At 44.4% G+C, this 71656-nt stretch overlaps 1 protein-coding gene, 2 long non-coding RNA genes and 2 pseudogenes across 3 annotated transcripts in view; 3 read left to right on the top strand and 2 right to left on the bottom strand.

Annotated features, from left to right (window-relative positions):
- Positions 1-12526, bottom strand: part of CD2 (CD2 molecule) — a 15168-nt gene extending 2642 nt beyond the window's left edge. Inside the window, exons 1-4 of the mRNA XM_050748234.1 lie at positions 12358-12526; positions 11899-12219; positions 5981-6211; positions 2002-2124 (exon numbers count right to left, since the gene is read on the bottom strand). Of these exons, the coding sequence (XP_050604191.1) occupies positions 2002-2124; positions 5981-6211; positions 11899-12219; positions 12358-12418 (736 nt within the window). The 5' untranslated portion in view covers positions 12419-12526. The remainder of the gene's footprint in view (positions 1-2001; positions 2125-5980; positions 6212-11898; positions 12220-12357) is intronic.
- Positions 12527-22891: 10365 nt separating this feature from the next.
- On the top strand, positions 22892-25560 carry LOC126930643 (neurofilament heavy polypeptide-like; annotated as a pseudogene).
- Positions 25561-48629: 23069 nt separating this feature from the next.
- On the top strand, positions 48630-49594 carry LOC126930767 (glyceraldehyde-3-phosphate dehydrogenase-like; annotated as a pseudogene).
- Positions 49595-52933: 3339 nt separating this feature from the next.
- Positions 52934-57300, top strand: LOC126930902 (uncharacterized). Its single transcript, XR_007717707.1, has 3 exons — positions 52934-52983; positions 53109-53172; positions 57269-57300. It is a non-coding gene; the product is annotated as an uncharacterized LOC126930902 (long non-coding RNA).
- On the bottom strand, positions 57157-71209 carry LOC126930906 (uncharacterized). Its single transcript, XR_007717708.1, has 4 exons — positions 71125-71209; positions 70473-70569; positions 57762-57817; positions 57157-57303 (listed from the first exon to the last, which is right to left on the bottom strand). It is a non-coding gene; the product is annotated as an uncharacterized LOC126930906 (long non-coding RNA).
- Between the last annotated feature and the right edge of the window lie 447 nt (positions 71210-71656).

Here is a 71656-nt window from a genome sequence, read left to right as displayed (position 1 = left end):
ACCACACCTGGCCCATCCACCACTTTGTTCATTTGTCCTTCTAATGTTTATTCCTCATCTTCTAAGTGTTAAGTGTCATTGTGACTTAGACACAAATTGTCCTCAGGAAGACTAAAATCAAGTAAGAGGCGAGCAAGAACTGAAAATTGCAAAGTCAATTTCTGTGAAGAGCCCAGGGCCACCGGAAAGTATAGACAGAGGCACATGCGTTCTGGTAGGAGGAATGGGGTGTGACCACATGGCTGAGACTGCAGGCAGGGTTGGACAGACAAGGCTGGCTATGACTCTGTGCACCCTGCCTGGTTCAAGCAGGACAGTGGGTCTCAGCCTGCCCACCCCAGCAGCTGCAGCTGGCACCTAAACGTGTGCTCCCAGGAATTCCTCCATGCTCATTGTCCTTCTCCCTTGTTTGCATCTCCTGGTTACTCAACCCAAGGCGTGACTGGGATGAGGCAAGTGAGGCTGACAGGCATGCAGTTTAAAGAGGCACCAACTTTCAGGTTGTGCGAGGGCAGGTCAGCCTCCTTAAATTCTGTGCCCTAAATTCTGGGCTCCTTGCCTCAGCCGAGGCCTGAGTCAACCTACTGGCCATAGGATTTAAGGCAAATAATTGAACCTCACTGAATTTTAGTTTACTCAACTATGTTGTTATCTGTCTCCTAAGATCACTCTGAAAGCTGGATGCACTAATAGATATAAAACACAGGGACTAATGACTTTTTTTTTTATCAGCATGAGCTAACCACCATGCTGGTCTTCTCAGCCTGGCGATGGCAGAGATCACCTTGTCTTGGGGTGACAAGTGAGGTCCACCTTGGAAGAAGATGTGGTCTTCGACCATTAGTCAATGGAGAAGGGGTCTTTGCTGGAGGGGAGCATGGAGAACAGCCAGAGCTGGGCACAGAGGAGGGCAAGCCAGGCATGCCTAAGGGCCCTGCCAGTGATTCAGCTGCACTGTGGTGGAAAGTGTGGGACAATGGTGGTGGGAAGAATGGGGCTAAGTTCAGGAAGATGTTTCGGAACCTGGGCTGGGGGCAGTGGCGTGATGGGACGTGGGGCTGAGGGACCGCAGCCAACGGGGAGGCAGAGGGAGAACAGAGGAAGAAGTTTGAGGTAAAGAAACCAAATCCAGAGGGCACAGGGCCCAAGGCCACAGCTGCCTGGGGAAATCTGGACCACCTCCCTGGGCAGCACTGGAAGCAGCTGGTGTGGCTCTGCCTGCAGGTTCTAGGGAGAGACCAAGTCCTGCTGTGAATGTGAATTGCAGAGAACCCCAGGGCCTGTTCCCTTGGCTGCAAGTCCCGCCAATGGCTGACACCCTCATCTGTGCTCCGACAGTGACCCTGGGTTGGCCATTCTCTGAAGTGTTTTGCTTTGGCTGGCCTGGATGCTCCCTGAGCCAGCTCCCCTTTTCATTGCTGATAGGTTGTCGGACAGGCCTGATCCGAGGAGAAACTCTCAACCCTAACACATCCCTCAAACAGAGAATTGGCAAAGGGGGCACAGTCACCCTGCTAGCTGTTTTCCTGTGAGTACCTGATGACCTGAATGATTTTCCCTGTGTTTCTAGGAGCTTGGTCCTGAACCAAGCTCCTAGACTGAACCCAAGACTAAGTCCACAGTCTTCGGTCACCCATAGACAGGACATTTATTGCTAGAAACGGTGTTTTGGAGCTAACCTTTCTACCTAGGTAGAGAAGTGTGGCTCATTCAAAAGATGTTCACATTAGCCTGTCACCAAGTAGGCCTCAGTGGTGGATTCCAATGAGGCCAACTGGATTCAGTGTCTCAAAGCTCCCACATTGTCACCACTAAGAATTTGTTTTTCAAAAATCAAGCTAACCACAAAATGAAACAAGCTATACCCGCTGGCTACAACCCTGACATTCCGAAACTACCTATTTCCATTATTTTCTCTGCAGATTCAAGGTGTCATCCCCATGAGCTGTTTCATGGGGATTTTGCTGGGGCCTGCAGTGGGACAAAAGAGGGGGAGCTTACCATTTCTCTGACTCCTCTGTTTTTTCCTTTTGGTGATGTAGAAAACGAGCAGTGCCACAAAGACCATCAAGAGGCTGCCTCCTCCACAAATGCCGATGATGAGATAGATGTCCAGACCTTTCTCTGCAAAAGGAAGAGAAGTGGGTTGGCCGGGAGGGGTCCAGGCAGAGAGGCCGTTACTCTGGCCAAGGACGCTGCCTCCTGCATCCAGCAGATAAGAGAGCTTGTTGGGACCTTTCACCCCATAGCTCCCAGGCTCACAAAGGGTGGTGAGTGGTGTCAACCCTGGGAGGACCCAAGGTCCTGGGGAAGCTCCATCTGCAGGCTCCTTGGGAAACTGCTCTCAGGGACTAGAAATGCCTGACTGCTCATGCACCAAGGCCTGCCTGCCCACTGCCCCCGTCATGGACAGCATCACAAACTTTTAGATCCGAGGATCTTAGAGATACTCTAAAGGAACCTCTAGTTTCAAACATGAGGCCCCGAGAGGGAGGATGAGTTGCCCGAAGCCACAAAATATCTGTTGCTGAGCAGTTCCCATAAGCAACCCCTTGTCTCGGTGTTTCTGCGCTGTTGATCCTGCTCTCGTCTCTGGCTACCCCGCCCCCCGCACCATGATTCCTTCTCACCCTCTCTACCAGGCAGTTTCCAAACACTCAGGGTAAATATTTCACTTGTCCGGCCCAGCACTCTGACCTCACGGCCAGCACCCCCTCACAGAGTTTCCCTGGAGCCACGAGAGAAACCAGGCGTACAGTGCGTTAGTAACAGCAGTAGACTTAGTCTTCAGTTTCTGGACCTTCAGTCACTGTAATGCAATGAGGAAAACAGTGACTTCGGTGTTAAGGGAAATGGGTTTGGTCTAGGCTTTTCTAGGCAAGAGCTGTAGTGAGCTTTGGAGAGTTACTTCACCCCTCTGAGCCTGTTTCCTTCTTTGTAAAGTGGAGATAATGAAACCTACATCATAAGGTGGCTGTTGGAAGTCAATCAGATAATGGATATGAAAGTGCTTTGTAAACTGTAAAACAACACAAATGTGAGGTCTCACTCTTACTAGTGTTCTCTCACTGGTGTTTCTGGGAGCTGTTTCCCAGAAACAGGGGAAACGGGAGGGCTGTCTGCCCTTTGTGAGTCAATAGCAGTTAGAGAAGCAGCAGTGGGGCTGGGGTCAGGGGATGGAGTCATCTGAAGAACAAACTAGAACTTGGCCCAGCATCACAAAGAAATGCTCCTCCAGGCAAAAAAGATCCTAGGGAGACACTGTTTTACATGAAGCCCCAGGATGGGCCCAAGGAGAGGGTCAGAGGCTCAGAAACCAAGTTTAACAGATTATCAGACTGCAGTGGTTTGTTCATCTTGGCTTTCTTTCCTCAAGTCTCTCTCTGACCCATTCTTTGCCTGCCAGTTACACAACATCTCTAAGCTCTACTGATGAAGAGGCCTCCACCAGAGAAGCAGGCATAATCTTAAACCATTGAAATTAGGTCAGTAAAGGATTCAGGGCCCTTTAGGCCCTACTGGCTTGGAGGAGGGGCAGGAGATACCAGAGGCCACTTCCTGCTGAGCTTGAGAACTTTTCAGATTTGACCCGGGGTGGGGCAGGGCAGGCCTGAAATGCTTTGGGGAGCACATGGCTAAGTCATGCAGCCACCAGCTCCATCTCCGAGTTGTCAGGTAGGGTGGCCACAACTTTATCTTGGGCACATGCAGGAATGTAGGCAATGCTTTACTTAGCCTGCTCTCCAATTTGTCCAGTGTGGCGCCGTGGGACACCTGGTAGTGCTCGTGGTGGGGAATGTTCCATTATGTTTCAGAAGCAGCGGTGGCACTGTCAGTCAAACATATACCCTCCCAGTTCCTAAATCCAGGCATACTATCTTCCTACAGTTTCTCTTGGAGATCATATGCCCATGAGTTTATGTGATAAAGTATTTTTGCGCATCGGAATCTAGTGTTTTGGTTTTAAGTATGTAAACGCTCACCTAATCTGAACCAAATGTTTAGACTCTGATCATTGCTCCCCTCTGCCTTGGCCTTTCAGAATAAAACTTCCAAATCCCTTTTCAGGTCTTTAAGAGCAGCTCCTCCACCCTAATCTCTCCCCAGGTATTCTTCCCATCTCCCTAGTGGTCCTTCTCCCAACCAGCTTCTGATCTGCACCATAGAATAAGGGACGTAAGTGTTCCAGCCTTCAAACCTTGGCTGCTCCCAAGTCCTCCTTCTCTCCCTCCTTCCATCCCTGATACACACACATTTTTACACTTGTGGGTTCCAGTTAAAATAAACATGAAAAGTAGGGTTGTCAGATATAATGCAAAACACCCAGTTAAATTTGAATTTCAGATAAACAATGAATAATTTCTAGCCTAAGTATGTTCCATGCAATATCTGAAACATACTTATACTGTATTTTTATTTGCTATATCTGACAACTCTAATCAAAGATCTCCCGAGGACACTGCAGTGGCTCATGCCTGTAATCCCAGCACTTTGGGAGGCTGAGGTGGGAGGACTGTGTGAGCACAGGAGTTCGAGACCAGCCTGGGCAACACAGTGAGACCTTATTTCTACAAAAAAATTAAAAATTAGCTGGGTTTGGTGGCATCCTCCTGTAGTCTCAGCTACTGGGGAGGCTGAGGTGGGAGGATCGCTTGAGCCTGGAAGGTCGAGGCTGCGGTGAGCTATGATCATACAACCGCACTCCAGCCTTAGCAACAGAGCAAAATCCTGTCTTTAAAAAAAAAAAAAAAAAAAAAAAAGAAGTTGTGAGGTCAAGGAGAGGCAACTTCACTCACTGTGCCTTAGTGATAGGGGAATGTGGGAGAATGACTGGTGGGAAAACCGGGGGTGAAGTGATGCTGGTCAAGTTGGTGATTGGCAGATTCTCAGATGCCTTCAATGACCCCTGCTTCCTGGTATTCTCACCTATATGCAATCCCCTTTGATTGAATGTGGGCTAGACTTATTAATTTGCTTCTAATGAATAGAACACAGCAGAAGTGATTGGGATATCACTCCTGAGATTAAGTTACAAAAAGACCATGGCTTTTGTCCTGGGTACTTATTCCTGCTCTTTCTTAGAGGGCTCTGAGGGAAGCTAGCTGCCATATTGTGAGGCAGCCCAATGGCCCACATGAATGAACTTGGAAGTGGATCCAAGAGCCTACTCATCTAATAGTCTGTGAACATGGTGCTTATTTTCTTCGTGGGCCAGGAAGCTGAAGCCTAGAGAGGGGAAGAAACTCTTTCAAGATTCTCTGGCTAAATTTGGACAGACCCAAACTAGAAGTCCAGACCTCTACTCCCAGGCGAGAGCTTGGGCACTACAGCAGGCTGCCTCTCAGAAATACTTCTGGAGGTCACGTTAGGCTGGGACACTGGGGATCCATTATGGTCTTGGAGTTTTGAGATTTTTCTGGAGCTAGTCCCCAAGCCTTGCCATCCTGCTGTGTGCCAGGAGTGTTGCCTTGCTGTCCACAGTCCTCTTTGGCCTCAAGGGCTCCATTCCCCCATGTCCCTGCCCCTCAGGGTTTCTGCAACCTTTCTACCTTTATTCCTGATAGGAGGCGCTGACCACTGATGATCTTTAGGGGAGCAGTTGGAATCATGTCACTAACTAGCCAAGGGACCTTGGGCAAGTCAGTTTCCCTCTCTGGAAAATGGGGTTTTGCATGAGATACTCTCTACAGCTCCTCCCTCTTCAGTTTTGCAATTCTTTCTCCTAGAAGAGGATCTTTAAAATTGCTTGTGGTCAAATTGTGCTCAGTGGGAGGACTCCCAGGATGGGTAACCATAGAATACCACCATCCCCCCCCCCCGAGGCTTCCCTTGAAGGTTTCCAGGAGGAAGAGATATGTTTTCACGCTTCATCCTGAGCCAGGGCTGCCTCCCAGCATGAGCACCTGTGACCTGGAGCAGCGTGCCTCTACCTCCTGAGGGCCTGGAGAGCTGTGTTTGTGAAGTGACGCCTGCCACGCACCTGGACAGCTGACAGTCTCCATCCTGGATTCCTTGCTGACTTTGTTCCCTGCTGTGCACTTGAATTTCGCACTCAGGCTGGTGGTCCACTTGTGTGTGATGACCCTCTGAGAAAGTTTTAGATGTTTCCCATCTTGATACAGGTTTAATTCGGGGTCAGTTCCATTCATTACTTCACAGGTCAGGGTTGTGTTGATACAAGTCCAGGAGATCTTTGGTTCTGAGACCCTCTCTAAAAAGAAAATAAAGATCCAGTTCAATTTAGGCAATTTTCTGATTTTTAATGAGCATATCTATTTATACAGTGGGGGATGGAGTCAGTTAGGGACAAGGGAACCATGTCAAAGACCTCTAGCACCTTTTGGAAATGATTTTATTTACAAAGAGCATTCAGAAAAAAATTATTTCTGATGACATTCATAGATACATTTTGCCACTAAATAATGTATCATATGTAATGTTTATATGCTGTCTTATACCTTAAAATGCTTTCACATGTATGATACCACTTAATCCTAACAGAGAGGCTGATGTTTTTCTTCCCATTTACAGAAAAAAATGTTCAAGGCTCTGAGAGGTTCAGTGAGTGGCCTTAGGGCACCATCTAAATAAAACATGGCAGTCAGGGTTTAGGAATATGGCTAAAAGGGTGCCTCGGGAGTTTGAGAAGGGCAATGCTTTAAGAGCAGCCAGGAACCCCATCCTGGAGGAATCGCCACATTGACATGTGAACGGGGACCTCGGATACTTCTGCCCCAACCAAGTTCCTGGAGCAGAGGGCCAGGTGGGTACATGTGAGCACGTGGGTGTCCAAGGAGCTCAAGGCTCTGGGGAAAAAGAGCACCTGCCTGGGAACCAGAGACTTGGTTCTGCCTTTTCCCAGCCCAGAGCTGCTCAGCTGCTCACAGGGTCTACACTGGCCCTCCTCAGAGCATCGGAAAAGGATCAGAAAAACATGCCCCACCTGTCACAAAAGGAGCAACATGTGGCAAAGTCCTGGGCAGATCATTAGGCACTGACATTATTAGTGGTAGTTCATGCATTCAATAATCACAAACTTCTTGCCTCTCCCAGAGAGAGACTGCATCATAAAAGGAAAATGCCTGGGCTTGACATTAGATGGCTCAGGTCTACATCCTAGCCCCATCACTTCCTAGCTGTGTGACCTTCTCTTTTTCCTCCTCCTCTGGTTTTTTTTTTTTTTTTTTTCCTAATTCTTTGCTTTGTTTCCCCCAGACTTGCCACTTTTCCCTCTCAGTTTCTCTCCATTCATAATATAGACCCACTAGCTTATTTTTCAATGATTCCCTCCCACTCTGACTTCCAGACACCAATATCTTCCCCATGGAACATGACAGTCAAACTTCATTTATGTCCCAATATATATAGGCATGCAGAAATTAAATTAAAAGTTTTCTTCTCATCCCATGATGATCAGTTCTAAGATGCTATCGGCGTTACTGAGAAGGAAGAAAATGGAAAGTATCTACACTCAGCAACCAGTTAGTACATAGTCTAGGGGTTGGGTCATGAAGTTTGCCTGTCTCTTCAGAATGGATTTTTTTTTTCTACTTATAACAGTAACACAGTAACATGATTGTGATGATGGTTGCAAAACTGAATATACTAAAGGCCATTTTAGTATATGGACAAATTGAATGCTAGGTGAATTATCTCAATGAAGCTGCTTGGAAAAAAAAGAAAAGGCCATCATCCTTGCCAAAAAGACCTCTGAGTTTGAATCCTGACTTTGCTCCTGTCAAGCAATGAGACCTTGGACAAGCTGCTTCTGACTAGGTCTCTGTTTTCTTACATATAACAAGGAGATAATAACAGCCATGTCTCAGTATTGTTGGGAGCTTTAAGTAAGATCATGTAAGCAAGCACCTGACCCCTAGCTGGTAGCCACTATTTCCACCGCAATGCTAAATGTGACCCAAATGTGAAAACACCAGCATGGTCTCCCGCGTAGGGCTCACACTCAAAACAGGACACTCAAATTTTGTGCTGTTTGGAGTCCTGAGATCTGTGGTTTCCAGAGCCCATAATCAGGGGCCCTTTTGAGCGCCATGCTCAACCCCGCTACATTTCTACAAGGTGCTCCCACTCAGGGTTGCAGGACTAGGGTGTGGAAAGTTGTCACTGCAGGGGAGCTGACAGTGTCTGGGATTGCTGGACTGGGCAATCTGACACTGTCTGGGATTGCTGGTAGGCCCAGGTGCTGAAGACGGGGCTGGAGACAGAGAGGAAGAAGGAGGGGACCCTGCTTCTGGCGACATTTTCTGTGTGAAGCACAGAAATGCTTATTTGCTCACTGAATGGCTGGCCTGTGCTCATGCTGGGGTTCCTGTCTGCCTCCCCAAGCCAAGTGCAGCTTCCTCTTTTCCCTTCTTATCACTCCCTGCCCAGCATTCGTGGGCTTTCAACTTCAGTTATTGTACAAGTTGATAAAATATTTTTAAAAGTTTAAAGCAGATTAAAAATTACCCACAATGCCACCACTCAAAGTCAATAATGAATAATATTTTCATGTATATCTTTATCAGATATTTTCTATTTATGTGTACATATATAAATAATGTAATACTTCAGCTGGGTGAGGTGGCTCATGCCTGTAATCCAGCACTTTGGGAGGCTGAGGTGGGCGGATCACTTGAGGCCAGGAGTTCAAGAGTACCCTAGCCAACATGGTGAAATCCATCTCTACTAAAAATACGAAGATTAGCCAGGTGTGTTGGTACGCGCCTGTAATCCGAACTACTCAGGAGGCTGAGGCATGAGAATTGCTTGAACCCAGGAGGCAGAGGCTGCAGTGAACCAAGATTGTGCCACTGCACTCCAGGCTGGACGACAGAGTGAGACCCTGTCTCTCTCTCTCTCTCTCTCTCTCTCTCTCTCTCTCTCTCTCCCCCCTCTCTCTCTCTCTATATATATATGTAATATTTTTAAAATTAAAACTAGTTTATGTGATCTTATAGTCTGCCTTTTTCCCTTTATTGTGAAATTATATTATGACATTCTTTTTTAAATGAACATCAATAAATGCATATCTCCGTCTTTTTAAAGGATGCATTCTTAATTTAATTGATTAATAAATTTCTGACTGCTGACTGTTCTAGCATTTCGCTAACATGAACAACGCAGTGACGGGAGTTGTGGAGTGGTACCTCCGTATACATTCACTAAGATAGCATCTTAGAACCGATCCAACCTAAGGCCTTCCATGGTTGAGAACTCCTTAGTTCTGAGTTGCTGGGATTAACCCCTTCCCTACCAGCATATGCTTCTAAGGAGCCCTCCACTGCCTCTTCAGCCTGCAGCAGCAACTCCCTCATGAAGGAAATGCAGGCACAACTACTGGAGTTTGAGAAGTTTGGAGGCTGGGTGCCGTGGTTCACACCTGTAATGCCAGCACTTTGGGAGGCTGATGCAAGCAGATCCTCTGAGGTCAGGAGTTTGAGACCAGCCTGACCAACATGGCATCTCTAACACAGTGAAACCCCGTCTCTACTAAAAATGCAAAAAACTAGCCGGGCGTGGTGGTGGCGCCTGTAGTCCCAGCTACTTGGGAGGCTGAGGCAGGAGAATGGTGTGAACCCGGGAGGCGGAGCTTTAAGTGAGCCAAGATCGCGCCACTGCACTCCAGCCTGGGCGACTGAGCCAGACTCCGTCCCCCCCCCCCCCCGCAAAAAAAAAAAAATACAAAAATTAGCTGGACGTGGTAGTACACGCCTGTAATCCCAGCGACTTGGGAGGATGAGGCAGGAGAATCACTTGAACCTGGGAGGCAGAGGCTGCAGTGAGCAGAGATCATGCTGGTGCACTCCAGCCTGGGCAACAGAGCAAGACTCCATCTTACACACACACACAAAAAACAACAAAGAGAAGCTTGGAGAAACAAAGAGATGTGGGAGGGCATTAGCACTGAGCAAACAGGTATTGTGCCCTAGGCACTGCAGGGCACTTGTACACACATTGTCTCATTGAATATCCCTTGAAGTTGTCATTCAAAAATCAGACTCAGAGCAGATAGGGAATTTGCCCAAGGCCGTGGTGACCTCAAGTCTGGTAATAGTGCCCAACTACAAGTTGAATCAAGATGTTGTATGACATTGGCGTGCACACACACAAAGCAAGTCGCTGTCTTTAGGCTAAAGGGTGAAGGGTTTCTTTTGGGGGCAATGAAAATGTTGATTGTGGTGATGGTTACAAAACTCTGAATATACTAAAGGCCATTTTAGTATATGGACAAATTGAATGCTAGGTGAATTATCTCAATGAAGCTGCTTGGAAAAAAAGAGAAAAGGCCATCATCCTTGCCAAAAAGACCTCTGAGTTTGAATCCTGACTTTGCTCCTGTCAAGCAATGAGACCTTGGACAAGCTGCTTCTGACTAGGTCTCTGTTTTCTTACATATAACAAGGAGATAATAACAGCTATGTCTCAGTATTGTTGGGAGCTTTAAGTAAGATCATGTAAGCAAGCACCTGACTCCTAGCTGGTAGCCATTATTTCCACCGCAATGCTAAATGTGACCCAAATGTGAAAACACCAGCATGGTCTCCCGCGTAGGGCTCACACTCAAAACAGGACACTCAAATTTTGTGCTGTTTGGAGTCCTGAGATCTGTGGTTTCCAGAGCCTATAATCAGGGGCCCTTTTGAGCACCATGCTCAACCCCACTACATTTCTACAAGGTGCTCCCACTCAGGGTTGCAGGACTAGGGTGTGGAAAGTTGTCACTGCAGGGGAGCTGACAGTGTCTGGGATTGCTGGACTGGGCAATCTGACACTATCTGGGATTGCTGGTAGGCCCAGGTGCTGAAGACGGGGCTGGAGACAGAAAGGAAGAAGGAGGGGACCCTGTTTCCGGTGACATTTTCTGTGTGAAGCACAGAAATGCTTATTTGCTCACTGAATGGCTGGCCTGTGCTCATTCTGGGGTTCCTGTCTGCCTCCCCAAGTCAAGCGCAGCTTCTTCTTTTTCCTTCTTATGACTCCCTCCCCAGCATCCCCTGGGCTTTCAACTTCAATGGCGTTTCGATTCCACTTTCTCTTCCTTCTCTCCCTTGCCCAAGCCACCTTTCTGTATGCCTGACCTTTATTAACCTCATTCTTCCCATTTTACAGGCACCCTTTGGTCTCGGCCAGTGGTGACTGACTTTGGCTGCTCATTATAATCCCCCAGGGAGCTTTATAACCTAATGATACCCAGGCTGCACGCAAAAACATCTGATTTAATTGGTCCTCACTTCCCTTGGATCACAGCAGCAGCTTTCTGACTAGTCTCCCTAACCCCATCCTCAATATCCACTCCTGCCCTCCCAGTACAGGTAGAGATAAATAAAGCCACACCTTGTGCATCTTCTACACATATTAGCAAAAATCACCTATCACCTTGAATCGCTCTGACAAGCAGATCCAAAACGAGGGCTGTTCATCTTTAAATATGTTGTTTCCAGGCCTTTTCTGCCATATAACTCCTCCTTCAGGGCAGCCTGGCTTGAAATGGGCTCTGTCGATGAAAGGCCCGCTGCTCTCCAGTCAGCCTTTTCCCGCCCCACTCTTAACTTGCCCATTCATCAGCAACCTGGAACAGTTGCCTTTTCTCTCTGCCCACCTGTGTCCCTCTCCTGATTAATGCCACCTTAATCCAGGTTCTTCACCCAGCCTCACATTCCTGTAACCACCTGAAGAGAGAGTTGTAGGCAGGTAGACTTCAGATGTGTCTATCAAATGTGTGGATCCCATTCCATCATTGGACCACAGTCTCCACTGGCGCAGGAGACATGCATCTGATTTCCTGTACAGCCCCCCTGGAGGCAGAGGTCAGCGTTGGGGAATATTATAAATGCTATTTTCCAACTTGCCAAATAGCACCCACACTGAAATAAAGCAATTAAGGGAATGAACACTTACCTTGAATCTTCAAATCAAATGTTTTTTCCAACACATTTTTTCCTTTTGTATCGTATATTGATACCTTGTAGCTATCCTGATCATGGATCTTCAGATGCTTAATTTTCAGAGTTCCGTTTTTAAATAGCTTATATGCATCTTTTTCCTCGAAAGTCTCCTTCTCTTTTCTGAATTGTGCAATCTTTTTCTTGTCTGAAGTTTTTTCCCATTTTATATCATCAATATCATCACTCATTTGAAAACTAGGAATGTCCAAGTCGATGTCCTGACCCAGCGCTCCCCAGGTTTCCAAAGCATTCCTAATCTCTTTGGAGACTGCACCTAGAAAAAGCAAAAGAGTTACTGAGAGTCACCTCCAGGGAAAGTTGGGTTGGGACTTCTTTGGCTCTTATGCTTACTTCAGGGTCTCCGAAGAAGAAGCTTCTAACCGTGACAGTGGAGAACCATCCACCAACTTACCTTTGGAAGAAACGTTGAAAATTAGAAGGAAGCTGGTTACAATTTTACATGGAAGGCTCATCTTAGGAGTTAGTTTCCTCTTTTGATTCTGAGCTCTTCATGCAAAAGGAACTGAAGTGAGACTGGTGGAGTCCACACCCCGAGAACTTAACCACGTGCCTCTCTTTACATCTTTTACAGTAACATAAAACACAGCACACATACACAGAGAGCGAGAGCGCGCACAAGCCAGCCCTTCTGATGTGCTCCTTTACCAAAGCAGATGTGTTTATGAGTGTGTGTTTTCTTACCGCATTTTAATCCTCACAAAAAATTGGGATGGATGGATTTTCTCATCTCAGTGAAAGAGAAAAGGAACATAGAGGCTAAGTAGATGACTAAGGATCAGTCTTTTGTAAACAAGAAGCCAAATTCAACCTCCCAGCCTTTTATCCACTTAGGTATACTGTCCCTAACAAGACCACAGAGAAATATAGGTAAATGTTCACAAGCCAAGCCATTAGCAGAATGCAAATATTTATCCTATATGATTATAAATATTGAAAAGTATGCCCATAAAATGATTAGGAAATTGATTTTTTTGTTTCTCCAAAGATATTTTTCATGTTCTAAAATGGTTTTTGTGATGAAAAGAAAGAAATTAAGTATCAGCTGTAAATGCTTGCAATCCCCAAATCCTATGTTCGGGGTACATTTTACAACTCTAGTGAAATTCACAGTTAGGTAAATAGAAACTTGTTCCAAAACAAAGAAGCATGGAGACTATGAAATACAATTAAACCACCAAAACAAAGGAGTCAAAAGCATTTAAAGTGATTAACATTATAGGTGGTTAAGAAAAAGGAGAGATTAGGAGAAAAAAGAAATGAGGGAGAGAAAAAGAGAACAGAAATTTGTGACACAAGGAAAGAGACAATGATGCAGAGATGCATGTGCCCTGAAAAGATGCCTAAAAAGAGGAATAACCATGACAGACTTCCAAAGCACATTTTCAGCGTTACAATTCTTTAGGTCACAGTGAGTAAAAACTGTAAAAGAGGTGCTTGTTTTCTTTTTCAACTCTAAGTACAAATATGGATATTATCTGTCAGAAAGTTGCCAAGGAAATGAAATTAAGTCAAAGCAGTTGTTTGCTATTACTGGGTAAAAGGAAGCCCAAATATTTACCTCATGGTTGTATGAGCATCTTCCACAATAATGCACAACAGTTGAATTAAAATTTTAAATGCAAAAATACTACAATAATGCTAAAAGGAGGCCGGGCGTGGCGGCTCACAGCTATAATCCCAGCACTCTGGGAGGCCGAGGCGGACCTCCTCACCTTAGGTCAGGAGTTCAAGACCAACCTGGCCAACGTGGTGAAACCCCATCTCTACTAAAACTACAAAAATTAGCCAGGCATGGTGACGTGTGCCTGTAATTCCAGCTACTCAGGAGGCTGAGGCAGGCGAAGTGCTTGAACCTGGGAAGCAGAGGTTGCAATGAGCCAGGATGGTGTCACTGCACTCCAGCCTGGGCGGCAGAGTGAGACTCTGTCTCAAAAAAAAATAAAATAAAATAAAATAATTAATTAATTAAAATGCTAAAAGGACAATACAGAAAGATATTCTTATAGCTTGAGTATGGAAGGCCTATCTACATATAACACATAATCCAAAGTAAGAAGGAAAGGATGAATACAATTGATGATGTAAAGAAGTAAGATTTATGTGCAGATGAAGAAATAAGGAACAAAATGAAAAGGCATGACAAAATACTTGCGATATGTATAAAATTATTAATATTCAAAACATAGAAATAATTCTTATCAATCAATACAAAATAGTTTTTAAAATGGGCAAAGGATATAAATGATCAGCTTACAGAAGAAGTAGTTCACAGAAGAAATATCAAACCCGCAAGAGGAGTCCAATGTCACCAAAATTATATGCATATATCTTAGCTATAAAATACCATTTTTCACCATCAGATTGGCAAAATTAGGAAAAATGATAATTTACATTATTAACATGAATGTGTGGAGAAATGAACCTTCATACAACATCAGAGGGAATATAAATCAACACCTTCTGGGGAAAGGAATTTCATTTCCACCAAACTTTAAAATTTGTCTTTTTTTCACCGAGTGATTTTAACTTCAGACATCTATCCCACACATATGAAAGCACGGATGTTTTAAAATGCTGTTCAAGGACGTTTGTTGTATCATTTTTGTAATAAAAAATTGCAAACCAGTAAAATTATAGTATATTCATATTATGAAATATTGCATAAGCATCAAAATAGTATAACATAGGCCTAAAAGTAAGACATGGAAAGATGCTTTTGGAAAATCACATGAAAAGAGTAAATTGCAAAACAATATCTATAGGATTAGTCCTTTTTATATATGATACTGTATTTATACTATGCTACGGGTATACCAGTATACTGTATCATACTCTGTTGTTCTTAAGGTATGTGTGAGAAAAAAGCCTGAAAGGGCTGATGGTGAATTTTTTTACAGTGCTTGTCTTTCAGGTATTAGACTGCGAGAGAACCGAAATGAAATCTTCACTTCTTACCTTTGTAAACCAAAAAATACTTGAGATAGGTCTCAATCAATTTAGAAGTTTATTTCATCAACATTAAGGACAAAAAGGAACACAGAACCACAGGAACAATCTGTGGTTTGTGCCTTTTTCTCAACATGGTTTTGAAGGCTTCAGTATTTAAAGGGGAAAAGCCGGTCAGAGGGGAAGGAGGGAGGACACGGTCACATTACTGAATCCATATGTTGCAAGAGAAAAGAAGCAGGTAGGGGAATGGTCAATTGTGTATTCTTCTCATGCTCAGTAAATTGGCACTTTCATAAGATAAGGTGAACATAGAGTAGCTACCCCTGGAGACAGCAGCTTTTTGTCTGTAGTTGTCTGCTTAGGAACTCAAGGGAAGGCAGTTTCTTGCGTGACTCAACTTTCAGTTTATTTTTTCCTTTTGGCATAATGAATTGGGGTCCTGGCATTTTATTTTTCTTTCACATTTTATTAATTTCTGTGAAGTTTAAAATTTTGGAAGTAAACACTTTTTTTGTAATAAAAAATGTCTTTTTAAGAAAGGATGCTTAGGGCACACATATTTTTTCAAAAGTATCTGCCAACCCAGAGGAGCAGCACAGAGCTTCCCTGCTTGTGAGTGGCTGACCCACCAGCCGCTGTCCAACTCCAGTCTGTCAAGGCCTGGTGGAGAGAAGGTGGCGCTGGCCATCCTCTCCCCCGTCTCAGCTTTTGAGTGCGCTTGCCCTCTCTTCCTCTCACTTTCCTCATGGAGCATGTGAAGAGCAGCTTTCTGCTCTTCTATTTGAAACATTGATTTTGCTCCTCTAAAACTAATTCTACTCTGAGTGATGAGCATGGCTTCAAGGGCAGAAACCATGAAAAAGAAAGAGATTGGTAGATCTGACTCTGTAAAATGTGAAAACTTTGTATTTTTCCATAAAAAAATTAAAAGAATGCACTAAAAGGAGCAAATTACTTGCAAGATACATGACAAAGGCATAACAATTTTTTTAAATTAACTTTAGAGACAGGGTTTTGCTCTGTTTCAGGAAGGAGTGCAGTGGCATGATCACAATATACTGCAGCCTTGACCTCCTGAGCTCAAGTGATCTTCCTGCCTCAGCCTCCTGAGTAGCTGGGAATACAGACATGTGGCACCATGCCTGGCTATTTTTTTTTTATTTTTTGTAGAGACTGGGGTCTCACTATGTTGCCCAGGCTGATCTTGAACTCCTGGGCTCAAGTGATCCTCCCACCTTGGCCTCCCAAAGTGTTGGGATGACAGGTGTGGGCCACCGTGCCTGGTAAACATTAAATTTTTAATATTAAATTTTTCTTGTAAACATAGAAAAGATAGACACCTTAATATTAAAATAGGTCAAAGTCATAAAAGGAGCAATCCACAAAAGAAGAATTTTGTTTCTATTTATGAATAAAGGAATGTCAGTTTTAACATGGATGCATTTTTCATCTTCATTTGAAAAATGAAAACATAGTGTTGATGATGGTGAAAGTGGGCGTTCTTGGATATAGCGTTCTCGTATATAGGAGAATTGCAAATAGGTATAGTTTCTGGTGGGCAATTTGTCAGTGTGAATTAGAAGTATCAAAAATATGTGGATTTCTAACAAGTCCACAAGGATGATTTTATCATAAGGAAATAATGAAGGCTATGTACTAGACTTGGCTATAAATTTATACACTGCAGTATTTTAAAGCCAAAATTGGAAACAATTTAAATGTCTAAGAGAAGGAAATTGGTTAAGTAAATCATGACATAGACAAGCTGTGGAATATGACAAAAACAGATCCCAATTGTAGGAGAGGAGAAAAGTAATCTTTTTCCTCTGCTCATCTTAGATTCTCTGGCTGGAACCCTGTAAACTAGACTGGGAAAAGGCAGGTTAACAAGGGAAACATTGAAGTTGATTAAGATGTGTATCCCTCATAAACATGGGAGCACCCAGTGGTGAGTAACCCAAAGGGATGTTAGAACTTGGACTTGTAGAGTATCTTAGGCTAAACAAACAAAAAGGGATTTGGGGCTTCTAGGTGGGAGAGGCAGGTTATTGAATAACCAGGAAAAGTGTGGTAAACAATGAGTTATTTAGTAAGGTTTGTTGGCAGATTGAAGCCAATGCCTTCTCCATTGATAAGAGTTGTTAAGAGTCCTCCTCTTCTGGATACAGGAGAGGGAGATACCTTTTACAAATGGATATTTTCTTCAGAAATTGTAAATTTTCTTTACAAAAGAAAAATCTTGTGCTGTGTTTTTAAAGCTTTTACTGCCTCTGCTGGTTCATGATGGCCTTTTGCTCAAAATAACCCATATGCTAAAAAGGCATGTTTTAGGGTGGCACTGAAGTAGGAGGTGGAACTTGACTCTGGAGGTGGGGCTTGGACACTGAACCAACTTGAGGACTAGCTAAAACAGAGATGGGTGGAAGCAGCTTTCCAGCAATACCCAACCTTTACCACCTTTTTCCAAGACAATGACCTGGAGACCCAGAAGTTACCACCCTTTTCCTAGAAATTTCTGCATAATCTGCCCTTTAATTTGCATATAATTACAATGGGTACAAATGGGACTGCAAAACTACCTTTAAGCTGATACTCTAGGCAGTAGTGTAGTGTAGTGTATACCTGCTGTGACTGTAGTGTATACCTGCTCTGCAAGGAGCAGTACCTCTGCTGCTGCTTCAATAAAAGTTGCTGTCTAGCACCACCAGCTCACCCTTGATTCTTTCCTGAGTGAAGCCAAGAGCACTCCCAGGCTAAGCCCCAATGGGGCTTACCTGTCCTACATCAGCATCTTCTGGTACCCTTCACAATCAACAATATAGTCCCATTTTATTTCTCGAAAAGCATGTGTTGGGTGAGTCTCTTGCAGAATGTCCCCAGGGTGCTGGTTCCTGTGTGGTGGAATAATAGATACTATTCTGTTCTCCTTGCTTGCTGTTGCTATTCTAATATATCTAGATTGAACATGTATTGTCCTTCAGTTGAATTCTGTTTAATTCTAAGTGGACCTACCACTTCAGTAAACATTCTGAGTGCTGAGGCAGGTGCAGTCCCTGCCTTTGAGTCTTTGCATTTCAGGGGACCATGTACTTGGTGACTTATTCCAGTTCCTCCCTCGCCACTCTTGCTGCAATGTACAGGTTGGCTCTTGCTCTATCTTCACTGATTCTTTTTCTTACCTAAACTCACACTCCTGGAGAAGTAGGCTACAGGGAAGAGAATAAGAAGCAGAGAAGGAAGAAAACATTTTTAGAGGTCTTACTTTAGGTTGACCTCTTATTCCCTGATTAGTAAAATATTGATGGTCTTGACTTCTACCTCCCTTTCCCTTTGTCAAAGGAGAGCCTTAACAAGGCTCAAGTCAAGTCAGGACTGATAGAAATAGGTACTCCGCGCCAGAAGGAAAAACCAGCACTTAGACAGAAGATTTCTCAGCAAGGCACATTTACTTCTGCAGAAGGGTGCTGCCTGCATCCCTCCGATTGTAAGAGCACACTGAGCAGGGTAGCACAGGGGTTTTTATCCCTAACACAGTTCCTGTTTCTGTGTCCTTTCCCCACTGGCTGGAGTCAGACCACACAGTCTAAGCTGACCCAAATGGCTAGTGTTTGAAATTGAATAAGGCCAATTAGGCAGGAAGGGAGAGGCTGTCCATTACCAACTAGGCGAGAAGGGTTGTTTACAGAGTAAGAGGTTTGCTAGTTACAGATTAAACAAGTGCTCATTACAGATTAAGCACAGTAACAAGTGCTCATTATAGATTAAGAAATACCAAGGAAGCTTTGAAGAGGAACTTATTATTTTTGGCAAATTTCCCCCTCTTGACTTTATAGTTCTTCCTCTTCAAATTTCCTTAACATATCCTGGCTTTGTTAGTCCTCTTGGTCATTTAGGAGTAGGAACTTATCTGAGTAGGATGAGGGAGAATCGAGGGGGTTTTGTGAGGGCTTTTTCTATAAGCCTTTGCACTAATCTACGAATACAAGGTATGATGCAGCAACCTACAAGAAGGAGTACACCTATAACGATTGCAATGGGGGTAAAGATTGAGGTTATGAGTCCCTTCCATTTTCCAAACCATTTTTCCATGAGACCAGAGAAGGGGTCATCTATTCCAGAATTCAGCTAATTCATTTGCTAGGGTGGTAAGGCCCTGTAAGGCTTTTGTAATTGTTCCATCAGGGGCTGTGTTGTTAGGGATAAAAGAACAGCATTGGACCCCAATCATGACACAGACCCCACCTTTCTCAGCCAATATCATGTCCAGGGCTATTCTATTTTCCCAGACCATTTGGCTGGTAGGGCCTAATTGTTCAGCTATTCCTTTAATGGTATCCCTAGTATAATTGACAAACCACTGTTGATGATAGTAAATGTAATTTATCCAGTCTACATTTTTGTTTACAGTCACCCATGAGAACAAAATAGATTCAAATCCTGCAGCTATTTGATTTTGAGTTTTAAATTCATTTGGCACTCCTTGTGGAACTCTGATGGCCTCTATATAAATGTGAGAGTCAAAGGACCTGTGGTGGGGGGGTACTTCTTTTTTATGATTGTCTTTTTTGCTTGGTTGATGAAATGCCAGGATGAAAGGGATGATCAATTGAATTAGGGTGCAAGTGTCGATCCAGTCACTTGACAAAGTACCTAGTAGTGGTCTACTGCAATACTACCATACATCTGCATGGGGATGAACAAGGGTAGACTGATTCGTTAGCTCCTGAAAAGGCTTAGACTTACTGCATCCCACTAGAGTTCGGCATGCCTTATTCCCCAGGCTGTGGGGTTTTGGAAGAGAGCTACCATACCACTCATACCCTGTTGGTCAGAGGACCATCCAAGTGGAAAGGGGACAATTTGGGTCTCTGGCCTGCCTGTTGCACAAGCGTAACAATTGCTTTGTTTAGTGTGTGAATGGAATATTTAAGCAATTCTAGCCAGGCTTTTGCATCTTGGTAGCCCATTTCAATAGCTAGGGTTTGTTTTAAATCTTTAACTTCTACAGTGGCTACTTTGGTGTTACTATTGGGTAGGGAGAAACTAATAGTTTGATTAGAAGGTTTAGAAGGAGAGGGAGGAGGGGATGAGGGGGTGATGAAATGCATTTTGAAAAATCCTATAGAGTCTGCTCCTGTGACCTCTGCTCCTATACCATAGAAACAACTTAATGAAGGGGAGGAATTCTGAGAAGTTGAGATAGTAATGGATATCTGTACTGGATTATATTGGTTTTGCTGACAATTGCGGGGAGGGGGGGTGGTGCTTCCTTTAGTGAAAGGAATGTATGGTTTTAGGGACACACAGACTTGTTGGGGAGGTCCAACCCTGATTTTTGGTAGTCCATAGAATATTGGACCAGCTATGGCAGAGAAGCTCTGTTTTCAGAGGACAAGATTCCCAGTTAACAGAATTTTCTTTATAATATCCCAAGTCTAAGGGAACTGTCCAGTTAATTGAATCTGCCCAATCTGAGAATTTCCAAGAAGGGCAAAGACACTTTTCTGAAGTAAAGAACTGCCTTTGACTTTGCAAGTCTCCACAGGGTATAACAAGACAAGCATCAAAAGTAATGATTCGGGGTGACTTTGACCTGGTTACATTAATAATGAGATGTGGGGTAGCTAAGGGAAAGAGAAGAGGAAAAAGGGACAGTCAGATTAAGCTTTTTCTGTAACATTACTCTGGTGGAGGTTGGTCCTGGGGTGACAGTTCATGACTTTTGTTTCTTCTAAGATTTTTGCTTTAAATCCTTCTCCTTTTACTCCTGAGATCAGGAGTTCTTGTGAACAAAGTACACCAGATGGAGGATAACAAACAGAGGAGCAAGCTGCCCCGAGTCAATTAAAAAGGTAATGAGCTATTGCTTCTCGGCCTTTTGGCTAAGATCAAGTGTAAAAGGTAATGAGCTCGGGTTTGAGTCCCACCTCTGAATTTATCAAGGGCTCTTGGTGGGACTCAAGATAAAAGAAACAGAGTCCCTGACTTCCCTATTCTTCCTCAAAGGCCATAAATGGGATGACTTCCTTTTCTTTTTCCCATTCAGGACATTCCCTTTTGAAGTGACCTATTCTTCCACATTTGAAACATTTGTTCGGCTCTCTTTCTCTCCTTATTTTTAAATTCCCTTGCTTTGCTTTTTCATACCATTTATATGGCCTAGCAAGTGGGGACTTAAATTCTTTACAGGTTTTGGCCCCTTGGGTATGTTGTTGTAGAGCAGAGAGCATGATTTTTGCTTTTTGTTTTTGCTTTTCTTCATCCCTTCTTACATACACTTTTTGGGCCTCCCTCAAAAGTTCCTGTATAGGCCAATCTTTCCAGTTCTCTATTTTTTTGTAATTTCTTTGTGATATCTGGCCAACTATTAGTGACAAAATGGAGCTTTAACATCCCCTGCCCAAGGGGATCCTCTATGTCTAAGCCTGCATATTTTCTCATCTGTCCCTTTAGTCTGTTTAAAAACTCCATGGGCCCTTCGTTTTTTCCCTGCTGTATATTAAATGCTTGGAAAGTATTTGGGGTTTGAGGCACTGATTCCCAAATCCCTTTAACCATCCTTTCCCTAAGGTCTTTCATGTTTTCTCAGTGGGCTGCATTGTCATTATCCCTTTGGGGGTCTTGGGCTGCAGGGATATTTTGACCGGGAGGATGTTCATGCTCCCAGACTATCACAGCAGTCCTGCAGATCATGGCTCTTTTCTCCCCCAAAAAGCAAATAATTAAGACACTTCCTCTGAGGAGAATGGGATCCCGGAGAAATTGTTAGAAACAAGTGCTTGATGCCACAAGGAAAAAACAGCACTTACATAAAAAATTTCTCAGCAAGGCACATTTACTTCTGCAGAAGGGTGTTGCCTGTATCCCTCTGATTGCAAGAGCACACCAAGTGGGGTAGGGCAGGGGTTTTTATCCCTAACACAGTTCCTATTTCTGTGTCCTTTTCCCACTGGGTGGAGTCAGGCACAGTCTAAGCTGATCTGATTGGCTAGTGTTTGAAATTGAGTAAGGCCAATTAGGTGGGAACAGAGAGGCTGTCCATTACCAACTAGGTGGGAAGGGTTATTTACAGAGTAAGAGGTTTGCTAGTTACAGATTAAGTAGAGAAACAAGTGCTCCTTACAGATTAAGCAGAGAAAGAAGTGCTTGTTACTGGTTAAGAAAGACCAAGGAAGCTTTGAAGAGGAACTTATTATTTCTGGCAGGACTATGGTCAAAATTGCCACTTCTGTACTTCACACCCAACTGAATCTTTTCAACTGTGAGATTTTGGAAGAGAAAGAAATTCCAAATAGGATTAGATCTCCTCATATTTCAGTGGAGGACTCTAAGCCCTGGGAGGTTCTGGGTTGTGCCTGTCTCCTCCCTCCACACTTTCATCACCTAATCCCTAGCCTCTTGGACCTGTGCTCCAAACTCGGAGACACTGCTTGCTTCTTCCTGAGACCTCACTGTTACCTTTGCCTCACACACCTCACTTGTCCTTAGTTGCAGCAATCCCTGCATCCCACCTCACCTTCCTGCCTAACTTCCATCTCCTCTCTTTGGTGCCTCCACTTGCACCCTTATTACACCTTCTCACAGATTCAGGAGACAAACACAAAAAAGGAGTCAAGTGTCTAGCATTTTTTTTTTTTAAATGGAGTCTTGCTCTGTTGCCCAGGCTGGAGTGCAGTGGTGCGATCTCAGCTCACTGCAACGTCCCTCTCTGGATTCAAGCGATTCTCCTGCCTCAGTCTCCTGAGTAGCTGGGACTACAGGTGTGCACTACCACATCCAGCTAATTTTTGTCTTTTTAGTGGAGATGAGGTTTCACCATATTGGCCAGGCTGGTCTCGAACTACTGACCTAATGATCCGCCAGCCTCGGCCTTCCAAAGTGCTGGGATTACGCCCGGCCTCATTTTTACTATAAACTGACATTTGAGTGCCTCCCACCCTATCCTGGCCCCGGGCACCTGCTCAAACCATGATGAGATGATGAGCTTTTGTGGCTCGGACGCACTGCTGGGCGCCCTGTTCGTGAGGCTGCTCGGCGGGGGCACCCTCCACTACAAGCTGGCCCTAAAGGGCAGCACAAGCGGGAGGCGTTTGGCCGCCGACTCCTCCAATGGCTTCTACTCGTGGACGCGGATGTCCATGAGCTCCGTGTCCGCCTCGCCCAGCCACTTCTGGGGCGCCTGCTGCCTGGAGCACCGACTGGCTGGACACGCTGAGCAATGGGATGGGATGGGAGGGCAGAGTGGTGGCTGCGGCTGCGGCCACGGTGCGCAGTGAAAAAGAGCAGCTGCAGGCGCTGAAGCACCGCTTCACCGGCTACATCGACAGGGTGCGGCAGCCAGTCGTGAACAACTGCAGCATGGAGGGTGAGGCGGCGGCGCTGCAACAGCAGCAGGTGGGCCGCACTGCCACGGGCGAGCTGTATGAACGCGAGGTCTGAGAGATGCGCCGCAAGGTGCTGTACCTGGGCACCGCGCTATCCGCTGCGCCTGGAGCAGGAGCACCTGCTGGAGGACTTCGCACATGTGCATCAGTGCCTCCACAGAAAGGCCCAGCAGCGCGAGGAGGGCAAGTATGTGGCCCACTCGCGGGCTTCTTGCGGGAGGCCGAGGCGGCGGGCGTGGAACTGCAGAAGAAGGCGCAGGCACTGCAGGAGGAGTGCAGCTACCTGCGGCGCCACCATCAGGAGGAGGTGGGCTAGCTGCCCGGCGAGATCAGCGCTGCAGCGCCTGGCAGGCACAGGCGCAGGTGCAGGCCACGTTGGGGGACTCCCTCAAGTGTGGCGTGATGTAGGCGCATCAGCGCTGCAGGAGATCTGCGGCAGCTTGAAGGCCACGCAGTGCAAAGCACGCTGCAGTCCGAGGAGTGGTTCCAAGTGAGGCTGGACCGACTGTTGGAGGCAGCCAAGGTGAACACAGACGACATGCGCTCAGTGCAGGAGGAGATAACAGTACCAGCGTCAGCTTCGGGCCCAGACCACAGAGCTGGACGCACTGAAAAGCACCATGGACTCACTGGAGAGGCAGCCCTCTAAGCTGGAGGACCCTTATCAGGCCGACATTGCCTCCTACCAGGAAGTCATTCAGCAGCTGGATGCCAAGCTGAGGAACACCAAGTGGGAGATGAGGGCCCAGCTGCGAGAATACCAGGACTTGCTCAATGTCAAGATGGCTCTGGATATAGAGATAGCCGCTTACAGAAAACTCCTGGAAGGTGAGGAATGTCAGATTGACTTTGGCCTGATTCCTTTCTCGCTTCCAGAAGGACTCCCCAAAATTCCTTCCACTTCCACTCACATAAAGGTCTAAAGCAAAGAGAAGATCAAAGTGGTTGAGAAGTCTGAGAAAGAAACTGTGATTGTGGAGGAACAGATGGAGGAGACCCAAGTGACTGAAAAAGTGACTGAAGAGGAGAAAGGAGGCCGAAGAGGAAGAAGGCAAGGAGGAAGAAGGGGGTGAAGAGGAGGAGACAAAAGGGGGAGAAGAAGCAGCAAAGTCTCCCCCAGCAGAAGAGGCCACATACCCAGAGAAGGAAGCCACGTCCCCAGTGAAGGAAGAGGCAAAGTCACTAGCTGGGGCCAAGTCCCCAGAGAAGGAGGAAGCAAAATCCCCAGCTGAGGTCAAGTCCCCCAGGAAGGCCAAGTCCCCAGCAAAGGAAGAGGCAAAGTCACTGGCTAAGGCCGAGTCCCCAGAGAAAGAGGAAGTAAAATCTCCAGCTGAGGTCAAGTCCCCCGGGAAGGCCAAGTCCCCAGCAAAGGGGGAGGCAAAGTCACTGGCTGAGGCCAAGTCTCCAAAGAAGGCCAAGTCCCCAGTGAAGGAAGAAGCAAAGTACCCTGAGAAGGCCAAGACTCTTGATGTGAAGTCTCCAGAAGCCAACACTCCAGCAAAGGAGGAAGCAAGGCCCTCTGCAGATAAATCCCCCAAAAAGGCCAAAAGCCCTGTCAAGGAGGAGGTCAAGTTCCCAGAGAAGGCGAAGTCTCCCCTGAAAAAGGATGCCAAGGCCCCTGAGAAGGAGATCCCATAGAATGAAGAGGTGAAGTCCCCAGTGAAGGGGTGGGAGAAGCCCCAGGAGGTGAAAGTCAAAGAGACCCCAGAGAAGGCAGAGGAAGAGAAAGCTCCTGTCACACCAAAAACAGAGAAGAAGGACAACAAGAAAGAGGAGGCACCCAACAAGGAGGCTCCAAAGCCCATGGAGGAGGAGAAGAAGGAAGCTGCCATCGAAAAGCCCAAAGAATCCAAAGTTGAAGCCAAGAAGGAAGAGGCTGAAGATAAGAAAAAAGCAGCCACCCCAGAGAAGGAAGCTCCTGCCAAGGTGGAGGTGGAGGAAGATGCTTAACCCAAAGAGAAGACAGAGGTGGTCAAGAAGGAACCAGATGATGCCAAGGCCAAAGAAACCAGAAAACCAGCAGAGAAGGAGGAGGCAGCAGCAGCACTGGAGAAAAAAGACACCAAGGAGGAGAACGCCACTGAGGTCAAGAAGCCTGAGGAGAAACCCAAGACAGAGACCAAAGCCAAAGACGACCCACCCTCTCAAAGGAGCTCAGCGAACCTAAGGCGGAAAAGGCTGAAAAATCGTCCAGCACAGACCAAAAAGACAGCAGGCCTCCAGAGAAGGCCACAGAAGACAAGGCTGCCAAGGGGAAGTAAGGCAGGGAGAAAGGAATGTCTGGAACAGCCAAAGAAACTCAGAAGGGTCCCGGAGCTCAAGGATCGGAGTAATGCAATTTTCACTTTTTTTCTCTTTATGTAAGAAGAAACTGCTTAGATGACAGGGCCTCTTTCTTGAAACAGGAACTTCTGTTAGCAATATGTTAGCAAGAGAGGGCACTCCCAGCCCCCTGCCCCCACGCCCTCCCCAGGCGATGGATAATTATGTTATGATAGCTTATGTAGCCGAATGTGATACATGCCAAATGCCATACGTAAACACTTGACTGTAAAATCTGCCCCCCTCCTTTCCAAATAAGTGCATTTATTGCCTCTATGTGCAACTGACAGATGACCGCAATAATGAATGAGCAGCTAGAAACACATTATGCTTGAGATGTCTTAACCTATTCCCAAATGCCTTCTATTTTTCAAAGCAGTGGTCAAGCCCTTGCCCAGAGCTCTCTATTCTGGAAGAGTCGTCCAGGTGGGGCTGGGCACTGGCCACTGAATGATGCCAGGGCACACTTGCTACTGGAGTCCAGTTTCAATTGCTTCTGTGCAATAAAACAAAGTGCTTATAAAATGAATTAAAAAAGAAAAAAACCCTGACATTTGCCAGGGCTTCAGTGATGATCTGAAAGGCTACACTGTGTGTCTGTGGCCAGGTCCTACTGATGTTTAGCTTGGTTGTATCTAGATGATCACAGCAGAATTTCAGTATCAGTATGATCCCACAAACATTGCCACTGCCAGGCAAAGAGGTGGGTGTTCTCATAAAAGCAGCCTAATGTAATCAGCCACCAATGCATGCACCATGGCGGCAGACGTGCTCTTTTCCAGCCAAAAAGCCCGTCTCTGAGAGCTTGTTCTGTTGTCAGGTGGTATCTCCTCCAAGGCAAAAACTGAGTTTCCTTTTCCTCTTGGACTTCCCACCCACAAAGCAGAGAGTTCAGACTTGACCCACGGTGCCAGTTCCTGTGTGAAGCCTGGGTTCCGGATGTGAGAGTCACTCACCTTGGAAGTCCCCCAAGCGGTAAATGCCTCTGACAGAAGAAGGGGTACATGCTTGTTGCTAGCTGTATAATCATGTGCTTTTAGGGAAAAGAGCTTTGAGTCACCACATACTAGATACACGAATCTAGGCATGTCATTTCATGTCTTTGCATCTCAGTTTCCACATTTGTAAAAGAAGACAAATACTTTGTTTTCAAGCCTATTGTGAGGTCAAATGAAGAGATGTGTGTCCAGGGTCTAACACAATGCCTGGCCCCTAGGAGATGCTCGACAAATGTCAGCTTTCCTCTCAGATTGCCTCTATGTGCCTGATAATGAGGCCAACTTAAAAGAATAAAAGAAGAGACAAAATAATAGAGAAGTTTCACCTTGGGAAATAAGCCAGGAAAGTTCAAGCTCAGGGCCTGGAGACTTCGTAGCAAATAAGTCATGGACTGTAGACTGAGAAGAACTAGGAAACTTTATATGATTCCTTAGGTATACATTACTTTTCTCTGCTTTTTACTTTTGTTTTTGTTACCCTCCTCTTCCTAGTTATTTCTCAGGATTGCCTAAATAGAAAGCCAGCAGAGCCTGTGAGATTGTGATCTAAGAAGCTGTGATGTAGGGAGCAGGGGGAGACAGGGCCCTTCTCAGCTGTTGGGCTTGGGATATGAGCCCCAGAACACCAAGGAGGTGGCGCCTGCTGCCCAGAGTAGAGGAAGATCGACTGAGGCCCTAGCTCTGAGCAGAAAAGGTGGGAGAAGTCAGCTCTCCTAGGCCAGGAGAGTGGCCACCATGGCTAAGTAGTAGGAAGTCTATGCAGCTCTCCAGCAAACTGCAAGAGCCCAAAAAGTGCTGGTTGTATGAATAACTGAACAAGCAGGTGAAAGAAGTGATGATGTAATGGAATTCAAGCTAAAAAAAACCCAGGCTTAAAATGTGAATTCTAATTTTTTCCTATTTAGTATCTGTGTGATCTTCAAAGCAACCTCTTTGGGCCTCAGTTTTGTCATGTCTGAAATGGTGAGGTACGGCCAGGTGCTGTGGCTCACGCCTGTAATCCCAACACTTTGGGAGGTCGAGGCAGGTGGATCGCTTGAGGCCAGAGTTCAAGACCAGCCTGGGCAACATAGTGAGACCCTGTCTCTACAAAAATAAAAATTTTTTAAAAATTAAAAAAATAAAATGGTGATCTGGGGGAAGGAGTTATAATCTGGCCTGCTCACTTAAACTCAAAAGTTTGTGGTGAAGGCTAGATGAGGTCACCAACAAAAAACCTACACCGAATGCTGGAATTTTCAGGACAGCATTGTGATGGTGAGGGTGGCCATAAGAACCATCTGGGGAAAATCACTCAAAGGAAGACTTCTGGGATTTGGTTCAGCCCTGGCCGGATCCCACTCCAGGAGAGAGGGCAATCTCTTCACAGTCAGATGAGCTGATCATCTCAGGGCAACCCAGTGAAAGTATCCCTTTCTGGCAGCTTCCAGGGTTGCTTTTTTTCACAGGACGGTGGGCCAAAGTCCCTGCCTGCTGCTGCCACCCTCTGGCAGCAACCTAAGCCGCACTCTTGTCAATTTCACTGGTTAGAACACCTAATTTTTGCACATTCATTTACATTTGCATAGTGTTTTTCAGTTTACACTTTTCCCCCCTCAAGAATGATGCCCTTTCATCCAAACAATATCCTTGTGGCATAAACATTTTTGTAGATGAAGAAACCAAGGTTTGGGAAAGGTAAATGGTTTGTCTAAAGAGACTCGGAAAGGAGATGAGACCAGGCTTTCTGATTCCAAGTCCTGTGTTCTTTTCACTGTCACAGGGGCATGTCAGTTAGTTCTACTGCTATTGTTGCACTTCTCAAACTCTGACAGAAGCGGATATGAACATGGAGTTCTCCTGACCTCCTCTCTCACCCCATTCCTCCAACACATCCCCAAATTCTCCAGACCCCATCTGTACCTGCAGCTGCCTATGAGTGAAGGGGAGTAAGGACTACAGATACGAACAGGGCAGAGCAGCACCTGCTCTTCTCTGGGATTCAGACTGATGAAGGAGATGAGACAGATACCCAGGGACCTCAGGACCTGGGAGAAGTGCACATGGAATTCACCAGAGGTCAAAGGGACTCCAGCTAGGTGGTACCTGAGCTGGTCCTGAAGAGACAAACAGGATGTAAGTTCACAAAGAGGTAGATGCAGGACCTTCCAGGCAGAGGAACTGGCAGAAGCCAGGCTTCAGTGAACCGAACCAGAGGATACCTGCTCTGGTTGGGCAGAGGAGGGAGGCAGGTGGTGAAGCTGGAGAGGGAGGTTGGAGGAGATCTCGGCAAGATGGAATTCATACTGTTTTCTAAAGGCAGCAATAAACCAGCCATCCTGCATGTCTCCCATTTATTCACTTAACAAATATTTATTGTAATAGGCATATACTCTCTTTCTCAGGATAAGAGCAAAAGCTTAACTTTGTTACATAATATTCATTTATTTCTTCAATGGATATTGGCTGCCTACTTTCCTTGTGCCAGGTATTCTTCTAGGCCCTGGGGATGTATTTCTGTGGATATTGAACTTTTGCTTTAGTGGGAAAGGCATAACAAACAAGAACAATAAGTAAAATAGAAGTATTTAGATAGTGACAAGTATTCAAGAGAAAAATAAAGTAGAAAAAGAGTCATGCAAATTAGGGACGTGGGTGGGGATTTGCTCTTTTGGAGAGCATGGCCACAAAGGACTGAGGGAGGAGGTGGCTCTCAGTAAAGGCCGAAAGCAGCAGTTTCCAACCTTCTTGGCACTAGGGGCCAGTTTTGTAGAAGACAATTTTTCCATGGACCGGAGGGGGTTGGGGGAGGATGGCTTCAGGATGAAACCGTTTCACCTCCCATCATCAGGCATTAGACTCTCAGAAGGAACGCAACCTAGATTCCTCAAATGCACAGTTCACAATAGGGCTCGCACTCCTTGGGGAAGCTAATGCTGTGGCAGAGTTCCTAACAGGCCACGGACAGGTACCAGTCTGCGGCCGGGGTTTGGGGATCCCTGGCCTAAAGGAATTGAGGGAGACAGACAGGCAAATACACAAGGAGGGACAGTCCAGGCAGGGGGAACTGCAGGAACAAACGCCCTGAGGTGGGACCATATCTGGTGTGTGTGGAGCCAGAGGAGGAGGCCAGCATTGCTGGGGAGTGAGTGAGGGAAGGTGGAAGGAGAGGAGGCCAGAGAGGCCCAGAAGGGACAGGCAGGTCGAGTAGGAGGTCACAGCAGGCCTTGTTCAGAGTGGGAGCGAGTCAGTGCTGACTGCCACACAGTCTGGCTCTTTCTGCAGGGTTTTAACGATGGACAAGGAGTCTTTTCTGCAGTCTGGTCCTATAGATTTGATGAGGTGTGAGCAGTACAGCCAGGGGGCCTGGGAGGTCTAGCTCTTGGAATGCACCCAGGGCCCTTTTAACGCTCAGCATTCACCTGGCTGTGTGCTGTCCTTCCTCCTGCTGCAACCACCCCACACACACTCAGGGGAATGAAACGGCTGCCTTGTTACATTCACAGAACCTGTGGGCCCGGCTCTTCACTGCTCTACTGTGTCTGGAGTGATGCGGGGAAGACTTGAATGGCCAGGGTGATGCAAATGGTTGAGCGCTGGGTGGGCTGGGGCTCCGAGCGTGAGTGGTGCCTCCGAGAGAGTGGCCTCACTTGCATGCCTGGGGCCTGTGCCTGGAGGCTGGAGGATAGTCACCCAGAGCACCCCACAAGGCCTCTCCATGAGACTAGGCTCCTTGCAATGTGGAAGCTTCCTGCTTAGGAGTATCCAGAAAAGGGGCCACAGCGAGCATCCCAAAAGCCACAGGTGGAGTGGGCCTGGCCCCTTCTGACCCAGCCTTGAGAGGCCATAGCATCCTCCCACTGCACTCACTTGGTTGGAGGGGTCACAGAGCCCAGATTTTAGCAGAGGAGACGTTGACCCCACCTCTTGATGGGAGTGTGTAAAGGAATTGGTAGCCTCTTAAAAATACCACTACAAGCCGGGCTCACACCTGTAATCCTAACACTTTGGGAGGCCAAGGTGCAAGGATCACTTGAGCCCAAGAATTTGAAATCAGCTGGGGCAACAGAGCAAGATCCCATCGCTACAAAAATAATAAATAAATAAATAAATAAATAAATATATAAATATTAAAAAAATAAAATAGGAAGAAGATTCAAGCAACCTCAAACGCTGTGCCCACATGAAAAGGCATCCTACCTGGGTGTCTCTGAACCTCAGATAAAAAAGCTCTGCAGGAGGTTCCTGGGAAGGAGGCTATATCCTCACCCCCCTTCCACCAAGGGCTATATCTGTAAACATGTAACTAATTCCCCATGGGGGACAGGGCAGTGTTGTGTGCCACACTTGTGCCAAATATGTATTAATAAACTCTGGACCATATTGGCAGCTTTGTGGTTTTCCATAGTCTTTTGCAGCCTGCAAAACATTTTCCGATTAGAAGCCCCCGCTGTTTTATCTATTACATGTGACACTGAATAAGCCTCTGCATATCCACTGGGGGTTGGTAAGTAACATCAGAGCGTGCAGCGAGGGGAAAAGAATTAAAAAGGGAGCTAATGTCATCCGTGGGGAATAGCTGAGGAAGGAAAAAACCACTCTGGAAGAGAGGGGTTGCAGAAGGATTTTTTGCAATGTATTATGCTCAAGGCAGGCACACACGTGTGTCTGTTGTCCCAGCCTCAACATGTAAAATGAAACTCCAAAGAATGTTATACCATGAGGTAGCTGGGAGGGTGGAGGGAAGGAGGGAGATTTTTATTTCACAAAGCAGTTTGATTTTCTGAGAGCCATATGCTTGCTTTTCTTTTTCCCAAAAAGCCCACAGTCGCATGTGGAAAAAATTTAGAATTTTATTGGCTTTCAGGGAAGAGGGAATTGGAAACGTTAGATAAGTAGGTATCACATGGAACAGTATTTCATAGCACTCCCCCAGGCCTGTGGGTGAATGCCACGCTATAAAGCTGCAGAACTGTGGACAGAAACGCAAAACTGAGATGTGGCAAGAGCTGTGGGCTGGGGACAAGATGTGGGCTCCAGTCCCTGCTTTGCTGCTTAACTCCACCAAACCACTTCGCTTTTCCTGAAATATGGGGGGAAGGTAATATTTGCCCTGTTGATGTTGTAAAACCAATGTAAGTATGTAAGAAGGCCCTGAATGTGGTGTCTTGGCACTCAAAAGGGACAGTCACAGGTCAGGTATTGCTATCTATGAGGATGTAACCTAGAACCCAACCTAAGCTAAGGTATTCATTGGTCCACTTTTTAAGCAAACACATTAATTAAATGCTGTATGAGAATACTTTGTAAGTGGCGGAAACTCAACTGAAAATACCTCATGCAAAAATAGGAAAATGATTAGCTCATGTGTTAATTCATCCAATCAGTAAGTTGACAACACTCTGCTGAGTACCTGCCACTTGCCAGCTGCTGCTCTAGGAAGGGTGCATGTTCTAAAGGGGAGATACAGATAACAATAACCGCATATACACTGAGAAATAAAAATGAAATCCCAAGTCCTCCAACCAACTGAAAGGACCCCTGCCTGGCCAAAGAGACCTCAGAGAAACCTTAAAAACTGACTTCCCAGCCATGACAGAGTGGGAAGTTAGACACATCTCCTTACACCCCCTTCTGCTAACTACTATTAGGCTGTTTTCCCTAAGGGTTAAACAGAAACCAGCCCTGTTTCAATACAACAACTGATCAGTGTTCCTTCCTCATTAGAGACCACTGACCATGGGGTGGTTTTGGCCAGTCTATAGAGGTTGCACACAGAAGGCCTTTGTGTCCCCTGCTTCACCTTTTGACTTATAGAACCTAACTGTAATACATTTAAATGTTGAGTTTCCACCCCAGAGTGAACATGGGGTGCATGTTGCACACATTAGCCTGCTATGCATGCCACGCCTCCCGTTTGCGACTACTTATAGCTCCTCCTATAACCTGTTGATTATGTATGTTTGACCCCCCTCTTCAGCATAAATCCTTGTCTTATTCTTCCCACCCTTATTCTTCCCATCCTTGCTTCTGACTTCTGGCTAGAGGCTATACTTCCAGCCTGTCAGAATGGTCACCTGCAGAAAAATACAGCTTTCCTTTCCAAATGTATGAATCTTGTCATTCTTCAGTTGACAATATATAATTTTTTCAGGTGGTTGTAAGTGCTATAAATAAGGTAAAGCAAGGCAAGGGAATACAGAATTATAAGGAAGTGCTGTTGTAGGAAGGAGGGGTCAAGGATGGCCTAACGGAAAAGGTAACAGTTGAGTAGAACCCTGAAAGAAAGAGAGAGCAAACCATGCAGCTATCTGGTGGAAGAGCATTCCAGGGAGATAGATCAGCAAGTGCAAAGGCCCTGAAGTGGGAGCTAAAATGCTCGTGAGGATGCAGTGGGCTGAGCGAGGGCTAGAGTGGTAAGAGAGGAGGACGGGGGAGCAGCCAGGCCATGCAGGGCCTGAGAGTCATGGTGAGGATCTTGGAGTTGGATGGGGAGCTGTAAGGGGTTCTGAGCAGAGTAGTAGTGTGATCCAACTTATGGTTTTAAAAGGATCTCCTGGGCCACTTGTGGAAGCAGGGAGACCAGTGTGAGGGCTACCGCAGTAGTTTGAGCAAAAGGACTAGGAAGGTAACAGCAGACATAGAATGAATTGGATTCTGAATATTCTCAAAGGCAGTGCTGGTGGGATCTTCTTATGGATTGGATGTAGAATGTGGATGCACAACAAAGGTGTAGGAGTGGTTCAGGCACAGCTGGATCCATGCACTTGAATAATAAAATTGGGACTCTTCATCTTTCCATATCTCTTGTCTGTGCTTTCTTCCGCATTGGCTTCATTTTCAGGTAGCCTCTTCCCATACAGTGAGGAAGATGGCTTCCAGCACCTGGCTCAACTCTGGGCATGCTCAGAAGAGCAAGGAAGCTTTTTGTTCACAAAGTCTTCAATAAATGTCCTCTCTAGCCTCATTGGCTTGAACTGGGTCATGTGCTCAGCCTGAACCAATGAGAATAACAGGGAGGTGGGGGAGTGGGGTGGAATTATGCTGACTGGGTTAGGCCTAAACCACAGCCTTCATTCCTAGAGTTCTGGGTAGTTGGCTCCCTTGAGTAAATGGGGAGATGTGGTGATGGAAAGAAAGCCAAGGGTGGTTATTGAGAGAAGGGGGGCTGGGTGTAAGCTGGCCACCACAATGTCCAATGCATCCAGAGAAAGTTTAATGAAGGGCATCTAATGTGAATGGAAAGGAGGGTACTCATAAGAATGCAATTTGGTGACCTATTACATGTGAAGGCTGAGGGAGAAAGGAGGCTGTAGATGGTTCCAGAATAATCTAGGCAATGATGTTAATAGAAATAGAGACTATGGGATTCAAAGTATGAGTGGGTTGCAAAGGAGTGAGATGAGTTAAATTTTACGATGTTAAAAAAAAAATTTACAATGTAAGAGAGACAGACATCACAGAAATGATTAACCACAAGTCAGGGCAGTGCCAAATAGGCGTTAAATGAGAAGAATAAGCACAATGCTCAGGGGAAACTATAGCTGTGGTGCCTGCAGGTCATAGATAGAGGGACGGGCATTGGCATCTGGCTCTGAACAAATCAAAAGTGAAGTTTGAAGGTCTTTGACTAGGAGCACTTAATTATCCATGGCCCTCAACCCCTTGACGTCCCTAGCATCTTTGCTGTTGTTTGCTTCACCTTCAGTCTGTGTACCAGAGCTGCTAACAGGAAGTCCATCTCACTGCGTGGTTTCCCTTCTTCCTTCTTGCCCCAGGCACAGCCTTCTGTTTAAGCAGTGAAACAGCAAGGGAAAGAGTTACCTGCTGCTGGGGGGCAAAAGAGTACTTTGTCTGGCTGCAGATGGAAGACTGGGTGATTTGGTTTCAGGAGAGGAGCCTGTGGAAAGGAGGGGAAGCCCGGCTGAGGCCTTTTTTTTTTTTTTCTTTTTTTTGAGACAGAGCGTCACTCTGTTGCCCAGGCTGGAGTACAGTGGAGTGATCTCAGTGCTCTGCAGCCTCCGCCTCCTGGGTTCAAGTGATTCTCCTGACTCAGCCTCCTGAGTTGCTGGGACTACAGGTGTGCGCCACCACACCTGGCTAATTTTTGTATTTTTAGTAGAGACGAGGTTTCACCATGTTGGCCAGGCTGGTCTCAAACTCTTGACCTCAAGTGATCCACCCACCTCAGCCTCCCAAAGTGCTAGGATTACAGGCGTCAGCCACCGTGCCCGGCCCCAGCCCAGGACTCCTAAAGGAGAGGCAAAATCTAATCAGCACAACTTCTCCCAAAGACTGGTAGGAAATCTATGGAGAAAGAAATACTCTCCTGTCTGCTGAGAAAAAGGAAAGAATTAAACAAGAATGTGCTGCGTCGGTTAAAGCTTCCCAGGAAAAGATAAGGGTGGTGAAAAATCAGAATTAGATCATGCCAGCCAAAGCAATTAAGGAGAATACGATGTGCTTTTACAAATATCAGGGGGAAAGAAGATTATGGAGAGGAAATAAGACTTAATAAATGCAGAGGACCATGAAATTAATGATGACCACAAATGGCTAAAATACCCAATTCATTTTTTGTTAGCCTTTAACTAGGAACACAAAGGAAAGAAATTGAGCAATTAAAGAGTAAGGACCCCAAAAAAAAGTAAGAACAACTTGAGAGAAGAGGTAAGTAGACACTGGCAGGGAGGAGGTGTCTGCACCGTGTGGCCCTCAAACTCTGCAGGCACCCTCCTGGGACATTACCGTCACAGGCTCAGGGAACAGCCCAGCCCCGCATTGGCACTGGGCTGGTGGGCAGGATGCCTGAAATTCTGAGTGCAACCAATTGACAGAACTTCCCCACTTTCTGGGGAAAGAGTGAGCGAGGAGGGGAGAATGGGAAGGAGAACCAGGCCAGGGTCTTCAGAGAATGGTGACCTTGGAGCCATCATGACTGCTCCAGGATAAACAGAGAGACAGGCTCTACTGGGCTTCCACATCACCCCTCTCTTCCCATTCCTTCTCTCTCCTTCTGCCTCCAGCGCTCACCACCCTGTGTTCAGTGCACATCTGTTGAGTTCTTCCCTATGAAAAGCGCACTGACAAGATTGTCACGCTTCATAAGAAATGGAAGGAAGTACAAAGCATGTTGAGGGAACAAAAATGGCTTGTCCTTTTTTTGCTTGAGGGGAGATCACATTGGTTTCTGTGACTTGCAACCAAAAGTCCTACTCATAAAGCCCTGTTCTACAACAGGCACTGGGGATACAAAGATGTGAGACAGAGTGCTGCTCTTAATGAACTCACAGCCCAGGAAGGAGACATACACACACACACAGCTTTGCAATATGGTGTGGTGCATGCAATAATGGTGGATGTATGGACAAGGTGCCTTGCCAGCTCAGAGGAGGAGTGAGCAATGTTGCTCCCATAGGCCAGTGAAGAAAGCTTCTAAGAGTTTCTTTTGCTTGCTCCTGAAGGATGACTAGAATTTGGACAACTGGCAAAGGTGCACTCTTCAGACAGCAGGAAGCCAGTGTGCAGAGGCCAAGAGGCACAAAGCGCCTGTAATATCCAGCATATAAATCATTCCTTTTTCTTTCTAAATCTTTCCAGCTAAACCCTCTGGCTGCCTAAAATTCCCTCATAATTCGGATATTTCTTGCTAGAGAAAGAGTTGTAGGAATAGGTTCAACTTTTGGCTAACCTCAAGGATTAGGCCACTTTGACGTCCCTTAATTGCATTGCAAAAGAAAACTGAAATGTGAGGACACTGCTTACCCAAAGCAATAGGTAACTGCTGGTGGCCGTTCTGACAGTGACTGGCTACAGTGGGGAGCTGGGGAAGTACGCGGTCTCGGGGAAGGCAGGGCCAAGGAGGCCAAGTCCTATTCTCTATCTCAGCGGCAATGGGAAGCTGCTGAGAGGTCTAAGCAGCAGGTGACAGGGTAGGTTCGAATTTTTAAAAAATCACTCTGGTTTCGATGTGTATATAATTTGGAGTGGGCCATGTGATGTGAATACAGGTCCAGGTGACAGATGAGCCTGGGGCTTGGATTAGTGCAGAGGCAGTGAAGACAGAAAAAAAAAAAAAAAGGGCAGGATGTAGTGATGAGTTGAATATGATGGTGTGGAGTCAGGGTATGGAGAGGAAGGTATCAAATGGAACACCTTGGGGTTTGGGATCACGTACCTGGATGGGGATGCACTAACTAAGATGGAAAGCCCTAGAAGAGGACCCATGGTGAGCCTCACCCAACCCTTAACTCACCTTGTTCTTGCATGTAGATGTGCCCAAGCGGCCATTGGAGGTACCACTGCTGCCACCATCACCCTGATTGACCCACAAACTGCTAGTTTGACAGTCAACAGGCCATGTCATGTCCAGCTGCCCCAATGGAGGGACATGGCACTGTCAGACAATGTGACCTTGGTGTTTTAACTTTTGTCATTCTGTATTGTGTTTACTAACTTTTGGGGATGGAGATGGGGGTGTAGTGAAGGAGAGGCTAATAATTAAGATAAAAGAACTAAAAGGAGCTTCGACTTGGCAAAAACATATTGAAGAGTTACATGATCAATCAATCATAAAGTGTTGAAATTGGGAGGAAACTTAGTTAAAAAAATAATCTTTTCCAGAGCAGTTTTGACAGTAGTTCAAATACCCTCTGCTTCAGTGTTTCCAGTCCTAGGAGCAAACTGTCTCAAAAAGCAGCCGGTTCCATTGTCAGAGGATTCTGATAGAAGGAGATAGGGTTTTCTTGTATTGAATTGAAATTTATCTCTGAGCAACTTCCATTCATTTGTCTTGGTTCCATTCTCTGGAGGGAGAGTAGGTCAATGTCCCTTTTAAAATGTGGTGCCCAGAAAGCAACACAGAACTCCAAATGTGGTCTGATTTAGTTAAAGCCCTGTGGGGAATTTAGAGGGGGAAGAAAAATAAAGCCACGAGTTAACCAGCTTTAAAAAATGACTGTCATAGAAAGCTCCCATAAGCGGAACCTTAGAATCATAAACTAAAGGGAGCCTTTGAAAACACCCAGCTGGTTTGTTTCCTTGCAGAGGAAAATCACACCTAAACCTGTCTAACCCAGAGATACTGACCTATTTTTTAAGACCTCTAAAAGCAAGGGTTCCACTGATGTTTATTGCAGAGAGATTTCTTACAAATCAATCATTATAAAATATCTTCAAATCAGTGTTTTCTAGTAGACTAATTTGTTTTTACATTTTCCTCTTTCTCTTGCTATTATCTTTCCGACCACATAAATTGTCTTCCTAATGAAGCCGCTTATTGTATCATATTCTGGGAGTGTATGTTCATCTGCTCCTGTAGTGTTTCAGCTCCTACTGCATTAATTAACTGCGCTTCCTCTATTATTTTCCTCTTTTTTGCATGCGATCCATGGCATTTATCCTTATATTGTTGCATAATGCTTTGTGCGATGGATGTGTTCTCAAAATCGTGTGCAAATCTAATCTTCGTAAATTGAGTCTCTTCAATTAGAAGTGCCTTCCAAATGCATTTCAAATGTTCATTATTTAAAGTCACTCTGTGGGAGTTGGCTTGGTAGAACAGAAAACACAGGACCTTTGGGTCTTCTTCTTACAAGCTGCGTGATCTTTACCGGTGACTTAATCTACTTGAGCCCTAGTTTCTCATCCATGAAATGGGGATAAAAATGCCTCTTCTCAATATGTTGTTGCAGACAATAAATAAGCTAAGAAAAAATTAGTGCAACTTAAAAAATAGATGTCTTCTTATCTTTAAAGTGAAGAGTCCTCTTTAAAGACAATAATAGTCTCAAAAGTCTATTTTGCAAGTTCAGATGTTTTCGCATCACATGTTCTTAAAGGAGAACACAGCATATATTGACTTCGCTGTCTGGCTGTGGCAGCTTTCTACCAAACTTCTTGGATTCACGCCTCCAGAACCCTGTCTTGTCTGGGCTGACTTTCTCATTTGCAGAGGTGAACATCTGCAGTGTTCGTGGCCATCCTGCTGTGTCCCTGCTTTTACCACTATGCTTGAGTTCTTGAAGCTTAAGTAACTTAAGCTTAAGGGATGTAACATCCCTTCTGTTTTCATTATCATTTAAATATCTCTTTCTGAATATCCTAACCTGCTCATTTCCATGTTATTTGAATCCTTTTTGTTTCCCCAAGAATCACCCATCTCTCCTACCTGACTCTGAGTTCCTTGAGACATCATGTCCACAGGCCAAGAGTAGTATATGAATGAATGGCTAATGACCCTCACAAGAAGTTCTTTCTATAGCCTGACACATCAAACAATTCACTTCAACTCTCTGAGATTCCTCATCTGTAATATTAGGATATGCAACGATATCAGTGGTTTCCAGGAGGCTGGGGTGCCTTCTCCTTGGGGGTCTATGATGATAGAAATGGAGCAATGTTTTTAAAAGCTCAAAAGAAAGTGTGTGTGTTGCCAGTTAAGGCTATGTTGGCTAATATGAACACTGTCTCTTGCTCTGGTTGAATGATGTCAACTCTGTGGGTATCGTAGATAAAATCATGTTGCTTAGCATGTGTATCCATCAAGATTCTTGGCTGCATGCAATAGAAACTAAGTCTAGTTGACTTAAGCAGAAAATAATTGCTTTGGGAAAATGTCTGCCAGCTCCAGAGCAAACGAAAAGGCAGGAGGACTAGACTCTGGACATGGGCAGTAGCCAGGAAAAGCTGAGCAATGAGGAGCTCAGCCAAGGTCACATCACAGAAGTGGCATGGTTGGGATGCCACTGGACACCAGGCACTGACCCATGGGATCCACCAGGACATGGGATGCCACTACCCAGCAGACTGCATTCCAAACCATGGTTGCTGCTTTGTGTTACTTGCTCCAGATGCAAAGTCCCAGGTTGACACCACCCAGTTGGCAAATTTTTTTTTTTTTTTTAGACAGAGTTTTGCTCTTATTGTGCAGGCTGGAGTGCCATGGCGCGATCTCGGCTCACTGCAACCTCTGCTTCCAGGGTTCAAGGGATTCTCCTGCCTCAGCCTCCTGAGTAGCTGGGAGGCATGCACCACCATTCCCGGCTAATTTTGTATTTTTGGTAGAAATGGGATTTCTCCATGTTGGTCAGGCTGGTCTCAAACTCCCGACCTCAGGTGATCCGCCCACCTCGGCCTCCCAAAGCGCTGGGATTACAGGCATTAGCCACCGCGCCTAGCCGAGTTGGCAAATCTTAAGTCTTGTGTGCTCTTGCCCAGCTGCTGAAGGACAGGGACAACAAGTATAAGGCTGTCAAAAACTCTATTTTATTAGGATTCCCCAAATATAAGAAGGAGATCAGCTGCTGGCCAGCCCACAAAATGAAACAAAACAAAATCCACTATGGTTGTTAAATGTTTGTTTTTTGTTTATTTTATTGAGACAGGATCTGACTTTATCGTCTAGGCTGGAGTGCAATGATGCAATCATAGCTCACTACAGCCTCAAACTCCTGGGTTCAAGCAATCCTCCTGACTCAGTCTCCCAAGTAGCTAGGACTAGGACTACAGGCATGCACCACCACATCCAGCTTGTTAAACGTTTTTCATGACCAAAAAACCAATAGAACTTAACTGATAGTAGAGAAACATATTTTGGAACACGAGATCAATGGAAGAAAAAATAATGAACAGGTTTAAAGATTAAAAAAAAAAAAAAAGATTGACTATAATAGGCGATCTCTAATGTTGTTCACAGACTTAGACGCCCCCTGCAGGCAGGATGAAGGAATAAAGACTGGACTGATTTTCTCAAGCCCTTTCTTTCATTGAATATATGTCATAATAATCTGGACTTGTAGAATTAATCACTGCTTAGAAATAGCTAGCTCATAGCTGCTACACATAAGAGAAAACAAAAGTAATAATGCCTTAAACATGGTATGGAGGTCCTATTGGTTTGAATGTGTCCCACAAAGTTCATGTGTTAGAAACTGAATCCCCAAACCAACATTATTGGGAGGTGGGATTTGTAAGAGGCTCTGCCCTCGTGAATAGATTAGTGCTTTTCTCACAGGAGTGTGTCCCTGGATAAAAGGATAAGTTTGGACAGCTTCCTGGTCTCTCTCGTGTCCATGCTCTCTTGCCCTTCCACCTTCCACCATGGGATATCACGGCAAGAAGCCCCTCACCAGTTGGAGGCTCCCATACCTTGTACTTCCCAGGCTTTAGAACTGTAAGAAATAAATCTCTGTTCTTTATAAATTACCAGTCTCAGGTATTCTGTGATAGCAGCACAAAACAGACCAAGACAAGTGGTTTCTTTCACATAAAAGAAATCTGAAGTGGTGTCCATGAGCCCGGGCCTCTTTTATTTTTGCTCTGCCATCATTAGTATTACAGGGCTCCCATCCTCAAAGACACTTCCTTAAGGCTGCTGGAGGGAAGTAGGCAGAAAGGTGAAGGGAAAAAAGACAAGAGAGAACAGATAAACCATCTGACCCCTCTTAAGACTTCCTGGAAGTCCTGAGATCTACATTTAGATTTAACAATGTCTGCTTGCATCTTATTGACCACCCTTAACTGTAAGATAGCCTGGGCGTTGTGGTCTTTTATTAGGGCACATGGTCACTCAAATATTGAATGAGCAACTAGCAGTCTTCGCCTCCCCAGGGAAGTTTCAGAGATAGTGAGAAGTTTGATTTAGTGGCCTTTGACTCTCCCTTTGCTCCAACTCTGTCCCTCCCCTGAGTCGACTTTATGTGATATCACTTAGGACGAGGGAAGCTTCCAGGGAAGACACCAGCACTGAGGCGTTAGCACCACCTCTCTGCAATGTCTAGAGAGTGGTACGAGCCCTTTGAGGAGCTTCCTAGGAAATAACCGCACACTGAACATTTATTGAGCATTAACCTTCTGCCAGGCACTGTGTGAAGTGCTTTATCTCTACCCTCTAACCTCATCCTCACAAATGCTCCATGAGGTAGGCACAATTGTGCCCATCCTGAAAATGAGGGAGCTAAGGATAAGTGACTGTAACTTGCCTGATCACGGTTAGTGAGTGGGGACCAGGATGGAAACCTGTGTTTATCTGACTTCTGAGCCCAGGATCTTAACCACCCCACTGCAGCTGTGCTGTCCCATACAGTGTCACTGGTCCCACGTAGCTATATGCCCTTAGATTTAAATTAATTAAAGCAAAGTCAAATTTAAAATTCAGCTCTTCAACCATGCTGCTTACATTTCAAGAGCTCAGTAGCCATGGAACACGCAGAACACAAGATCAGTGGAAGAAAAAAATAACTTTATTATTTTTTTCATTATTTCATTTTTTGTGGCTAGTGGTTACCATCTTGGGCAGCAAAGCCTTAGAACATTTATAACATCACAGAAAGTTCTGTTGGACAATGCTGTGCCAGAGGAATGGATCATTATTGATTTTCATTCATCATCACAAATAGGATGACGAGAAAATTTTTTCTTGCCCTAGCCTCTTTTCCTGTTTTCCAGCTGCCTTTTCTTGATATATTATATAGCCCAGCCATACACGTACAAAGAGACGGAAGAAATTCTGAAAAAGAAAATACCAACCAAAGGTGAAAGTGGCCGCTTGTGATATTTCTGCTGCGACAATACTTTTCACTCTGGGGCAGGAGACCATTGTGAAGGGCATGGCAGGCTTGGTGGGGCGGGTGTTCCCTGGTGTCTGCAGTCAGCTCAGCTCAGAGTGAGCACTAGACGGCATGAATTCCTGAACACAAAACCCTCTTATCTTTTAGTTCTGCTCTTTAGCTGTTCTCTAGTTGCCCTATTTCAGCACATGCCAAATGTGTTTCAGTGTAAACCTGTACTTTTAAAAGGTTGCAAAGCTCCTAGCTGCTGCAAAGTAAGGTTTTTCAGAACACATTTGCATCTTTTCTCAGTTGCTATCTTAATTACACATAATAAAGGTATTTAGTTATAGACAAATAGCTGATGAGCCTGAACTGTAATGAAAAGGTCTTGCCGAAAGTCATTTCCCTTGTCAAGAGAGAACTTGCTCAAAGACAGTGGGAAGCTGTGATTCATTCTTGTGCCACAGTGTTACTACAAGAAATTCAGTTCACTGGGAGTAGCTGGCGCACAAACTTCAAGCAGTGACAAAGTCTAGAGTTCTCAGCTGTTTTCTGTGGCCACCACTGATGCCTTGATTAGAAATGTGTGATGAGAGAAGACCAGCACCATTTGTGATTGGTTTAACAGGAATCAGCAACTTTGCAGTTGACCATCTGTTTTTGTTAATGAAGTTTTATTGGAACACTGTCATGCTCATGATTTATGGCTGCTTTCCTGAAACAACAGTAAAGGTGAGTAGTTATAGCAGACACTATATGGCCTGCAAAGCCTAAAGTACTTAATAGATGACCCTTTCCAAAGTTTATTGACCCCTGGCTTAGAAGGTAGGAGCTGGACTAAATTAGAGGTCTCGGCCCTATCTCTGTAGGAGGGCTGGCACTGACCTTTCCCTCTCACCTGGCCCAGTTGACCATCTCTGCCCTGCATGACAGCCCTACCTTCTTTCTGCCTAGCCGTCTACCTCCTGGCTACCTGCAGTCTATTCTCCTCAGCACAGCTAGAGTGCGCCCCTTTGAAACATAAGCCATTTCATGTCACTCCCTTACTCAAAGCCCTTCAAGTGCTTCCCATTTCATAGACAGTAAAATCCAAAGGCCTTCAAGTGGCCTGCAAGGCCCTATATCAGCTTCTCCGGCCATCCTAGCCTTCTTGCTGAGCTCGAACTGGCAGCACTGTCTCCACTCAGAGGCAGAGGTGGCTCACTTACCACCAAAAATGCCCATCATAGTGTGCCCTTGCTGCCGGAGGCAGCTGCCCGGAGAGATGCCTCAGCATTCAGGTGTGGCTGAGGACTGGTTCTCCCCAGCGGAACATGACACGAAGTGGTGCTTGTCACTTCTACTGGGGGTGTGAGGAGGGAGTGACTTAAGAACCATCTGTGCCTTCTCTACTCCCCATCTGCCCACTTATTGGGGAGGCGTTTTGGACCCTTGGAGAGGAGAAAGCCACGAGATGGAAGTTGTTTGGATGTCTGGACCCAAATGAAGACTGCTGTCCATCAACCAGCAACATCATGTTGAACTGGAGCATGAGCAAGAAATAAACATTTACTGTGCTGTGCTCTTATTGTGAAGTTTGGGGATGTGTTTGTCATGACAGTTAGTAGTATTGCAACTCACATAGGGCCTTTGCTCCTGCTGTTCCTTTTGCCCGAAATGCTCTTCTGCAAATACTTGCATGACTTTCCACTTCCTTCAGATCTCTGTTCTGACAGCATCTTATCTGAGCAATTTCCCCAGGTTACCCCAGATAAAAGAGCAGCTCACCCACCCCAGCATTCCTCTCTGCCTGACCCTCTTTTCCTTTTCCGTTTAGTACACATCGCTTGGCATAGACTTTACCAGCTCGTGGCTCAGTGCCTGAGTTGTTTGCTGTCTTTCTCCCTCCATTAGAATGTAAGTTCCATGAAGGCTGCCATCTGGTCGGGGTATTTCCACATGGCCCCACCACTTAGTATGGTGGCTGTCACAGTGTGGGGGTGCCATAAATGTTTGATGGACACGTAAAGAAATGAGTGAACAGACCAGCAAGCTGGCTGTCTTCCTGATTATGTACACAAGGATGAATGGGGAAAATAGCAAGGTTTAGGGTAGGCGGTAGAAAGGAGAGAAGAAAGCAGAATGACACAAGTGGGGTGATTTTGTTTTGCAGTTTTTAATATTAGGTATTATTTGATGCCAGAGACAATACATGCACCAGGCATGGGGGGGCCCCAACTGTCAAGGTGCTGCAAGTCCATGGAGGCATGAGACTGGGAAACAGGTGGCACACACTGGGAGCATGGCTGTGTGTTCTGCAGGGATCTCTGAGGCTCACGGATGAGCATTGTGATTAGCCTGCGGGTCAGGGAAAGCTAGACAATCCCTAGGAGGACTCGGCAAGAAGGAGAATCCAGAAGAGGCGCTCCTGGAATCAGGAAGAGCAGGTAAAGTTCCACAGCCTGGTGGGTTGGAGGAGCCCTGAGCAGTATGATAGAGCATGAACCTAGAGGAAGGTGGCGGTGAAGGGAGGGGACGGCAGACAGGCCTGCGGGGCCCAGATCATGAGCAGACTTGTTTGTTATACTAGGAAGTTTGAACTGTATGCTGAAAGCAATGGGAACCAAGCAAGAGAGGTTCAAGCAGGCCGATGGCACAATCAGATGTGCATTTTATGAGGCTCATTCTGGCAGCAGCCTGTAAAAAAGATTGGCATGGATGTGAGATTAGAGGCCAGGTGAGGCAAATATATCAAGATGTCCTAGGGATGGTCCAGGAACCCAGCACCAAATTGTTGTGAGACAATGCAAACCATGTGCCCTAGCTCTAGCCATGGGAGCCTGGGAAGCTATTTTCACTTTCTTTCTCCCTGTGCCAAGTTGAGGGGGTGGGTGCCATCTAGATCTAGTTTCCTAAAACCTTGGACTCCAGGAGAAGGCAAAGGTTTCATGCAATGACATCTTGAAACCTTGATTGGGCTTCATGTTCTGCCTTTTTTCACCATCCAGAGGGGTTCCTATAGGGATGGTGGAGCCCCGATGAACTATTACCACAAGCCAGTGCTGAGGCATAGGCCAAGGACCTTGAGGTCCAACCAAAAGGGAGGATATTTGGGAGGCCCAAGTACCAGGTTGATCATGTTTTAAATGAAGTGTCTAGGGCCTTAGCATCAGAGGGGTGGCCAGAGAGGGGACATTCAGGGTGTATAGACAAAGCAGCTGCATTTCAGCTGATTGGGGTTAGCATTCTCCAGGAGAATCAGCTGCATTTCAGCTGATTGGGGTACATCCTTCCCAGGAGAGGCCAAGGAAGACAGAGGAGATGTCAGGAACGGGTATCTGTAGCTACCCAAATGTCAACAGGAGATATCTTCCGAGACTCTCGGTTTGCTCCCAGATGCTTGGTAGCTTTCATGTGGCAGTGTCTACACAGCAGCAGAACTCTTGATAATTTTCCCTGAGCTCACCCACCCATGTGGCACTTGTTGAGAATTCCAGGAATGAGAGAAAGGATGGAGTGGGGTCTCTCAGGGTATGTAAAAAATACTTGGAGCTGAGCAGTGGGTGAACTCTAGGGGTCTGGCTTCCAACAATGAGTCATAAAAACTGGGAGAAGGTCAAGATTCAAGATAGCCCTTGTTTCTCATATGGTTTGTGCAAAGCTCCTGTGCTGTGAGAGAACATTCTGCATTCAAGGAGTTTACAGATGTTCAGGGTGGCTGGAATGAGAAATACAAGGAGGTGGGTGTATGAGTGAGGTTGAGAACAGAGGCCAAGTCAAACAGAGCTTTGCAAATCATGTCAAATATTTGAACAAATGTCTGAAACAGGTGCCCATAAGTGGCTTTTATAGGTTCCCTGTGCCTCTTGTTATAGATGAGTGGCATGGAGATTTCAGTTAGAAGCTTAGAAGGTCTGAGGTTCAATGTGATGCTTTGATATATGTATATATTGTGGAATGACTATATTAAGCTAATTAACATATCTGCCACCTCACATACTTATCATCTTTCATAACGAGAACATTTAAAGTCTACTCTTTCAGCAATTTTGAAGTCTATAATATATTATTACTAACTATGGTCACCACGCTGTGCCATGCTGAGACCGTCTTAAAATATCTTTCTCTTGTATAATTGAAACTTTGTACCCTTTGATCAACACTACTTGTTCCCCACCCCACTGCACTCCTCAGCCTTTTGTAGCCACTGTTTGACTCTCTACTTCTAGAAATTCAACTTTTTTAGATTCCACATATAAGTGAGATCATGCTGTATGTGCTTTTCTGTGCCTGTTTCATTTCATTTAGCATTATATTATCCAGGTTCACCCATGTTGTCACAAATGACAGAATTTCCTTCTTTTCAAAGGCTGAATAGTATTCTATTGTGTATATTGTGTGTACATACTACATATTCTTTATCCATTCACTGGTTGATAGACACTTAGATTGATTCCATGTCTTGGTTATTGTGAATGATACTGAAGTGAGAAGGAGAGTGCAGATATATCTTCAACAGACTGATTTCAATTTCTTTGGATATATACCCAGAAGTTGGATTACTGGGTCATCTGGTCATTCTAATTTCTGTTTTTTGAGAAAGCTCCATATTGTTTTCCATAATGGCTGTACTAATTTACATTTCCACAGTCAGTGTACAAGGGTTCCTTTTTTTTCCACATCCTCACCAACATTTCTTTTTTGTCTTTCTTATAATAGCCTGTTAGAAACAGGTGTGAAGTGATATCTCATTGAGGTTTTAATTTACATTTCCCTGCTGTTGGCCATTTGTACGTCTTCTGTTGAGAAATGTCTACTCAGGTCCTTTTCCCACTTAAAATATTGGATTGTTCTCTTGTTGTTGAGTTGTTTGAGTTCCTTATGTGTTTTTGATATTAACTCCTTAACAGATGAATTGTTTGCAAATATTTTCTCCCTGTTTATGGGTTGCCTCTTTATTCTGTTAGTTGGTTCCTTTGCTGTGTGGAAACTATTTAGTTTGTATTTCTGGTGCTACAGAAATACAGGGGTTCATAAGAAATGACTATGAACAATTATTTGCCAAAAAATTGGATTTTTTTGAAATCCAATCTAGATGAAATGGATACATTTCTAGACACATACAACCTACCAAACTGAATCATGAAGAAATAGAAAATCTGAATAGATCAATAATTAGTAAGGGGATTGAATCAGTAATAAAAAGCTCCCCATCAAAGAACAGCCTAGGAATAGATGGCTTTATAGCTGAATTCTACCTAATATTTAAAGAAGAAAAATATCAATTCTTCTCAAACTCTTCCAAAAAATTGAAGCAGAGGAAATACTTTCAAATTCATTTTTCAAGCCTGCCTTTACCCTGGTATTAAAGCCAGACAAGGACACTACAAGAAAATAAAATTACAGGCCAATATCCCTGATGAACATAGACGTAAAAATTGTCAACAAAATACTAGCAAATTGGATTCAACAGCACATAAAAGGATCATGATCACCATGATCAAATGAGATTTACCCCTGGGGTGCAAAGATGGTTCAACATACACAAATCAATAAATGTGATACACCATATTAACAGAATGAAGGGCAAAAACCATCATCTCAATACAGAAAAAAAAAATTTGATAAAACTCAACATCTTTTCATGATTAAAACTCTCAACCGAAGAAATGTACCTCAACACAATAAAGGCCACATATGACAAGGCTATAGCTAACACCACACTCAATGGTGAAAAGCTGAGAGTTTTTCTTCTAAGCTCAGGAAAAAGGCAAGGACGTCACTCCTGACACTTGTGTTCAACATAGTGCTAGAAGTTCTAGCCAGAGCAGTTAGGAAAGGAAAAGATACAAAAGGCATCCAAATAGGAAAGGAAGATGTGAAATTGCCTCTATTGGCTGGCAATCTGGTCTTACACAGAGAAAATCCTAAAGACTCTGCCAAAAATTGTTAGAATTGATAAACAAATTTTTCAGTTTCAAGATACAAAATCAACATACAAAAATCAGTAGTGTTTCTATACACTAACAACAAATTTTCTAAAAAAACAAGAGGGCCGGGAGCGGTGGCTAACACCTGTAATCCCAGCACTTTGGGAGGTCAAGGTGGGCAGATTACAAGGTCAAGAGTTTGAGACCAGCCTGGGCAACATAGTGAAACCCCATCTCTACTAAAAATACAAAAATTAGCCTGGCATTGTAGCGGTACATGCTTGTAATCCCAGCTACTCAGGAGGCTGAGGCAAGAGAATTGCTTGAACCGGGGAGGTGGGGGTTACACCACTGAACTCCAGCCTGGGCGGCAGAGCAAGACTCTGTCTCGGGCAGGGGATGAAAAAGCAATTAAGAAAATCCCAGCTCTCTGCTCCTCCCATTCAACAGACAGCTGCATCTTCTCGTGCAGCGCCAGCTGCATCCCTGAGACATCATGGTGAAGCTGAAGCCTGGACTCAAATGGGTTTGGCTGTATTGGGTGCCTGGTCACCAGGGCTGCTTTTAACTCTGGTAAAGTGGTATTGTTGCCATCAAAGACCGCTTCATTGACCTCAACTACATGGTCTACATGTTCCAGTATGATTCCACCCATGGCGAATTCCATGGCACCGTCAAAGCTGAGAACAGGAAGCTTGTCATCAATAGAAATCCCATTATCGTCATCCAGGAGCTAGATTCCACCAAAATCAAATGGGGTGATGCTGGCGCTGGTATGTTGTGAAGTCCACTGGCGTCTTCATCACCATGGAGAAGGCTGGGGCTCATTTGCAGTGGGGAGCCAAAGGGGTCATCATCTCTGTCCTCTCTGCTGATGCCCCCATGTTCATGATGGGCTTGAACCATGAGAAATAGGACAACAGCCCCAAGATAGTCAGCAACGCACCCTGTGCCATCAACTGCTTAGCACACCAGGCCAAGGTCATCCATGACAACTTTGGTACCGTGGAGGGACTCATGACCACAGTCCACACCATCACTGCCACCCAGAAAACTGTGGATGACCCCTCTGGGAAACTGTGTTGTGACAGCCACAGGGCTCTCCAGAACATCATCCCTGCCTCTACTGGCACTGCCAAGTCTGTGGGCAAGGTCATCCCTGAGCTGAATGGGAAGCTCACTGGCATGGCCTTCCGAGTCCCCAGTGACAACGTGTTGGTCATGAACCTGACCTGCCTGGAAAAACCTGCCACATATGATGACATCAAGAAGGTGGTGAAGTAGCATCCGAGGGCCCCCTCAAGGGCATCCTGGGCTACGCTAAGCACCAGGCTTGTCTCCTCCGACTTCAACTGCGACACCCACTCCTCCACCTTTGATGCTGGGGCTGGCATTGCCCTCAATGACCACTTTGTCAAGCTTATTTCCGGGTATAACAATGAATTTGGCTACAGCAACAGGGTAGTGGACCTCACGGCCCACATGGCCTCCAAGGAGTAAGACCCCCAGACCACCAGCCCCAGTGACAGCATGAGAGGAAAAGAGAGGCCCTCACTGCTGGGGAGTTTCTGCCACACTCAGTACCCCACTACACTGAGAATCTTCCCGCCTCACAGTTTCCATGCAGATCCTCTGAAGAGGAAGGAGCCTAGGGAGCCCCACCTTGTCATATATCATCAATAAAGTCCCCTGTGCTCAGGAAAAAAAAAAAAAATTCCATTTACAATAGGATTGAAAAAAAAAAAAGTTCATTTCTGCTCATGTTGTCAGCAGCTGTGGCTCTGCTCTGCATGTCTTCTTGTTCCAGGATCCAGCTGTAAAGCAGACCCATCCTGAACACATTGTTTTGTGACCGAGGGAGAAGAGGGCCCGCAGACCCATGTGGTGCTTCTTCAAGCCACTGCTCACCAGGCGGCACAGGTCACTTCTGCTTACATCCTGTTAGCCAAAGCAAGCCCCCTGTCCAGGCCTGAGGGAGTAGGGAGAGGACCTGCACCTCTCTCATAGGCCACAAAGGGAGGGTAAGGGATAACTGGGCACAAGAATAGGATTTGCTCCACTCCCTGTTTTTAAACATTAGCAACTGAATTAAAAGTGTCATAAATGCTGGGCAGAGCCAAATAAAACACAAGAAACCACAAGCCATGGATGTACAACCTCTAATTTAAAAAGTCAGAAATGGAGTGAAAGCCTTGTTCTCTTCCTTGAAACATACACGCTACCTCAGAGTCTGCCGAGTTGAACAGTCCTCTCAAAAAGGAAAAGTGGTTACTTTGCCTTTAACATTATGGGTGAATCTATACTAGCTCCTAGTATAACCCAGCACCCCTGTTTTTCTAGAGGTGGTTTGTTTTTTTCCTTCTCGCTCTCTTCTTTTCTCATTTCCCTGGCTCCCTTAGCCTTTCAGAAATGCAAATACAACCATTCTCCTCCCCCTCACCCGACATTCCCTACAGGGCAAGTTTTTCTAACTGTGTGCTCCAAGACAGATCTCTCCTGGAGAGCTGACGGTCGATTTGCAGACCAAAGCACACCCACCAAGGAACTTTCCCTTCCAGAGGTTGCCTCAGAACTTCCATCTTCCCAGGGTTGCCTCAGGGCTTCCATCCACCAGGAGGGCAAATCGAAAGCACACCCGCTTGGCCACTTTTTCAACTTACTTCTGCCCAGGAAGGTGCCAACTCAACACCAAGCTAGGAGGGGGACCCCTGCCCTTGCTCATTTCCTCCCTTACCCTATAAAAATCCCTGCTTTCTGCTCCCAAAGTGAAGCAGCACATTTTAAGGTAGGACCCTTTGTGCCCCTTCCCCAAGCTAACTTTGGAATCAATTCGCTTTTTTTTGCATCAGACCTTGCTCTTGTTAGCTGGACTCCACATGCAGCGAGCAACTAACCTGCATTTTAGTTACACTGGTAATCACTACTTCCTTGTGTAGGTGCTCATAAATTCTCTTTAAACAATTTATTTGTAAATATGACCTAGAATCTAGGTCATTTGCTGTTCTGTAATCTCCAGAATTCACCTTCTATTTCTTGCACTTAGGACGTTTGCCTGGGTCCAGTGCTATGGCACCAGTTTTGCTCACTACAGTCCCACAAAGATCATTGGTAGAACTAAGCAACACATTTGCAAGATTTCTTAGCACCTAAGGGTAAAATGTTTTCGGGCCAAGAAACTTGACACCGCCTCCAATTGCATGAAGCTCTTTTACATTTCTTTAACTACTTTTTTATCCTGGACCCTATCATTGTCATTAAGAACCATATGAGTAGAATCTGGAAGAAACTGCCATTCAAACCAGCATTAATTTTTGTTCAGAAAGAAGATGGTCAATTACTCAGGGTTCTCCAGGGGGACAGAACCAATAGGATACATATATATAGGATACATATACATATATATAGGATTGTATACATTTGTGTATATATACACACATATATACATGTATCCTATTGGTTCTGTCCCTCTGGAGAACCTTGAGTAATTGTATACGTGTGTGTGTATATATATATATATATATGAGTTTATTAGGGAGAATTGGCTCACACAATTACTAAGGCAAAGTCCCACAATAGGGCTTGCAAGCTGGGGAATGAGAAAAACCGGTAGTGTGTCTCAGTCCAAGCCCTAAGCCTCAAAACAGGGAAAGCTGACAGTGCAGCTCCCAGTCTGAGACTGAAGGGCTGAGAGCACCCCAGAGGCCACTGGTACAAGTCCCAGAGTGCAAAAGCTGAATAACCTGGAGTCAGATGCCCAAAGGCAGAAGGAGAAAAGACGGCCTGCTCTGGAAGGGAGAGAGAAAGAGAAAGCCCCAGCAAGCTGCATGCCCCTTCTGCCTGCTTTCTTCTGCCTGCTTTGTTCTGCCACGCTGGCAGCCGACCAGACAGTGCCCATCCACAGTGAAGGCGGGTCTTCCTCTCCCAGTCCACTGACTTATATGTCAGTCTTCTCTAGAAACACCCTCACAGACACACCCAGAAAAAGTGCTTCACCAGCCATCTAGGCATCCCTCAATCCCATCAAGTCGACACCTAATATTAACCATCACAGAATTCATCTGGACAGTCAGCCCTTGGGTCACACTTCATGGGTCTTTTTGTTACATACATGTGCCTGGAACAAGTGCCCAGTGTGCTCTTTGGAACAATTATAAAGTCATCATTATTCTGGATGATGATTTTAGGTTTGGATGATAAACGTTTTGTGTTGGTCGTGTATGTTTTTGAATATGGTCAAGCCTGAGCTAAGTCTCTATAATTTTCTTGCTTTCCAGGAAGGAGTGAAATATTTCTTAACTCAGTAGGAATGTAGTGAATTACAGTGTTTGCTTATCCTTGCAGAGTGGAGAATGTTTTTTGCCAGAGCAATTGTTTGCAAGAGCGGCCAGCCCAGAGGACTACAGAAGGACATTCAGGCCAAACATTCACCTCTCCCTAGAAGACAGCCTATGAAAGAGAACTAAGTGTGTTCAATGGACAGTTTCTGCCCTTCAAGTGGCATTATTGAAGTATAATGACCCCAAAGCCCTTGAGACTATTGTGTTCTGATGGGACTGTTGTACTGGGTGCCACAGGATGAGATCATAGGCCTGGAGTGAGGGCCGGGTTTCCTGGGGGAATAGATGTCCCATCATTGGTCACCAGGGAGGAGCAGGTGTTCGGTAGGAAATAAGTGCAGGGAGGCAGCTTGAGAATCCCTTCCCCTTTCTGGGTCTTGGGAGGGGTGGGGCTGGGATTCCAGGCAGAGTAGACCTGATTTGAGGGCACTTAGACTGCGTGCAGTTGTGCTGGCTCACGCCACATGACAGGATAGAAGCCCTGTAGGAAGACAGTGCAGCTTTGTCCAACAGAGCGCGGCCAAGCTGTGCACCCTGCTGGGGGCTGCCCTTGCTGGGAGAAAGGCATGTCTTTTTCTCCACACAAAGGTACCACCTACTAACTAAACCCTTACCTGACAAGGACCTGCCCACCAACTGGGATCGCTGTCTTCTAAGGTATCTGCCTGCCTTGTGGGTGGGGAGAGGGGACCCATTTTTCTGTTTTTTTTCAGCCCAGAGAAGCTTTTTCTGCCCACAAAGACATATTCTGCACGCCAAGCCATCAGACTGCTTAAGGTAGGTACATTTTCATCACTGGGCATTTCTAAATCTGAGTCTGAGGATCCCGAAATTCACAACATCTTTTAATTGTTGTTAGTTATTCTCTGCCTTGTTCTTTCTTTCACTTTTTAAAAAGTAAAATAGAGATAGCATCTCGCTATGTTGCCTAGGCTGGTCTCGAACTCCCAGGCTCGAGCAATCCTCTCCCCTTGTTCTCCCAAAGTGTTGAGATTACAGGCATGAGCCACCTTGCTCAACCCTTTCTTTCACTTTTGAATGTTTATTAAACGCTTGTTAAAAGTCAGAGATTTACTGAGCTCCTACTGTCTACCAAAAACTGTTCGAGACCTTGGGGTTACATAGATGGGGGTATGGGTGGGGTGCAAACATTCCTCCGCTTGTGCAGCTGGTATATTAGAGAGAGGATTGTGCTCTGGGGACTCAGGGAATGCTGTGTTCTGTGTCTAGGATGGAAGGCAAAGGGAAACCCAGCATCCCTCATCCCAGGTGGTGGCAGCAGCAGAGCTGGCTAGCTATGCCCTGCAGAGGGTCCGTCTCCTGAGTGTCATTAGCATCAGAGGATGATTTGGGGTGGTGAACAAGCATTCGCAGCCCGTCACCCAGGGGGAATCTCAGAAATATCTGAGGAACCCTTTGCAAGGGCTAAATTCTGCGGGGGTATTTAATGGGTATGTGAAGTCTGCTCAGAGGAATTATATATGGCTTTGGTTCCCTCTAACCAGCACTAATTCTGCTCTTTCCAGTCTGAAGATGGATCTTCTTGACTGAGAACTGAGAAGTAAAGTACAATTTGAGGAGTTCTGCTCAAAACTTTTGTTTTGAGACAGAGTCTCGCTCTGTTGCCCAGGCTGGAGTGCAGTGGCGTGATCTCGGCTCACTGCAACCTCCGTCTCCCAGGTTCAAGCAATTCTCCTGCCTCAGCCTCCTGAGTAGCTGGGACTATAGGCGTACATTACCACACCCAGCTAATTTTTTGTATTTTCAGTAGAGAAAGGATTTTGCTGTGTTGGCCAGGCTGGTCTTGAACTCCTGACCTAAGGTGATCCCCCCGCCTCGGCCTCCCAAAATGCTGGGATTATAGCAGTGAGCCACCACACACAGCCCGAGTTCTGCCTTCTTGCTATCATCTGTTAACAAAATACAGTTAGCCCCAATTAGCCTCCCTTTCCTCTTGAGCTGTCTTCTCATTGAGAGTCTCTTTTCCAAACACGTCTGAACCCTGCTTTCAGAATGGGTTCTGCCTGAGCCCCGGATGCCACCAACTTTGCAAAAGATGGCTCCTCTCAGGGTCCCTGTCACTTCCACTTCTGCAGAGCATGACCCCTGTGCTTAGGTGCAGGGTAGCAGTCCCTCTCATTTCTTTCTTTAAACTATGAAAGACGAAATTGTCAACATGAGGAGAATTTATCAGACACCCAGGGTCTAGGAGAAGGAAATTCCCAGCTATCCCCACTCAATCTTGCCTCTGTGCCAGCGTTGTCAAATGTGTCATCAGAAGGCCTGCTCATGCCGTTGAACCCTGAGGGCAGAGTCACCCGCTTGTGGACAAGCAGGAAGAAAAGCCACAGCTCCACAGCTCAGCAGCACAGAGCCATCTGGTGAAATTCTATGTGCATCTTTGTGTCTGTTGGCTTCTGCCCCTCGTCCATCCACCCCAGCAGACCCCTTCTGGTTTCTAGCCTCTGTTCCTAGGTCCTCCCTCTACCTGTGTCTGCCCACTTTTACAACTCTCTTTCTAGATTTGACTCACTTGTGTCACCTGGTTTCTGCTTTTTGATTGACCTTGAACCCATATTTGTCTACTCCTGAGTCAATCAATTTTGCTTCCAGTCCCTGCGCCCAGACGTGCCCACACCTGGAACTGCCTACCAGGGTCAGCCAGTTGCTGCTGCCTGGCTCTTGGCTTTCTATGCCTCCAGCCCCTGATTCTGCCTGCCAGTGAGCTGCATGTGGCTCTCTGCCCCAACCCAGCATGTGCACTGTGATTCTCAGGAGCGTGGCTTCCAGGCCTTACATCTGGCTGTACAACCTCGTGTGCAGGCCACAGTCCCCCTTCCCTCTCTCTCCTTACCTTCTCCATTACTCTCTCTACTCATGGTTTGTGGATTTTCATGCAGGAGCTCTCATCTTAACACGTGGTCTCCTCCACTCCACTACCTCCCAGGTCTGTCTTTTGAGAAAGGAATGCTGTTCCATTGCTGCCATCCCACCTCCCTGGTCTCAGAGAACCAGCACAGTCACATGGGCTTTCCTGAGCTGTGATCTCAAGGTCACTTGTTTCAGTACCACCTCTGTCGCCTGGGGTGCAGACACCCAAGACTGCAAAGTTTTATTCTCCCTGGTTATTTTATTTCCTGTGAATTACTGGAGATTTCCTCCATTCTTCTTGTGGCTTCTATTTCTTTTCTTATATCAGGCTCTATAATTTTGCTGCCGTAGCCAGTGCATTGTTTTGTACATTCTTGGTTTTAAAAAAATGACAGAAATTCAATTCTAATAAGCACCAATGATAGAGAGGATTTGTGGGCTCCTGTAACCAAAACAAGAAGGTCAGAAACAGGGTTGGACATCAGTGGCCACCAGAACCAGAAGCTGGAGGCTCTCAGGACACTCTCTCCTCACCCTTTTTTCCTGCTTGCTGCAGGCAGCTCTATGCTCTCTGGCTGGCTTTCCTCTCAGTGCTGGAGGCAGGGATGCCAGCAGTTCCCATCTCACATGTTCCCAGCTTTGTGTCCAACAGGGCAGGGTTTGCTTCTTGGTTCAAAACACCTTTGAAAGCACCTGGTTAGGCCAAGCGCAGTGGCTCACTCCCGTAATCCCAGCACTTTGGGAGGCAGAGGTGGGCGGGTCACCTGAGGTGGGGAGTTCGAGACCAGCTTGACCAACATGGAGAAACCCCGTCTCTACTAAAAATACAAAATTAGCCAGGCATGGTGGCACATGCCTGTGATCCCAGCTACTCGGGAGGCTGAGGCAGGAGAATCGCTTGAACCCAGGAGGCAGAGGTTGCAGTGAGCTGAGGTTGCACCATTGCACTCCAGCCTGGGCAACAAGAGCAAAACTCCATCTGAAGAAAAAAAAAGAAAAGAAAAGAAAGAAAGAAAGAAAGCACCTGGTTAGCCAGGCGCAGTGGCTCACGCCTGTAATCCCAGCACTTTGGGAGGCTGAGATGGGCGGATCACGAGGTCAGGAGATCGAGACCATCCTGGCTAACACGGTGAAACCCCGTCTCTACTAAAAAATACAAAAAACTAGCTGGGCGAGGTGGCGGGCGCCTGTAGTCCCAGCTACTCGGGAGGCTGAGGCAGGAGAATGGTGTGAACCCAGGAGGCAGAGATTGCAGTGAGCCGAGATCGCGCCACTGCACTCCAGCCTGGGCGACAGAGCGAGACTCCGTCTTAAAAAAAAAAAAGAAAAGAAAAGAAAAAAAAAGAAAGCTGGTTAATATCTTGGAGAATTAGGTCATCTCACAGTCCAAGGGAAAACGAGAGAAGCCCTTATAGAGCCTCATCACTGGGGGGATGTTCCTAAGTGAAAGGATGTCCATGCCAGAAAGAAGGGGTCTTGGCAGATAATAAATGTCCACTGCAGACCAAGATTAAATACATCCTGGCTCTGACCATCTCTCATCTCTTCCCCCCTAAGCGCTCTTCCCCAAGTTAGGAGAAGTCTTTTATTCCAGAAGTCTTTTTGTTTGGCAACTTGATTATGGAGAATGTGACCCCAGTATACTAAGTTTTCTTGGGTAAAATGTGGAAGGAATATATATTGACAACAACGGTGGTGAAAAGAGAGAGGGAGAGGAGGATCAGATTACACTGTAGTTTTCACACGCAGCTCAGCAGATCTACACCAAGTCTCTAGCAACATTTTCATTGACATAAGCTAACTCAAGCACATCTTTGGGCTTTCATTGTAACTTTGAGTGGATACGTGTTATAGAGACAGGTGGTTAGTGCTAGAGCACTAGTTTCAGATGCAGCAGAACACCCTTCATTTATCACAAAGAAAATAGTATGAACTTTAATATGTAGAACAGATCAGACCATATATGCTGTAATTGAAGTTTCCCTTCTGCTACCCTCCACAGGAACCTGAGCTTCACAGAACTCAATGAAAAAGCAACTGTAACAGAAGAGATACGTACGTTATATTCTCTGTTTACTTTGTTTATGTTTATGTCTGAATTTACTTTGAAACGCTTCAGCATTGGCAGTGTGATTTGCTTGTGTATGTTATTTAGATGTAATCTGCACCCAAGGGATGATCACTTGCTGTAATTGGGAATGCGTACTCCAGGGATGGTTAGTTAATATTTACCAAAGTAGCAGACAACACAGAAAATGAGAGCCAAGTGAAAGGGGAAACCCCTTATAAAATCATCAGATCTTGTGAGACATATTTACTACCATGAGAACAGTATGGGGGAACCGCCCCATGATTCAATTATCTCCCACCAGGTCCCTCCCACAATATGTAGGAATTATGGGAGCTGCAATTCAAGATGAGGTTTGGGTGGGGACACAGCCAAACCATATCACCCGATAACAAGGTTAAGAAGGGGGAAGAGCCAATATCTTCACCTCATCAAGGTTGGATCCAACTTTTGTGGGGCCTGAGACTTACATACCTTCAGGGTCTTCTCTGAAAAAGATGTATTAAAAATTATAAATACAAAATTAGCGATGAAAATGAATACAGAATGAGAAAAAAATGACTTCAATTTTTTTTTTTTTTTTTGAGATGGAGTCTCACTTTGTCTCCCAGGCTGGACTGCAGTGGCGCGATCTCAGCTCACTGCAACCTCTGCCTCCAGGGTTCAAGCGATTCGCCTGCCTTAGCCTCCCGAGTAGCTGGAATTACAGGCATGCACCACCATGCCTGGATAATTTTTGTATTTTTAGTAGAGACGGGGTTTCACCATGTTGGCGGCTGATCTTGAACTCCTGACCTCAGGTGATTCACCTGCTGTGCCCTCCCAACGTGCTGGGATTACAGGCGTGAGCCACTGTGCCCGGCCAATGACTTCAAATATTGAAAAGTTTACAAATACCACAAAAATCCCCCAAATAACATAATATTTCTATTAATTAATGGTTGATATGGCTGTGTAATACATTTTCTTACTTTTTTGCTGCGTCCTCCTTGATGGCCTCTTCATGTCACCACCATGTTGTAATACTTTCTATAGAGAGAATAAAATAATTCAGTGCTTCCTCTAACTTGGTTGATCAAAATTTTTTCCATGTTAATTTTTAAGATTCATAAAACATGCAACTTCAATAGACAAGTTCACTATTTGTAGTTCTTCCACAAGGTTGTGCACTATAAACAGAAAAATTCTGATGAATTTAGTTTTGCATAATATCTTCACAAAAGAAAACATCATGGAGTGTTTATAATTGTATACACTGCATATAAAGCACACTCCTGACAGAATGTCCTTTACTAGAAATGGATGAGAACAGAATCCTCCACTAGGAATTGTTTATGTCTTGATGGAAAGACACTTCCAGAGATTAGTTTCTGGCTTCGCACAATTAAAACCTTGTTTATTCCCCTCTCCCTGTAAGGATCCAGTGCTGGGTGCCATAGCATAGGTTCATGCTCATAGGTGCTCTGGTTCCGTATCTTCCTGTTATATCACTCGGTAAGTTTGCCCCGTGGGTGGTAAGAATATTCCTGCACAGGACAGCTAGGAATAAGTTAACTATACATGGAAATGTCTGCAAACCACATAAATACCTCCCACTAAACTGCAGCTAAATGTATCACCAACTCAACTTTCCTTAACTAGATCCCCAAAATGCTTACGGTCACTCCCCACCACCTGAAAGGGGAGACTGCTGAAAGAAATTCATAATGGAAAGAGAGAGTGCCTTATTCCATTGTGGTTCAAATCTGTCCTTGGCAAAATTTATAAAACCATCTACCATGTAAACAGATGGCTGGGGACCCTCCCAGGGCCTTGGAAGTGGTCCATCACATGAGAGCTCTGATATTTAGCTTCGTTTGTTTCGTAATACAATGCCTCTCCACCAAACTATAGAGGGTCACCAATATTTACCTTGGGAACAGCCAGTTGAATTAGGTGGGTTTGCAACAAAGGGAATAAATGAAAGACAGGCTTTTTCTATTTATAAGCTTCTGCTTATAATCATCAGCAAAACAGTCACACATAAAATAACTGCCAAAAACTTAACAAAACTACACGGCCAGAAGTGCAATTTAATGTAGTAGAAACGAAGTACAAATTACAACAAAGGGCAGATGAATAAAGAGGGTGAATGGATTAATCATAGGGTGTTGCCGGGCGCGGTGGCTCACGCCTGTAATCCCAGCACTTTGGGAGGCCGAGACGGGTGGATCACAAGGTCAGGAGATCGAGACCACGGTGAAACCCCGTCTCTACTAAAAATACAAAAAAATTAGCCGGGCGAGGTGGCAGGCGCCTGTAGTCCCAGCTACTGGGGAGGCTGAGGCAGGAGAATGGCGTAAACCCGGGAGGCGGAGCTTGCAGTGAGCCGAGATCCGGCCATTGCACTCCAGCCTGGGCGGCAGAGCGAGACTCCGTCTCCAAAAAAAAAAAAAAAAAAAAAAAAAAAAAAAATCATAGGGTGTTTTCTGGAAAAGGTGAGTTTGAAAGAGCTTTTGTATGGAGTGAGGCATAGAAAGAAGGGGAAAATGCATTTGAGGAAGGCCTGAAAGGTCTAAATACACTGAAGAACATCAAATTGTATACAGGAATCAGCTGAAAATTGACTGGAAAGGAGTGTTCATGAAAAACAGCATAAAATTAAATTTTAATAAGACTGTTTATGGTCAGAACGAAGTAACTAGTGCACATCTAGTCCACCAAGTGTCAGCAACTAGAAAATTAAACAAAAATATTAATATCTGAAATAGTTATTTTCAGTTATCGAACAACAGGCATTTCAGGCATGAGATCTCAGAGAGAAGACAAACAAGTGAGGTGAGCCCTACCATAGCCCTAGCCTTTTATTTCAATGCATTTTCTGGACCAGTTGCAGGAAAGGGGAATTCAGAGTATGGCAGTCTCATTGACTCAAAAAGTCAGAGACTGGAGTTCAGGAAGCCTGAGGCATTTGGATGGAACTTGTGAGACACAGTAGCAGAATGAAAGAGCAACACAGAATAAGTTCCAGAAATCTGCAGAGGATCCTCTTGAATCTTTGGCTAAATAATAAGATGCACATGTTTAAGGTGAAACTCCATAAACCCCGGGAAATAATAATGATTAAGGAAAGATAAATTACGGGGAACTATAAACTGAGCAACTACCAGAGCTTGCACAGGACTGGGAGATATTTGAGTTCAGCTCAGCCAGAATGGGAAGACCTCATTGAGTACTTGCTGCATTCAGGTGAAATCCTGGAAAGAGTATGTCTTACTAGTAGGGCTAAACTAGTCCTAGAGCAAAAGATACTCTAGACTCTTTCTAAAAAAGCCTCAAAGGGATAAAGCTGATCTGAAATTAATTAATCTATTGCAAGAGCAAAAATCAATAATTTGTAAAGAAACACAAGAAAGTTTAGGCTAACAATGGAATATTCGCAATAGCCAGAATCCAGTCAAAATTATTAGACATGCCATAAACAAGAAATGTAACCCATAATGAAAGGGAAAATCAGACAATAGAAGCAGATCTAGAAATGACAAAGATGGAATTAGCAAACAAGGGCGTTAAAACAACGATTATAGATTTGTTCAAGCAATTAAGGGAAAACACGAACATAATAAGTAAGTAAATGGAAATCATTAAAAGAAACAGGCCAGGCACAGTGGCTCATGCCTGTAATCCCAGAACTTTGGGAGGTCAAGGCAGGTGGATCACCTGAGAGGTCAGGCGTTCAAGACCAGCCTGGCCAATATAGTAAAACCCCGTCTCTACTAAAAATAGAAAAAAATAGCCAGGCGTGGTGGTGGGCACCTATAATCCCAGCTACTTGGGAGACTGAGGCAGAAGAATCGCTTGAACCTGGGAGGCAGAGGTTGCAGTGAGCCGAGATCACACCATTGCACTCCGACCTGGGCAACAAGAGTGAAACTCCATCTCAAAGAACAAAAACAAAAACAAAAACAAAAACAAAAAACAGAAAAAGAAACAAATCAGCCATCTAAAGCTAAAAAACACCCCAATATCTAAAACAAAAAGCCCACTAGGCAGATTTAAAGGCAGATTCTACATTATAGAAGAAATAAATTAATAAAAGATGTATTATATCAACCCTAGAACAAACTATTAAAAAAGTTATAGCTAATAAGACAATAGTGAAAATAAAATGAAATAATAAATTTTTTAATTCAAAAGAAGGGAGAGAGAAAGGAAAACAAAACCAAAGAAAAACTGAAACCAATAAGTCAATAGTTAACTGATTTAACACAGCCACATTAAGAATTGTATTAGGTAAAAATGGACCAAAATCATCTATTAAGAGATACCATTATACTTGGTAGAAAAGTATAATAGGACCAAAATCATCTATTAAGAGATACTATTATACCTGGTAGAAAAGCAACATCCAACTATTTGTTTTCTACAAGGCTTAGTTTTTTAATACAAAGATACATATAGGTAAAAGTTAAAGAACAGAAGAAGATATACCAGGCAAATATTAATTATAAAGCTAGAGTGGCTACTTTGATATCAGGCAAAGTAGACTTCATGATAAGAAATATTTCCAGATTAAAGGGAAATATTTCATCATAAAAAAGGGTCAATTGATCAAGAATATTTACAATAGTCAATGTATGTGCACCTAATAATAAAGTTTGAAAATACACAAAGAAAAAACTGACAGAACTGAAAGAAAAAACACACAAATACAAAAGTATAGTCTGAGATTTTTAATACTCCTCTCTCAGTAGTTGATAGAACAAAAGGGCACAAAAGTTAGAAAGTATATGGAGGTCTTGAACACCACCATCAAACAATCAAACTTAATTGATATTTATGGAATACTCCAGACAGCCAACTATGAAACACACACTCCTTGTAAGTGAAAATAGAACATTTATCTTAGAGGACACAGAGGGCACATAATTGGCCATAAAATACGTTTCAATAAATTTAAAGATATTCAAACCCTATACAGAGTATGTTCTCTGACCAGACCACAACGGAACTACATTAAAAAACAAGAAGAAAAAAATCTACAAAATCCACAAATATTTGAAAATTAAACAACGAACTTTAAAATAACCTATGGATAAGGTCAGAAAATATTTTGAGAAATTAGAAAATACGTTGAACTAAATAGATTGGATAGATATAGATAGATAGATAGATAGATAGATAGATAGATAGATAGAAAGAAATATGTGGATACAGTTAAAGAAGTACTTAGACAGAAATTAACAACTTTAATGCTTACATTAGAAGAAAAAAAGTTTAAAAATCAATGCCCTAAGCTTCTACCTTATGAAACTGGAAAATAACAGCAAAATAAACTTCAAGTAAATAGAAGAAAGGAAATAATAAACATAAAAAAGGAAATCAGTAAAACAGAAAATATGCAAATAGCAAAGAAAACTGATAAATCCAAACATTCATTCTTTGAAAAAAAATTCAATGAAGAAAATAAACTTCTAGTGGGCAAAGGATATGAACAGACACTTCTTAAAAGAAGACATTTATGTGGCAAAAAAAAAATATATTAAAAAAAGCTCAACATCACTGATCATTAGAGAAATGCAAATCAAAACCACAATGTGATACCATCTCATGCCAGTCAGAATGGTGATTATTAAAAAGTCAAGAAACAATAGATGCTGGTGAGGCTGTGGAGAAATAGGAATGCTTTTACACTGTTGGGAATGCAAATTACTTAAAACATTGTGGAAGACAGTGTGACAATGCCTGAAGGATCTAGAACCAGAAATACCATTTGACCCAGCAATCCCATTACTGGGTATATACCCAAAGGAATACAAATCATTCTACTATAAAGACACATGTACACATGTTTATTGCAGCACTATTTACAATAGCAAAGACATGGAACCAACCAACCCAAATGCCCATCAGTGACAGACTGGATAAAGAAAATGTGGTACATATACACTATGGAATACTATGCAGCAATAAAAAGGAATGAGATTAATGTCCTTTGCAGGGACATGGATGAAACTGGAAGCCATCATCCTCAGTAAAACTAACACAGGAACAGAAAAGCAAACACCACACGTTCTCACTCATAAGTGGGAGTTGAACAATGAGAACACATAGACACAGGAAGGAGAACAACACTCACCGGGGCCAGTCAGGGGGATGGGGGGCAAGGGGAGGGAGAGCATTAGGACAAATAGCTCATGCATAAGGGGCTTAAAACCTAGATGACGGGTTGATAGGTGAAGCAAACCACCCTGGTACATGTATACCTATGTAACAAACCTACATGTTCTGCACTTGTATCCCAGAACTTAAAGTAAAATTTAAAAAATTTTAAAAAAGAAAGTAAAAACTATCTTCTGCTTTTTGTAGTCCCTCCCCCACCACACTCCCAACACTATGACAGTCAATTCCAAGCTAATGTTTGATGAATGAAAAAAATCCTCAAAATAAGCTTTGTTTTCCATTAAAGAGAAAACAACCCCTAAAAATAAAAAATAAACTTCTACCAGCAAGACAGATAAAGAAAAAAAAAAGGAAAAACACAAAAATAAATATTAATAATAAAAGAAGGGACAGCATTATAAGTCTTATAGACATTAAAAAATAAAAAGGGGATATTATGAACCACTTATGCCAACCAATTAAAAAGTTTAGTTGAAATGGATAATTCCTTTGAAAACATGAATAACTCAAATTGACACAAGAAGAAATAGAAAATCTCATCAATTCTATGTTAAGCCTAAATAAATTGGATTTATAACTTAAACTCTTCTGACAAAGTGGACTCTGGGCCTAGATAGATTAAATAATGAATTCTATCAAACATCTAAAAAGGAAATAATATCAGTCTTAAGCAAAATCTTTCAGAAAATAGAGGGGGAAGAAATACTTTCCAACTCCTTTTATGAAGTCACCATTATTCTAACAACAAAACCAGACAAAGACATTAAAAGAAAATTATAGTCTAATTCCTTATGAACATAGCATAGATAAAAAATTCTTAACAAACTATTAGCAACTAGAATCCAGAAATATAATTAAAATGATAATACATCATGACAATGGAGTTTATTCCAGGCATGCAAGGTTATTTAACATTTGAAAATCAATCATTGTCATTCATCGCATTAACAGAATAAAAAAGAAAAATCCTATGATCATTTACAACAATGCAGAAAAATCATCTGATGAAATTCAGTGCCTTGTTACGATTTTTAAAACTCAGTAAACTAGGAATAAAAGACAACTATCTTAACCTAATAAAGGAATCAATGAAAAACCTGAGCAAATACTGTAAATTAATATTGAAAGACTCAACATTTTCCCATTAATATTGAGATCCAGGCAAGAATGTTTGTTTTTTATCTTCTATTCAACATTATATTGGTGTCCCACCAGTAAAATAACACCTAAAAAATAAAATAAAATCTTATAGATTAGAAAAACAGAAGTTAAACTTTTTTTATTCACATAGTACACAATTTTCTTTTCTTTTCTTTTCTTCTTTTAGTTAATAGAGATGGGGCCTTGCTGTGTTGCCCAAGTTGGTCTCAAACTCGTGGCCTCAAGCAATCCTCCCACCACAGCCTCCCAAAGTGCTAAGATTACAGGCATGAGCCACCATGCCCAGTCATATACATAATTTTCTATCCAGAAAATACTAACAAGTCTACCCTGAATGGCTACTATGTTAATAAGTGAATCTAGTAAGGTTGTAGAATACAAAGTTAACAGAAAAAATTGTATTTCTGTATTCAAGCAACAAATAAGTGAGACATTAAAATGTAAAACATCATTTACAATAGCATCAGAAATAGATAATATTTTGGAATTAATTTAACCAAGCATGTATAGAACCTATGCTAAAAACTACAAAAAAACTACTGAAAGAAATTAAAGACCTTTGGAAAATGGAGAGACATACCCGTTTGTGAATTGGAAAACTCAATATTGTTATGCTGTCAATTCTCATCACATTGATCTACAGATTACATGCAATCCCAATCAAAATCCCAGCAGGCATTTTTTCTTTAAGCAATTTTTATACTGAACCTAAAATTTGTAAAAAATAAAAATAACCTATGTTAGCCAAAACAATTTTGAAAAAGAAGTTCAAAACTGAAGGACTTAATTTGATATCAAGACTTACTTTAAAGCTACAGTAATCAATGTGTAATGTATTGCCTCTGGCTGCTTCCTCATTATGATGGTAGAGTTGAGTAATTATAACAGGGACCATATGGCCCAGAAGGCCTAAAATCCTATCTGGCCTTTTACAGAAAGAGTTCGCTGACCTCTATCATAGATGATGCTCATATGTAAGACACTACTATCTATAATTCCTGGCCTACCAGGTATTATTCCACCACTTTGTCTGTTATTCATTATAGCATATTAAAGTGCAGATAAGGGAAAATAATTTTATAAATAATCTTTAATCCCTTCGAATTTATTTAAAATCAAAATTGTTCATAGATTTTGGCACTTTATAGTTAATAATACGTTATTTGCAACATCCCTTACAACTGTGTACAAAGCCATAGTGGAAAACCAGTCCTACCAGGATGAAGATAATTACACATTAAATTTGTATTGTATGTAAATATGTATAGGAGGCATTGTAAGCATTATTTGACCCATTTTTTAAATGAGGAGGCTGACTGGCAAATGCATCTATTAGAGCCTGCAGAAAGTGAGGAAGGCATGGTTAGGAAAAACAGACCTACTGGACAGTGGAATTAATAGGTTGAAATTGGTAATAGATTGGACATAGGTAATGAAGACAAGAAAGTATTGGAAAAGTAATTTTGAGAGTTGTTGTGAATCTGGGTTTCTAGACAGGGTTGCCATTGACCTGGTAGGAAAATTGTGAAAAAACATTTATTTCACCACTGAGAGCAGATTGATTGTGTGTTCCCTTTCTAATTGCTTAAAATGGTGCTTTCCAAATTAATGGACTTACTAAGTACCTGGTCATCTTGTTAGAATGCAGATTCTGATTCAGCAGTTTTGGGATAAGGCCCAAGATTCTGCGTTTCCAATCAGCTTCCAGGTAATTCTCATGTGACTGGTTCAGGAACCACACTTTTTAAGAAAGGCATTAAATGTGACTAAAGGAAATCCAAGTGTAGATTTCTTCTGGAAGGTAAGAGGAGGGTGCTGACGGGGAATACTGTTTATGCAGTTGGAAAGAAGCTATCTATTTGTCTTCTCTAGAGGCAAGATACAAAACTAAGGGCCTATAATCTTGAGGAGATTCTCAGCGCAGAGAAGAGAAGGCTCTAGAACAATCAAGGAGACAGAATAAGAGCCATCAGAAAAATAGAAAAACCAGTAGCATTTAGTGTCATTAAGGAATCCTATGGAATACTGAATGTCAAGGAGTCAGTCAATGAATTCCAACATGCAACTCAGTCATCACACCATCTTTTCTGGCCCCCTTTCTTTGCCTTCTTTGGTCTTTTTTCCAGCTCTCTCTAGAATGTAGTAGATACTTACTGGATTGTCTGTCCAAAGCTTCCCCACTCCGTTTTTTTTTTTTTTTTTTTTTTTGGTAAAGCCACCCATCATCAACACGACTACCGTAAGAGCTGCCATGTTTTTATATGACTCTCAGTCCTCTTCCTACAGTTGATTGGTCCAGGCATGGACACCTGATCCCAGCTCAACCAATCATAAATTTCTTCTCTGGGATTATTCAAAATAGGATTCTACAGAGACAAAAGTTGTCAGGTGCAAAACAGTCTTTATAATAGGAAAAGTCGTTAGGCACAAAATCTACTAGTCCTAATATGCAACCATGTTAGGAGCCAGCACAGAGAAAAAGTAAAGACAGGTGATGGAAGACAGTCCTAGCAGCATTCCAGTTTTTGTTCCAACTGTTCCCGAGCCCAACTACTTTCGTTCCTTTCCCATGATTTGGTTATTCAATGTTCCCTTCAGTGACCCAGAAAATTCCCCCTATTGCCTAAGTGAGTTTGAGTCACTTGCAACAGAATCCTGACTAATACATGGCAAACCTTATCCCCACTCATTTTGTCTTATACAGCATCTTCCTTTGGGTCCCTGCATGCTGTTGACTGCAGCTTTCCCAGGTTTTTCCTTAGAATGACACCAGGCCAAAACCAGCTGCTGGGCAAGGACCATAAACCCCAGTGCTGGTCTTGGTGGATGTTAATGGGTCACTGAACACCAATGTACCAAGTCGATGTGTTCATGGCAACAGCCAAAAAGAGCCCACAAAAGTCTAATCTTTGGCACACTGGGGGCTTCACTGGCAGATTGTTAAGACCCTGGGGGCAAAACTTAATTTGCATAAGTATTTGCAATGCACAATTACCTTTTTATTCATTTAGACTAAATTAAATTCATTTTGGAATCTCCAAAGTTATTGCTGTTGACTTCTCTTCCCTTACTTCACGTTCTAGGTATATTTCCCCAAAACCGAAAGCCATTTTCATCTCTAGTTTTCTGGATGCCTCAGATCCCAGGTGAGGTTTTATCCTGCCACAGTTCTTTAAGATTAGCAAAATAAATTAACTCCTTAACTGCTGGGAAATTTAAACAACAAAAAAACTGCTGTTTTGCAAAAATGCGAATATTATTAGTATTCCCTACTCTCTTCCTTACTCCCAACACACACACACACAGACACACACACACACACACACACAGGCACGCACACAGGCCCATTCCCACCACCCCTTCTGCAGACAGAAATGCTGGCATTCGTAAGCTGTCACACTGAGGAAGACAGCAGCTGTGTTATTCCATGATTTATAGAACAGATTTGCATTTCCTTGCCTTTGAAGCTTGCCTATAATCTGCCACATAAATATTTGAAAGACAGGATGGTGGAAACAGACCTAAGCAGCTTAATCGAACACTTGGCAGGTAGAGGACTCGGGCTGGTGTTCATTTCAAACACCCCCATTGCCCCGAGGCCTCTTGGTGTGTGTATGCAAAATTGAAATTCAATGTTTAAACCCAAACCTACAGTCACAATTCCACTTGAAGAAAAAGTCAGAAGAATGCCCCTCTGAAAGGAGGTTTTGTTTCGTCTGGTCTCCTGAGGCAAAAGCCCAGTAGTCTTCCTTAAATTCTGCTCCAGGAAGCAGGAAGCAGGGAGCATAAGTGTCTCAGCCACTCCAGAAGCCCTAGGTGTGCTCATGCAGGGACAGGAGCTCTGCCTTGCCTCACAGAGGCCCTGAGGCCACAGAGAGGCACTTTCACCAGGGAGCAGGCACATTCCTGTCCTGGAGACCAGTCATAGCTCTGGCTGCTCCATAGAACCAGGATTCCCTGGTAGAGGATCAGGCAAACCTTCAATTTTCCATGCATCCACCTTTGTGCAGCTTTTCACAAAATATGGTATGGAGAACACTTTCTGGAGTTCATGTTAAATGGCCACAGTCGCAGTGCTTTTTTTTTTTTTTTTTTGAGACAGAGTCTCACTCTGTTGTTGCCCAGGCTGGAGTGCAGTGGCACGATCTTGGTTCATTGCAAGCTCCGCCTCCCAGCTTCAAGCCGTTCTCCTGCCTCAGCCTCCTGAGTAGCTGGGACTACAGGCACCCACCACCACTCCCGGCTATTTTTTTTTTTTTTTTTTTTTTTTAGTAGAGATGGGGTTTCACCATGTTAGGCAGGATGGTCTTGATCTCCTGACCTCATGATCTGCCCGCCTTGGCCTCCCAAAGTGCTGGGATTACAGGCGTGAGCCACCATGCCTGGCCAACAGTCACAGTGCTTTTTAGCCCATTATAAGCTGTAAGTCCTGCAGGAAAAATAAAAATCTAAGTTGATTTAACCTAATTATTTAAGTGGAAAATATGCACTTTTATTTTTGCAGTAGTTCTATTAATATACTATTGGAGAATTAAAATACCGAAAATTGGCTAGGTGCGGTGACTCACGCCTATAATCCCAGCACTTTGGGAGGCTGAGGCGGGCAGATCACCTGAGGTCGGAAGTTCGAGACCAGCCTGACCAACATGGAGAGACCCCCGTCTCCACTAAAAATAGAAAATTAACTGGGCATGGTGGCAGGCACCTGTAATCCCAGCTACTTGGGAGGCTGAGGCAGTAGAATTACTTGAACCCGGGAGGCGGAGGTTGCGGTGAGCTGAGATTGCGCCATCGCACTGCAGCCTAGGCAACAGGAGCGAAACTCTGTCTCAAAAAACAAAAAAAAAGGAAAATTATGTCCTAATCTGATTCAATAAATATGTGTCGACGCCCCATATGTGCTCAAGGAGGCTAGCCACAAAGGTGTCTTCACGCTCAAGACAGCCCAAGAATGCCACTCATGGCCTAGGCATCTTATCAGAAGTTCTACAAGGTAGAGGGTGGGCAGGGGAACAGAAAGAAGAGGTTTTTGAATGTGAAGGACCTTTTATAAAATTCAAAAACAACAAGGGCAGAAGGCACAGTGAATGGAGACCCAGACTCAAAGTCAGGAGATACGGTCAGTCCAGCTCTGCCATGAGGTCCATGTTCTTAGTCCAACCACTTCACCTCTCTGGGCCTCTGTTTTCTCATCTGCAAAATGAAGCAGTTGACCTAATAACGCCCAGAGTTTCTTTCATACTGATATTCTATAGCAGGCTGGGGCTAAATTTAGATTTAGGTGTGTCCAAATGATGGAATGACCTCTTTTCCCATCCCTTCCCAGGTTCTACCTGGATTCTGGAGCTCCAGGGAAAGAACCCGCCTGTGTCCATAACTGGGGTCCCTGGTGCCTGCAGAACTTAGGACAGGGAACGGGGAAGGTGGGGTGGTTAGGGACAACACCCAAACATGGACTCCTTAAGAGAAAGTTCAACCTTAAGAAGAAAGGAATCCGTCCCAGGCAGCAGCACAGTTGCAAGTCAGAGGAAGCTGCGGTTCCGGGTCTTGGGTGGTGGTCTCTACTGTTATCAGCCACTCTGAAGTCAAGCAGACATCTGGGGTGTCTCACCAATCTCCTAACCCCTAGAATGCCAAACAAGCATGCTCTGAGGCCCTATAATATTATCACATGGGGGTCAGGGAGCTACTCTCCTTCAATACTTCCAAGCAAACTGCCTAGAGCCAAAAGTCCAGGAAGACTAAACACTCTGCAGATTTGAGTGAGAAATCCCCAGGGACTTCCATAGACACTGAGAGTCTCAGAAACACCTACCAGGTTGGTTTCCCGAGGCAGTGAGCCAGGGAAGGAGCACTGATGGTGATGTTACCTCATTTGGATGCTCCATGAGTCTACACGAGTTTCACAAAAGCTTCAAAGGAAAACAAGATATCAAATGAATCCATTAACAACATTCAGGGGAAAAGGCTACCTGGAAGAGGGACAAAAAGGGACCAGTTTCTAGAGGAAGCCTAGGGAAGATGCCTGATGTCACTGCTGACAGAGGAAGCAGGAGGACTCGGTACTCTCTGGACTGACCAGGCTGTGATGGGTGTGGCAGGCCAGAACTGGGCAGGATCATTAAAACCCTTGGAGAGGTTTTCACTGCAGGAAAGAAGAGCTACCAGGCCTGGAGGAGAGTAAGACTGGGAACCCAGGCTGCCAGTGAACTTATGCCCACCCAAAAACTCAGTGGCAGAAAAGTGGTAGGGATGAGTACGCCAAAATGAGAATTACAGTCTCTGCCTCCTCAGCCCTGGCAGAGCTGCCATACGTGGCAGCAGCACTGTCCTGCCTCCAGGTGAAATAGGAGCCACTGGGATCACCCGCCACGCTGCAGGAGCTCTGAGGTGTACAGAACCGTGGGGAAGGGATATCAACACACATAAAGTAGTTCCATCCTTGCCTTATATCTGTCTTTTTATACCTCCGCAGATGTGGCCAAGAAAATTGCTACATAAATTGGACACTGCCCAAAGAAGCCTTAACGCCATTCCTGGGTTCTTTGTCAAAACCATGGTGGCTTTTCTTGTCTTCACAGAGCTGAGCCCATTGTTCTGTGGTCCCTGCAGCTGTGCCTCTGACCTGGGTGGAGCTGCAAGTCTGGGCAAGAGAGGCTTGGGAAGCTAGAGTTGTTGCTGATGATCTGTTTTCAGCTTGGGGCAGGAGCCAGGCTGGGTGCCAGAAGCAACTTTTGATCAGTCATTAGGCACAGACTTTGCTCCAGCCACACAGCCACCTCATTCCTGCCTTGGGGCCTTCGCATTCGCTGTTGGCTCTGCTTGGAGTCTTCTCTCTTGATCTGCCCCGGACTTGTTGCTCCCTACTTCATCAGATGTTACCTTCTCAGAAGGACCTTCCATGTCCACCTCCAGTGCAGGCCCTGTTCACACTCTGTCCACTGCTCTGCTGATTTCTTTATGACAGTTACGGCACTCTACAAGGATCTTGTTTATTTG

This window comes from Macaca thibetana, chromosome 1 (genome assembly GCF_024542745.1).
Source record: "Macaca thibetana thibetana isolate TM-01 chromosome 1, ASM2454274v1, whole genome shotgun sequence".
In the NCBI taxonomy this organism is placed as follows: Eukaryota; Metazoa; Chordata; class Mammalia; order Primates; family Cercopithecidae; genus Macaca; species Macaca thibetana.
The sequence above is the reverse complement of the archived record's forward strand: the minus strand, read 5'-3'. Positions and strand labels throughout refer to the sequence as shown.